At 36.1% G+C, this 72,089-nt stretch overlaps 2 protein-coding genes, 1 long non-coding RNA gene and 1 other non-coding gene across 5 annotated transcripts; 1 reads left to right on the forward strand and 3 right to left on the reverse strand.

Moving 5' to 3' along the window:
- Nucleotides 1–280: 280 nt before the first annotated feature.
- LOC145086919 (uncharacterized) lies at nucleotides 281–5,429 on the forward strand. 2 transcript variants are annotated; one of them, XR_013700671.1, is made up of 4 exons: nucleotides 281–2,477; nucleotides 2,610–3,444; nucleotides 3,529–3,618; nucleotides 4,965–5,429. It is a non-coding gene; the product is annotated as an uncharacterized LOC145086919 (long non-coding RNA). The 2 variants fall into 2 exon arrangements; XR_013700672.1 differs by having other exon boundaries at nucleotides 281–1,796.
- Nucleotides 5,430–15,410: 9,981 nt separating this feature from the next.
- Nucleotides 15,411–16,541, reverse strand: LOC145086920 (ubiquitin-NEDD8-like protein RUB2). The gene is made up of 3 exons (XM_079024771.1): nucleotides 16,382–16,541; nucleotides 15,767–16,026; nucleotides 15,411–15,677 (listed from the first exon to the last, which is right to left on the reverse strand). The coding sequence occupies exons 1-3, from the start codon at nucleotides 16,472–16,474 to the stop codon at nucleotides 15,566–15,568; spliced, it is 465 nt and encodes a 154-aa protein (XP_078880897.1). The 5' UTR covers nucleotides 16,475–16,541; the 3' UTR covers nucleotides 15,411–15,565.
- A 2,964-nt stretch (nucleotides 16,542–19,505) lies between these two features.
- EMB3126 (Ribosomal protein L1p/L10e family) lies at nucleotides 19,506–22,070 on the reverse strand. Its single transcript, XM_079024772.1, has 7 exons — nucleotides 21,674–22,070; nucleotides 21,031–21,210; nucleotides 20,875–20,929; nucleotides 20,632–20,759; nucleotides 20,472–20,555; nucleotides 19,960–20,085; nucleotides 19,506–19,863 (listed from the first exon to the last, which is right to left on the reverse strand). Exons 1-7 carry the CDS (start codon nucleotides 22,025–22,027, stop codon nucleotides 19,735–19,737), a joined length of 1,056 nt encoding a protein of 351 aa, XP_078880898.1. The 5' UTR covers nucleotides 22,028–22,070; the 3' UTR covers nucleotides 19,506–19,734.
- A 4,258-nt stretch (nucleotides 22,071–26,328) lies between these two features.
- On the reverse strand, nucleotides 26,329–26,435 carry LOC145090929 (small nucleolar RNA R71). Its single transcript, XR_013701850.1, has one exon. It is a non-coding gene; the product is annotated as a small nucleolar RNA R71 (small nucleolar RNA).
- Nucleotides 26,436–72,089: the final 45,654 nt, after the last annotated feature.

The raw sequence follows: 72,089 nt of genomic DNA on the forward strand, positions 1-72,089 counted from the left end.
AAGTTCCGGGTTAGTTTTGCAAATATTTATGAAGGCAGGGGCTAATGGGTAAATATTAGGACTTCACTTGAAGAGATTTTGGAGGCATGGGGGCTATTTGGTAAATTTCGTACTTAGTGTGTAATGGATTTTAAGGCTGAGGGTTGAAATGGTAAATTATGGATTTGTGTGAAAGAAAAGATGAGAATGGGGGACCATTTGTGTCATTATGGGCCAAAGATTAATGGAGCCGGGTATATAGCCTTTCATTCCCGTTCATACCCTAACCCTAAGTCCTTAAGCACCAGCCGCCATCTCCATCCTCTTTCTTGGTCGCCACCTCCGTCTCGATGGCCTTCAGCGCCGACATCACCACCAATAACTGCTTGCTGCGTCGTTGTCGTCGCTACGATCATTCCGACGAGAAAGCGAAGTCACCACCGACTGTCACTGCTTGCGAATGTCCGCCCCAGCCGTGCCCGTCACCATCACAGCTCGAGTGGTTGTGTTCTGTGGTGCTCCGGTTGTCGCCATCTCCATTTCTGCGGCTGTTTTCCTTCCGGTGAAATTAAGAGGACACCGTGAACATCGCCTGCCACCATCCTTCTTCTCCTATTTCCGTTAGTTGTTGTTGCTGCTATTGGGTTTCGTTGTGGCTATCCACCACCTCCGGTAGTCATGGTTGTGGCCTTTTGGGCTGTTGCTGCCATCATTACACGCCACCAGGTGGGTGGCCGATCTTATCTCGCAAGCGGAGGAGTGTTTGTGTGCGTGTGTTTCACGTGTAAAGGGGCTGTGAGATCGTTCCTTGGCCGGAGATTCGAGGAAAACCCCGTTGCCGCCATGCACCACCGTAGGTGGGTGTGTTTTAGTGGCTGTGTGCTTGTCATTGGGTGTGTGTGTGTGTGCTATTAGTGAGTGTGTATGTGTTTATTAGTGTGTTTGTGTGTGTTGGTTAATTGGGGTTTAGCATTGTAATTGTAACAAAAGAGGAATAATGAAAAGAAGAACCCAAACCACCACCATAGGGTGGTGGTTGCTGCCTCCTGCCGCCACCAGCCGCCGTGTCAAGTGGCGGTGTGTTTTGATTGCGTTTGGACCCCGTTCAGTGGATGTTTGGACAATATGGAATCAAGGAAAACCCTAATGGGCCCAAAGAAGCCCTAGTGGGCCCAATGAAACCCTAATGGGCCTGTAAGACCCAATGTGACCTAAAAGCCCAACCAATGAACTAATTGGCTAGTATTTGATTGGGAAAACCCTAATTAAGGATTGGGAAACCCTAAGAGCATAAAACCCTAATTTGGGGAATTAACTGGGACACGCGGGAATTATTTAATAACTTGAGATATTAAATAATAATCGTTGGAAAATTAATCTAAGGCAATAATGGACTTAATGGATTAAGTCCTTATTGGATTAAGTCATTATTGGATTAAGTCCTTAATGGGTTAAGTGAGAAACACTTAACCCTAGTTTTCATTTTATGTGAAACCCTAATTTCACTTAGGCCTTGAGTTGGGCCTCCCTATAGGGTTTTGGTGGTTAGACTATTGATGGACCATCCAAGAACAAGTTAATGGACCAAAGTAATTAGATGGGCTTTAGGATAAGGCCCATGTGAGGACTTGAGCCCAATTTGGAAGATTGGGTCATATGTTGGGCCTTGGCCCATTACTTGACCTTTGGGCTTTTGGAGTGTGATTTGGACTTTGAGTTTGGAACCCAATTATTGATTGGGTATTGTTTGATGTTGACGGTTTGGGAATCTGTCAATCAGCAGCTGGAGCGATCCTGCGGGACTTCAGTAGTGCCAGGTGAGTTCTCCTCACTATCTCAACAGGGTCTAAGGCACAAATGCCGACCCTTTATGGATTGTATTCGGATTATTGCGTGTTATGTTTACTGATTTATATCCTGGTAGTTAGGATGGTGATATGCTATGCTTTAGTGACCGGTTAGGTCTGTATCCCGGTTATTGGGATGTTGCTATGATTGGTGATTTGTTAGATCGGTTTGACGGTTATATATATATATATATATATATATATATATATATATATATATATATATATATATATACATGCTAGTGTTATATGATGTCTATGTGCACATGATTGTCCTGGTTATAGGATGATGCTATGTTAGTGACCGGTTAGGTCTGTATCCCGATTATTGGGATGTTGATGTGCATATGATTGTCTTGGTTATAGGATGATGCTATGTTAGTGACCGGTTAGGTCTGTATCCCGGTTATTGGGATGTTGCTATGATTGGTGATCTGTTAGATCGGTTTGACTGTTATATGAAATGAGCTAGTGTATGATATTTATGTGCACATGTTTGTTTGATTGAGGGTTGGGTTGAGGCGGTCCTGCTTTGTGCTGTAGGCCAACATACCCGTCGAGCGGTCCGGATAGGCTGTAGGCCCTACGTGGCGGTCCAAACGTGTCGAAGGCTCGAAGAGCAGTCCAGATAGATTGAAGGCCTGTGAGGCGGTACAGTCAGGCTGATGACTCATTATGCATACTGTTCTGTATTAGTTATATGATATGGTTATGTTTGTATGACGTTGGTATTTTGGGGAAACTCACTAAGCTTCGGGCTTACAGTTGTTGATTTTATTTCAGGTATTTCTGATGACCGCGGGAAGGCGAAGGCGTGATCGTGCACCTCCTTATATTTTCATGATTGATTATGGGGATACTCTGATGTCTAAACTATTTTGAAAACAAATTGTAATGACTTAACGGTTTTAAATGTTTTAAAAAGTTTTAAATTGACTTGAATTTTTGGGGTGTTACACGGACCTTCTCGCATGACTCCGGAAAATCTTGCATAGTGCTGCTCCGGCAACGCCTACACCTGCTTCGGAAGCCTCGATCCAGACCTGCTAGCGACTTCGTATCCGCAGAGATGCTCCGGAATTGTGAACCTGACTCCGGAACCTTGAAGAGAGCCTCCAGAACTTCCCTCAGCCCTTCGGACCCTCGCAGAAACCAGCTCCCACTTCGGATGTTCATCATCTTCGGACTTTTTCACCATTTTAAGGCATTTTGACGCCGAAAATCACACCAAACTCGTATTTTTCATGTCCTAAACCCCTGAAACTCCTATTTTATGCCAAAATTAAATATTTTAAATATATTAATATTAAATAAAAACTCAATATTTTAAGCGGATCCTAAGAAGATAAAGGGGTTTAACCTTGTGATGTGATGCTCAATCCTCCATTTTCCTATGCAAATCCCAGTTAAACACACATTACCTTTAGAAAATAAGCCCTACCCACCAGTTTTCCATGCAAATGTCAAGTCATTCCTTATCCTTCCCCTTTAGATACGTGAATCTTTTTTCCTCCCCCATCCCACTTCCCACCTTCTTGTCAGTAAACTCCCAGGAATTCTCTCAAACTCCTTCAAGACTTAAGTTTCATTCCTTTAAGGAAATTTTCCAGAATCTTCGGTAAGTGTTCATCCTCCTTGAATAGTGATTTTTCCTCACCATTCCTAAGACTTCACTATACTTACACATAAATTATTTTTTTAGAATCATTCTGAAGTCCCAAGAACCTTTCAAGTGTTGGGAAACTTGGAAGCTCCTCATCATCTCTTCAAATCTCCCACGAACTAAACCAAGGTGAGCTTCATACCCCACCTTTTTCCTTAGTTTTTATTGATTTTGAGGGAGAGTACAAGTCACCTCTTGTTCTAAATTCTTGAATGATTGCATGTGTATGTGTGTTTAATATGTGTGTTGAAATATTATCATTTTTATGTATATAACTCTCTGAACGCAAGATCTCACATAACCCATGAAAATAAATAATATTTTAATCATTACATGAGTAATACAATTTACAAAAGGAACCTCCCAAGTTTTTGGGGGTGTTTAACATGCATCCTTGTATCCATGCTCTTCATAATTAGAGATAAAAGTTGTTGAAATAGTCCTTGAAAAGTTGACACTAGTCTAGAACTTCGAAATTTGAACTTGGTGTTCCACAAATGATTATTTGCAAACTGCTAAGGGGTTATTTATAAAAATTGGATATAAGAAATTTCACCTAGAATATATGCAAATAGATCCTTTATGACAGAAAATTTTGTATGTCATAATTTCACAGGAGTCATAAGTTTTACACAAATCATAACTTGAAATTTTCCCGGCAAATGGGGTCTCACTCAGTATTATATAGAGAGGAGAGTCATTTTAGCCGACTCTGCTAATATTGAATCTATTTGATAAACACTTAGAGCAGATCATTTTCAATAAATGAAACGAAACGGAATATCTAGTCAACAAGTACAACTAGTATTAATTATTTGGTAAATAATGAATTTCAACGCTTTGCGTGAAACTATTAGTATTCTAGTCAGACGAAATCTTCACAATACATATATTATATACAATATTGTACACCTTAAGTCCTGTAAGAGTTATAACTAGAGTCTCCTGGAAGGAGAGCGGGAATTTGTGTATAGATCTATACGGGGTTGACACCCCGCACCTTCGTTGTTCGCTACAGCTAGACCGGTCAGTCTAGGGTGACATATGTCGTGAACAAAACCGATGCCTGAAGAACGTCATAACAGACACTCCGTCATATTAGTATGGTTATAACGACTCACTAGAATATATCAAAAAATGTAATTATACAGATTTCATCTTCGGTTAAAAATCAACTATTCTGACTACCTTAATGAGACTTTTTCGCACCCGTGTTATGTTATTACCAAAATTACTATTTTATACATCAGAATATATAGGATTTTCTGGAGAAACGATTCGTACGATTTTGGAAAACAAAGAATTAAGACACACATGCAACTATACTCGATTTGAAACAAGAATTACAACCATTTGATAAGAAAATATTGGATTTTCTGGATTTTTAAACTATCATCAAAGTTTTTATTCTCAAATGATTATGAACTCACCAATATATTTTATGTTGACACTTTTCAAACGACTTGTATTCTCAGGAAATCAATAAACAGGTTATGGATTACAGACTCAAACTTATTTTGCTGTATTTTGGGAAATTTGCTTATTGATGTTTCTTTTGCGTACACTTGAAAACATAAAACATGATGTAAAACAATGTAAGCTTGTTATATTTATGTATGTTGTTTGGATTTGCTATGTTTCATTTATATGTAATTGTTATGATACTACACAATAAAGTCACCCGCCTCCGGACGTTTCTGCCGTTCTGGTCTGGGGGCATGACAGAGTTTCCTCACGATGATTTGTTTGATGAATCAGAGGATTCTGATATGTTCGTTGAGAGTGAAAATTCCGACGATGAGAGTGACGCTGGGGAGAATGATGAAGACGATCAAGGCGATGACGAGGACGACGAGGGCGATGACGAACACGATGATTCCAAGTGACGTATTTTGGTTTATATAAAATTAGGATATTAATTATTTTTCTATTTATTTAAATATTAGGTTTAATGTAATTTTTATTTTAATTAATGAAATGCTTTTTATTTTTAATTAAATTTTATGTTTAGTATTAATTTAAAAATATAAATCATAAATTTTTTTTTATTTTGTTTAATAAAAAAAAAAAGTGAGGGAAGGGCTTCCCACCCATTCCTTGGGTTTTAAGTGAGGGAAAGGAGGGTATGACCCACAAAAAGTGAGGGAAGCTTCCCTCTCATACCCTCCAGTCTAATAAAACCCGTATTGGGGTTTTAAAGCACATTGATTTCCGCACGACTCTAATCGATAAAATTCACACACACACACACACACACACACATATATATATATATATATATATATATATATATATATATATATATATATATATATATATATATATATATATAAGTTCAAATAAAAACAATAGATAATATGAAAACGTAAAAACATTATGTTTATATTATTATTCTGCAATGAATGATGTATATATGTATTGTTGAAGTAATTCTAATATTAATATTAACGTTTAATTATTCATATATTCATTAGCATGTTATTATTCTATTATAAATTTATGCATGTGTTTTCATATAGTAAATTCAAATTTCAGTTTTAACATTTGAGTATTCATTTATTTATTACTGAATAATGACATAAAAATAATGTCAGTTTTTATTTGAACTATCGACACACACACACACACACACACACACATATATATATATATATATATATATATATATATATATATATATATATATATATATAACTTATAATGTAGTTATTATTTTAAGTCCTAATTAATAGATTTAATTTTTTCAACTTTTGACGTTTTAGGATTTTCAATTTTTTTTACAACTTTTTAATTAACATTTTTCATTGTTTTTGAAGTTTTTTACTTAGATGATTGCACGTTTTTTTTAGATATATAACTCTTTAAAACCGAATAAATGAATAAAGTATAATTTTTTAGAATCATATAAGATCATCTGTTTGTAAAATAAACATATAACTCTTTAAAACCGAATAAACTAATAAACACAAACGAATAACATAAAAGAAAAAAAAATGTCAAAAAAGTTATTAAATAATTGTAGTGGATGATTGATAATTACATATGTTTTTAGCTTAATGTGTGTATTAGATCAAAATGTAAAAAAAAACAATGTTATATAATGTTAAGAGTACATAAAAAAATGTTAAATGAAATATATTTGATCACAACGTCAAAAACTTAAAAGTTTTATAAATCGGAAAAATAAATACATAAATAAAAACAATAATATAATTTTGATGGGATTGAAGTGGTGAATGGGATTTATTTAATTTTTTTGGGTTTTTTTTTTTCAAAAAACCCATAAAAGAAACATGGAATGGTTATAAAAATTAGACAAAATTGCAAAAATGGTCCCTGTGGTATGCAAATTTTTGGGGTTTTAGTCCAAACAGTGATTTTTTTGGACTGATGGTCCTTTTAAGGTAGTTTGCTTGTGATTTTGGTCCTTCGCTAAATTGAAAAGACTAAAATACCCTTCTGATATATTTTATATGTTTATTTCTATTTAATTTAAAGTTTTATTAATAAAAAATATGGGACCCACCTCTCTCTCTCTCTCTCTCCAAACACACACAACCCCTAAAATACCGTTGGATTCATGCTTTGCCTTCTCCATTGCTATGCCGTCGATCATTGGAACCAAAATGATATTTCTTCACCTGCTTCCCCTTCTTTTTGTATTCGGTCTTAAGAACCTCACCACCACTAACATCCCTCCACAACCTCCACCGTCGCACCGTCCTGATGTAGGTGGGGAACTCATCAACTCTGTAACAGGAAAAACAACGGAGCACCATCCTCCTACGTATTTCTCCTTTGACGTGGCTCATCCATCTACAAGAACAGGAGATGTTTCTGAAGTAGCTTCTTTTCCAATCTAAATGGTGGAACCCGATAATAACTCCATTGATATTGAATCTGTACAGGATTGTGACTGGATGAACAAGAAATTAGATACAAGACCTACATCACATAAAAAGAAAAAACCTCTGTGAAAACCTAGAAGATGAAAACTCAGAATGATCAAGAAATCTGAAACCGATTCCAAACTCAACTTTTTAAACGGGATGATTTGGAGACAATCTACACACATATAATGGAAAACCAACATGTTAAGAACTTAGGAAATCTGATTTCAATTGAAAATTTCCACCGGAGCAATTGTGCCTTTGCTCCACGTACCGCCGGCCACGGTGGCGTGTGGCAATTGTTCTTGGTCGTTTTGGCTTGAATTCGACAAAAAAACGGGAAGGATAACTTGTGGATCTCAAATTAAAGTAGATGGATCAATGAGGGATCTTGTTGGAGGTTGAAAACAGTCGTGAAATAGGGGAAACTTCCGGTGGGTTTTTCACGAGATTCACTCAGCGATTAGGGGTGTCGACGAGTTGTTTTCGACCGATAGTGGGTGCAGCTAGAAATGATGCTCTCCAGGGGGTATTTAGGTTTGTCTGTTGTTGAGAAAGAAGGAAGAAGTAGGACTGGAACGGAGGCTAACAACCTCCGGTTGCTGCTTTGTTTTTTAAGGGGAGGGGGGGAGAGAGAGAGGTGGGACCTTTTTTATTTTTTTTTAATTGTTAAAATAAATAAATAAATATTAAATTTTAAGAATAATAAAAGAAAAATGAAAAATAAATGCCCCAAGGGTATTATAGTCATTTCAATTTTCAGAGGGACCATTTTCACATACAAACCACTCCAAAAGGACTACGAAACCAAAAAAGTCACTGTTTGGACTAAAACCCCAAAAATTTACATACCACAGGGACCATTTTTGCAATTTTGTCTAAAAATTAAGGCATACCTTAGATTTAATAAAATAGGTCATAATTTATTTAATATTTATCGAAACCTATCTCATCCCACATCATAGACCAAAACAAAAAGATTATAATAGTTTAATGTTATAAAAATAAACTGCGAAGGTTATAGGGAAACTTGAAAAACAACAAAACTCATACCACATCGTCAGGGCCGGCCCGATACATGGGCGAGATGGGCCGAGGCCCAAATCTGATGTCAGGGCCGGCCCAATACATGGGCGAGATGGGCCGAGGCCCAGGGCATCATTTAGTCATGTGTCAACGATGTATATAGCAGTTTGGTCCAAAAGATTTAGCCCAACTTTTGATTTCTGTTCTCCGACGCTTGGCTAGAGGGCAAGGTAAAAAGCGTGCAATCAAATCGACGATGGAGATGTAATCGACATTTTTGATTAGCTGATTCTCGATCGACGCCTAGAAAAATGAACTTTATTGAAGAACGAGGAGTCGACTTCTTCTCTAAATCTAATTTCTACTTTTTGATTTCTCTTTCTCCTATATATCTATATCTAATTAGTGATTTGGCGATATTTATGAGTTGGGGTTTGAACAAACTTTGTCGTTCTTTGTATTTCTTATTTTTTTGATTCCTAATTATAAATTTTCCTATTTTATCACTATTTTTGTTGGAATTTGATCGTTGAAGTTGTATACTTGGCGTTTGTCGGTTCAAACTTCAAAGCCATCACCTAAAGAGGTAATTATCGGTTCTATTCTTCAATTTATGATTCCCAATTTGTTCGGCATATATCAATTTTGTTTGAAATATGCATCTTTGATATCATATTTGTTTGTTTGATTATAGTAGTTTGGTTCAGGATGTTTAATTTTTAATTTATTAGGGTTTGATTCAGCAGTAAGACTGTAAGAGTTGGAATATGTGCTTAATTTTTTTAGTTCAAAATTAGGAGTTGCTATAGGCATGATTTTTGTGGTATGCTTCAGGCATAAGTTCTATGGTTTTATGTATGAATTTCAAGAGTTTCAATCTGAATTTTTATGGTTTGTTTATGTTATTAAGGAGGTATACTTTTCTATTGAATTTTGAACTTTTGATTATTTTTGGATATTTTGAGGCATCAACTAGGGGCAGTAGTTTACAATTTTCCATTGTTATTTGTTGCTACCAGGCATAGTTTTTTTTAATTGATCTATATTTATGATTCTATGATTCATTTTCCATATCACTTTACATATTGAAACTGAAAAAACACAAACTTTGGTAAAAAAAAATTTTAGTTTTGAAACAACATGGGTAAATTAGGAAAGATATTGATAACATTGTATGATCTCAACGACTCAATAGCATTGAATTTAGTTTGTTTTTTTTCTAGTTTAGAGATAGCAGGGGTATATTAGGAAAGATTCTTATTTTAGATTTCTGCCTTGTATTTTTAGTGTATTTTAGTTTTCCTGAGATTGAAAAAACTCATTTGTTTTTTTAATCTTATATCATCAATATCTTTACTCACTTTTATTTATTTTTTTACAGTTAAAAGTGCATTAAAATGGTGGAATCTTTTCATTAAATTTTAGTTAGTAGGATCTGAGTGAAATACCTGAGATTACATATAATGAGCTGGCTGTGGCAAGAGAAGGAATAAAAATTGAAAAGAGAAGACAATTTACAATCCAATTTCTTTGGAAGAGAGCAAGTGCATGAAACAAGGAAATGTGACAAATGGCTTTCGAAGCATCGTGTAATGTTCTAAGAAAAGGCATTATCACCTTTGAAGAAGAAAATTTTGCTTGAAAACTAATTATATGTTGTTGAATACGTTTTTTTATGATATATATATATATATATATATATATATATATATGTTTTTTTTGTAGTTATATCTATGTATGTGTGTTTTTATATTGCATTTGTTTTGTATAAACATAGGGGCATTATTTTATTACTTTGCCTTGGGCATTAAAAATCAATGGACTAGCCCTGCACATCGTTTACCGCATGAAATTGTTGTTGCAAATGAACTCTTTAAAAGTGAAAGAAACTCGATTGTGTATAGTAATTAATTTTTTACAAAAATCTGGTAGTGCGGATCAAGTACGTCAGTTTTAAGGCGTTCAACCAATTAGGAGCCACCAATCCCCCCCCCCCCCCCCTCTCACTATGTCCGTAGTGAGCTTACCTTGGCGAGTCCCCTAGCGATTGCTAGGGGCGGTGTTCCTTGTCTGTAACAAGCACTTGGTGAGTCCACTCCTTCTAGCCAGATAAAGTTATCTCACTTTAATTTGTAATTAAATAGGAGCCTCGTGGATCGCAATGAATAACCCCTTTGAACAACGAAAACGATATCATGACTGATAACCACCCATTTGAAAAGAGCAGAACATAACTATCACTTTTTATCTATAACATCTCGATTTCCAAGCATTTTACATTTTGACCCTTGGTGTGAGAATTATTTGCAAAACTAGTCCTAATGGCAATTTTGTAATTATTAGGGATTTCCTGCGTACGCTGTGCGTACCCATAGCATATGTTGGGCGTACGTGGTCTGGACTCAAAACCCTAATATTTAAGGTTTGTACACTATTTAAACACCTTTATAGCCTCATTAAACTTTCCTTCATTAGCCTCAAACCCCATTTCGACCCCCTTTGCAAACCCTAATCCATTTGAGAGCAATCTTAACCTTGAGTATGCATTTTAGTGTTCTTGAAGGAGGAAGAAGGAAGAGGAAACCATCCTAAAAGAGTGGAGCACTTTGGATCCAGAATCACATAACCATTTGACACCTTTTGAAGGTAAAAAAAAGCTCTGAACTTGATGAAGCTATGCTTAGATCTTGTTTAGCCATAGATTTGTGTTCATTTTGGTCCCATAAGCTTGGTATTCTGAGTATGAGTTACTCTAATTCATATAAGCTATCCTTTCAGGCGTTTTGGAGTGTTTAGAAGTATAAAAATGTAATTTTGGTCCTTAGTTTCCTTCCATGCATGAATTAGGTTGTCGTAATAAGATAAGAAGTTACGGTTTTGGTGTTAAACACTTAATATCCATGCAAGACCATAAAGCTGGAAACTTTATGGTTAAGGACATCATTTGGAGGCTCTGCATTTGGACGAAAGGACTTAATGAATTAAACACTTAAAAAGGGAATTGAATTTGGCCGAGTACGACACTGGGTTTACTCCTATGGGAGCCTGACTTAGTTCTTAAGTACGCTAAGCGTACATGCTTTATCTGCTGGATATTTTGATTTAAAGAACAAGTTGATAAATGAATTTGGAGACAAATTCAAAAAAATAGTCAGTGATCCCAATGAAGCCATAACTCGTAATTCTTAATTCAAAATTTCTTAATTTCAACTTATAAGCCTCTTTACGCACATCTCTACCAATAGAATTTCTCCACCTCTACCTCCACCAACAGCAGTAGAAGCTTCCCTATTTGTGGAGAGATTGAATTTCCAAGAACACCCATTCCATCAACATTAAAATCATCGTCCATGGATCTAATTTTGTTAATAGTTCCACCTAAGATAACAAGATATGCAAATCCAGAAGCTTCCACTTTTAATAGTATTCGTTTCTGCGTTGATCAAGGAAAACACAAATGTACATTAGATTGTTGCCTGCACCTCGAAGTCCATAGCTGTTAAATGCATATTCTTTAAACATAATTGTGACTCTTTCAACCTTCATCAAGAGAAGCCTAGTCCGCCATTCTTGCAATTCCCTATTTTAACATTTTGAAAACCATTTTATTATCTTATGAATGTAATAACCGAACATAACTAAGACCAAACTCCCCAAATAAAAAAATAACATAATGTTTTCGTAATTAAACAAAGACGACAGAGGTTCACTGACCTTTGATTTCTTGGTGGCAGATGCTTGCAAAAACAGTCTCTTAGATCGCCGCGTTCTGCTCTTAGGATAGGAAGAAAACCTAACTGGTTTTTATAGCGTACAACCCCTAACCTGCTATATGGATTCTCTTTCTGGGCTTTTATGTAATGAACCAACTTCTAGAAGCCCAAAAAATCATATCATGTTTTAGGGGTGTTGATCGGGTAATTTTTTGGGTTTCAGGTAATTCAGGTTTTTCATGTTGAAAAAATTACCCGTTACCCGACCCAAATTAATTTCGGGTAATTCGGGTTTGGGTAATTCGAGTATCGGGTCGTGTTTGGGTAATTCAGGTATTACCCGAAATATATATATATATATATATATATATATATATATATATATATATATAATTTCACCTAAAAATAAATTTAATGAAATAAATACGTCGTGCTTTATTAGTCTTGTTTATATAAACAAACGAGACATAAACGAAGTTACTAAAGCTTTGAACATTGAGATTTTTAGTTAATAATACCTGAGATATCAAGTAATTTTTTAACAACTTAATCTAATCTAATAAGTTGTTAAAAAAACAAATACTTAAAGATCTTAATTTAAAAGTTTAAAATGTTTATGATAATTGTAGCCATAAGTTTTGTCATGTTCTGAAGTTTCGTCAAGATAATGAGTTATTTAGTTGCAATAATTTATAAAACAGTTAAGTTTTAAAGAACATATGCTATATATAAACAATTACTTTTAATATTTTTAGTGTCATATTGTCATAATAAAAGAGATTCATGTTTTACAATAATGATAGTTAGTTTAAGCGTGATCAAATACCTGCTACAAAGTAAAAGCTCTACGAAAAAAAAAATTAAAATAATTCGGGTATACCCGAAACTCAATAAACGTACCCTTTACCCGACCTGAAAAAAATCGGGTTAACCGATTACCCGAAAAAATTTTACCCGATAGCCGAAAAAATCCGACGGATGATTTGGGTATCGGGTATTTTCGACAGGGCTACTTCAATTTTACTTCAAAATTTTGACGTAAGAATAACAATAACTACAATTATGAACGTTCAAAAAATTTTAACTAAATATATAGATGGGTAATGCAATAAAAACAATTATTTGAACAACTTTTTTTAGTTTTGAGCCATAATTCCTTGTGTTCTAAAAGTCATTATTTTTAATATTTTCTTTTAAATATTGGTTTTTCCAAGTTGTCAACATATTACCAAAGTCATCTTTTGGTGATAATACATGTTGGTGATTTGTTGTCATCAATATTATTTAAGTGTAATGTGATTACTTTGTTGACCAAACGTGATCTTTATAAACATTAAACAAGTAAGGAATGTGTGGAGTACACACTTGTTTAAGTTTGATCAAGTTTCAAAGTACACTGTCATTTAGGGGCGAAGCCCCTAAACGAACGGGGGTCCGGGGGCAGCGCCCCTGGGAGCGGGGTCCAAGGGGCGGCAGACCCTGGCGGGTCCAAGGGGCAGAGCCCTTCGCTGGGGTCGAGCTGCCAGGTCAGGGCGGAAATTTTTATATAGGGTATGTTGCTATATAAAAAAATGCATCAGAAAATCGTATTTTCAGAGAATTGACCATTCTTTGACCCTTATCCAAACTTCCGTTTTATGTCAGTTTTTACAGTTTATGACAGTTTGAAACTGTCATATGACAGTTTTCAGACAAAGATCATAAATTCAGTTTTGGTCTCATTTTCTGGTACAAACGAAATTATCATCAAAGCATTCTAAATTCTTGTCTCTCTGAGTCTTATCCGATTAAAGAATATTGGGAGTACCACCCAAATGCTTTAATCTGAAAGTGTTTTACACAATTCTCAGAATTCCAAGCCTTACTATACCCCAATTTCTAACAATACATTATTATTGACCGGGGATGTAATTTGTCACACCATCATCTTCAAAAAGAAAAAAAAAATTAATAATACAATATCAATTTGCCATTTAACATAAATAATTATAACATCCAAACGAATGATTGTTGGTTTTGACTTCGTTCCTTAACATAAACATTTAAGATATTAAAATTTCTAGTATCATCAAGTAAGCAACACTTTGTTCAAAGCTTCCAAATACTCAAGTAGTCACATATTTTGAAAGCTTTTAACAACATGTTTGCATGAGGTTTTGGCTACAAGAAATGACTATATGAACAATTGAAGAGAATAAACCTAGGAAACATTTGAAACTTAAAGCATATAAAACAATTTTACAAGTAAAAAATCTACAGCCGCAACTTTATTTGTCCATAATATTCCTTTTTAGTTAGAACTTACGACGAAGCCGCATAGAGTTGAAAAAAAATTCTCTTATAACTTTCTTGATTTGCATAATCTATAAGAAAAAAAAATGACAAGCAAAATCAAACCAATTTGAATACATACATATAGAAACCATCTGACAAAACAAGATCAACTAAGATGCAAAATCGTACAAGAAATACATTACTTTGATGGTAAAGGGAAAAAATGTAGATAACACAAGATTAATTCTTCACTCTTCGTTTAATAAATAAGACAATGCAACACCAGTGGCAAATCAACATTTAAATTAGTTTGCGTCCATCTTATTTAATCAAGCGACTAAATAAAGATGTAGAAATTCAATTTCTATTATCGGGATGGGCTGTCAATAGTGCAATCTAAGTCGAGTATAAACTAGTAAATGACTCAAAACTGTTTACGACGAGTTCTCATATCTATTCTAATAAATAAAAATCTTTTTGTCACATGTCACACTTTTATTGATTTGTACATATGTCATTTTGAGGTTTTTTCAATTAATTTTTTTCTATGTGGCATTTTGTGGTTTTTTCTATTTTATTAAATTTCATATAATATTTAAATATAATAATTACAATAAATGTAATAATAAATGCATATCAATATCATTAATTGATATTTGTTCTAGTTTCAAATTTACAAATTAAAGCTTTGTTAGTTTCGTATATTTATTTATCTAAATTATTAGTTTAAATTTAAAAAAGACTACTCTCTCTGTCCCAAAATTATTGTCCACGTTTGACTTTTTAAGTCTCTTTTGTTCAACTTTGACCTTAAATAATTTACTTTTTGTTATATATTTTTTTATGCAAGATATATATAAATAGATTGTTTTTTAAATGTATTTTCATTGTTATAAGTTTCATAAAAAATTATATAACACAAATAAAGTTATTTATGGTCAAAGTTAACATGGAAAGACTTCAAAAGTCAAACGTGGATAAAAAGTTATATTCCAATCCCCCAAAAAGCAATGCAAAATGTGATAAAAAGGATAATAAGCACCAAATCTCAAATACAAATACAAATACAAATAAACATTGTCATGGGGCAATCAGATAAGACATGAAATATCATCCAATGTCAGCTCAATTATGTAAACTTTTCCATAACATAGCAATAGATCATCATATCTTTTAAAGATTCCCACCTCTTAATGCAAGAACTAGATGAAGAACAGATCCTCCTTCAATGTTGTAATCCTTTGCTGTTTTGTCATCTGCAAGCTGTTTTCCAGCATAAATCAGCCTGCATTTATTCAACAATCAAGTTAGAATTAAAGAACCCCTAATATTATTGTTATCAAGGTATTTTTTGTTGAAGAACCCTAATATCACCTTTGCTGAACTGGAGGGATTCCTTCTTTCTCTTCAACTCGTTCCTTGATTCTATCAATTGTATCAGTTGGCTCAATGTCGATTTCAATTTCTTTTCCTGTAAGAGTTTTGACCTTGATCATGGTTCCTCCTCTCAATCTTAGAACAAGATGAAGTGTTGACTCTTTCTGGATGTTGTAATCAGCGAGTGTTCTTCCATCTTCTAATTGCTTTCCAGCAAAAATCAACCTCTGTTGATCTGGAGGGATCCCTTCTTTGTCCTTCAAAATGCAATTACCAATTAATCCACGAGAAAATCAACGCACATCGATAGTAAAGAGAAAGAAGAACCACAGTCCAACATAACAAACAGATTCAGAGCATCAATTTCAATACAAATATACGATCAAAATCTACTACAGAATTCACAAACATACTCTCACAAACTAAACACGCACAGAAACAAGTAAGCTTGATTAGGAAGTGAAGTGAATACAACAACAAATTAACCTAAAAGCGAAATTTACTATAAATATGTTATAAATAGTCATGAAATAGCAAAATCGAAATCGATGATTGGAAGAGGAGAAGATACAAAATCGAAATCAGAGGTAAGAATTGAGGAGAAATAAGAACCTGGATCTTGGCTTTGACATTGTCGATGGTGTCGCTGCTTTCGACCTCGAGAGTGATGGTTTTTCCGGTTAGGGTTTTGACGAATATCTGCATCTTTGTGTTTCTGTTGGGTGTTGGATTTGATGAAGGAAGGGATTTGAGCGTTTTATTAATAAGCACATACGCGAACCTAAAAGCTGCGTTTAAAGAACGCGGATACCGTTGACCTTTTGCTTATTCTAGAGTATCGTTTTGACTAAATTAATACAAAACAATTTCATATTTTATCAAATATTTTATCGTTATAACAGGTAGAAATCATGGATAAGAAAAATATATATTGATAATTAAAAATGATAATGAAAAAAAAATTTAATTTTTTTATTAAATTAATAAGATATATGTATTGTTTAGACTTTTATATTGATTATTTAAATTTTCATTAAAATTATGATTTTATTATTTTAATGAATATTGATTATTTAAATTATTAAATGTCTACACAAAAATAGGCATAAACGTCCATTTTCTTATCTTTAGGGTTGATTTGAGTGTCTTCATAGATGGTTAAAGAATTTGTATATAATAATTGCAAACAAAACATACATCACGTTTGGATCTATAACCATTTTGGATCTATAACCATCCAACTGTATATTTGGTAAATTGGATAAGCCTACAACTCCATAAACATCATACGCCTAAAGCTCTTTCCATTCCTTATTAAGCATTTTAGTTCACATGTGAAGCAGTCAAATAAAATTATAATATTTATTCTATCAACAATGAAATCATTCAACAAAAGTTTCCTAATAGGATCTGAATATATGATTCACATTTAAAGTATATTGTTATAATTAACAGCAAGGAGGAGAACATGTAAATTTTCGAATTTGCCCTCCTTTTGATAAGTTTATTGACAGATGTCAAAGAGTTAGATAAGATGATAGTTTGTATTGTTTTTACCACCCAATGCAAGTATAAATATAATCTGATTTTTTACGCACTACTTTTGTTTATAAAAATTTACTACATTTTATTTAGTTAATTAATGAACAAAAATGCTTAATAATTAATATGGAATGGAAAGAGCTTTAGCGTATGGTGTTTATGGAGTTGTAGGCTTATCCAATTTACCAAATATCCAGTTGTATGGTTATAGATCCAAACATGATGTATGTTTTGTTTGCAATTATCCATTTATCAATTGAGCACAAGAAGTCTGACAAAGTGATGAACGTGAACATGCTAGTGGCTTCATCATTTGGGCAATTAATAACAATGAAAGTACCATTTTTTTTAAATTACAGTAGTATAACGACTACTTAACAAAAATGTGGAAAAATGTGGAAAATGATTTAAAAAATAAATTATAGTTGTTTATATTTGTCTTGGTTATTTAAGAATGACTAAAATCACAAAACAAAACTACACCTACCTATGATTCAAAATCAAACAATAAAATGGTTAAATGAGCAAATCAAATAAAGAAATTTCCAAATAAAAAAGAAACATAAGAACCATATGGAGATTCGTGGGTGAATAAAAAAGAAAATTACATTAAATTTCTAATATCAAATTTCTATGCATTCCGGTGTAATATATAGGCATACTTGATGCTTCATTATTTTATTTAGAAAACTGATAATCAAAAAGGTATTTAGCATCGGTACGTAGTGAAAACTCATGTGATTTAATTATATAGAAATAACACAAACCATAACCAATTTTGTTAATCATTTTATGAATAACTCAAAATACATCAAAATGAAACTATTAAATGAAAGCATTCCATAGGGACCAACTTTTACATTCAACCCAATATTTTTTTACCGTCAGGTAAGTTAGGACCGTGGTAATGGTTTATAATTCAGATAAAATACGTAAAGAACATCAAGTTCCTCTTGCAAAATTAGTGATTGCAAAATTAATTACTGAAATGAATCAACAATTTCTTAAATCGGTAAGCAGTTTTCTTCCATTTCAAACTTCACCCAAACATAATTCTCACTAGCTCTTTTTAATGAATTTAAGCCTCTCCTACTCTAGGTTAAAAATTCTTGTGATGAATAATGATAATATGTATAATCATCATAATAATGATAATATGTATAGCAATGAAATGGTCTCTTACCTCTATAGACTTAACAACTTGTTAGTAGCTTCTTTGTTCACCATAAACTCATAAGAGAAAATCATAAATGTCGGTTGAGTGTATTAGTCTATTCAGAGAGATTTAAAAAAGGCACCATCAACAAAATCCTTGATTTTTTTTTTTGTTAATATATCGGCTTTAATGTTGAAGTTTGATGTTATACGATCTGAAACGAAAAAATGGAATCAATTGCCTCCTATTTTCACGGGATTGCATTCAAGGTGTTGTTAATATATGCATATCTACGTAATTGTAAAAAATAAGAGGAGGGTATTATAGGAATTTAACTTTGGAAAATAGTGTGTGGAGGAGATGACAGGTGGCATAATATGGATTCTTCTATTAGGGTAGATTTTTAATCATATTTTAAATAAAAATATTTATCTAACCATTCTCATTCAATATTTAAAATAGTTTCTCTAGACACTCAATATAAAAACATATGTCCAATTGTATGATTATCTTTATTTATATCAAAATATAATAACAAAATTATATAAATCACACACATTCTTAATTTTCAAATTCGTGACATAAGGACTAGACCCTCAACATATTGGATAAGGGATAGCTTATTAACAACTCTTTATATCGTTAGGTCACATACTTTATGGTAATACAATAGAAAGGAAGTAAAAAAATACATTTTTCGTGCACATAATGCTAATGGACAAAAGCATTGAATGCGACATTGGATATATCTCTTTATAGAGAACCTTTTAATTAGCATAACACAAGAAAACGATGGCAAAGATGATTCTCTATATAATATGTGTGACCAATTCACAAATTCTCTACTTATAAAAACAAGCTTAGAGAATAAGCTAAATGTATAATAGGGAAAAAGGAGAAAAACATTGAATGTCTTGTGTAAATCCTGCTTGATGCATTGATATGTTACAACTTACAATTACATCCTTCGTTTATTATGTTATATATTTAGCATGTTACGAATGCTTTAAACATTCAACTAACAAAAATCAAACTATATTCTCAAACAAACAAACATACTAGACACTCAACATTAAAACTTCAAACCAAAATAACAATCATACACATGTTTTGTCAAATTGGCATAATAAAAGGAAGAACACTAATAACAAAACGTTAATCCAAAAAATAACTTCCTTCCACTTCCTTCTCTCAACCATTGTTACGCCTATTTTGCTTAGATGATTTAATTTACATCTATGGTTTACATTTTTTAGACATATTCCTTCTATGCAAGCTTAAAATCAAGCATATCCTTTATATCTAACCGAATTGAAGGCCCCATTGATGAACATATATGTGCACTTTTCCAGTATACACCTTTTGCTCCAGTTGGCTTGTTTGTTTCCACTGATTTCTGTCAAAATTAACATAAACAAATAAATCATGTCAAAATATATTCATCTCAACATAAGTTAGCTTTTTTTTCAGAAGGGTAAGAATGTAAATATACCACTGCAGCAAGCAAGTTTATAGTAAGATCTTCTTCTGAAAAACTCGCCTTCCCAAATGGCAAATGAACAATTCCTGTTTTGTCTGCTCTGAATTCCACTTTCCCCTTCTTAAATTCCTCTATTGTCTGTAAACCATCATATTGTAAACTTAATAAGAAAATTACAAATTTGGTCCCTGTGTTTATCAAAAATTGAGTTTTAACTTTTAACCCCCTAAACTTTCAATTTTGCATAGATGGTCCTTATGAGCATGTTTCGTTGTGGGTTTGGTCCCTCCTTTTAACCTCAGTTAAAATTCAACTGTTAGTGGCTTCATGTGCCCTTCACACGAGGGTAAATTTGTCTTTTTTACCAATAATAACAACATACTTTGTTTTTTAGTCAAAATAGAAATGTATGTACATTTCACTACCAATATGGGCATTCCACTTTATTTGTTAAATATTGCAATTATGAATAAATAAATTCTCTGAACAAGAGTAAAATGACCATTTTACCCTTCTTATCTTACCTGAGGTATAGTGGTTGTAACAGTTCCTGCCTTAGGGTTAGGCATAAGTCCACGAGGTCCCAAAATCTTTCCAAGACTAGCAACCTGATGGGAATGAGAATTATTTTTAATTTTTTTAAAGGGTAATACTTATTTAAATAATATTATAAAATAAAAAAACCTTAGGCATCATATCTGGAGTTGCAATCAACTTGTCAAATTCCATGAATCCTCCTTTAATTTGTTCTATCAAGTCTTCTCCTCCAACTATATCTGCTCCTGCATTTTTTGCTTCATCTATCTTTTCACCTGTGGATTTAAATTTTAAAAACTCAGAAATAAATCCATAAATGATATTATAATAAAACCACGATTAGTGAAAACTGTTTCTTTAAAAAGTTAGAAAATGAGAGATAGAAAAAACCTTGAGTGAGAACAGCAACCCTAACAACTTGCCCTGTGCCCTTGGGCAAATTCACCTACAATACAAGATTTCAAACATCAAAGACTCTTTTTGGAAGAATATATTAAACTTAATTACTTAAAATCAAATTAAAACATATATTTTAATTTAACTCACTGTTGCTCTGAGTTGTTGATCATTATATTTTGGGTCAATGTTAAGACGAAAATGTGCTTCTACACTTTCAGTAAACTTTGTGCTTGACATTTGCTTCACCAATGATACTGCAGTTTTGAGATCATACTCTTTCTTTACTTCCCTCAGCTTTTGAATTTCCAAGAATCTCTTTGACCTAGTCTGATGAATCAAAATTTCACAAAAAGCATTTGTAAAATATGAGAAAGACTAGTAAATAATCTTGAATATTGTTGGTTGTTTACTATAGGAAGTATGAATTAACAATTCAGTGTACATGATGGAAAAGAACCCTCGAGATTACAGTTTTGGAGCTAATACTATTTGGGGTTTGTTGTACCATGAAAACTCGATTGGAAGTTGACATTTGAGTTTGTAATGTGCACTGAGTTGTTTTGAACTTTGAAATTGTGTAACACTATCAACATACATTCGAATATATACAAGAACTAGAAGAACAGAGACGTTTGGGAGATGGAATTATGACAGAAACTGATGTCGAATTTCATTGGTTTTTTTTTTGGGAGATGATGGGATTCAATAATCCGAAAACCTTTTACGAAATCAACCTAAATTAACCCATAATTTACAAAGTGAAGTAGAATTGAATCGAGCATAAACATACCCTGTCACTCTTAAGAGGCAAAGCAGCTTTTCCTTTCTTAGGTTTAGAAGGGGAAGGAGGAGGAGCAGTAGCGACACTGCCACCTTCAACATCCTCATCAACTTCACCCAAATCAGCTTCAGCAGCAACCGCAGAAACCAAAAAAGGAGAATTCTTGGAAGAGGTAAAACTGCCGAAACTGGACTTCAAATTCGTGGGTCTAATGCATTCTGATTGCGAGTGTAGAACCAGAGTCTTGGTTTTGGGGTTTGGTTTGAAACTGAAGGAAGAGATGAGGGATGATTTTGGTTCTTGAGGAAGGTGTATCGATGATAGAGTGAGAGTAGCCGAAGTGGAAGCAGAGGAGGAGGCCATCTTCTGGTTTTCCTTCGCCTTATGTTTTGTGTGTTCTATCCGTAAGCCGTATATACGATGAAGATGATGATAAGGCACTTTGGGTTCGTTTTCACTTTTAACCTTCAATTAATACACATTTACACCAATGATCCCTATTGTTTATCAAAATTGGCATGGTGTGGACAACTATCAAAAACATCTACTTCTTTGGTCCTTATGGTTTATAAACAATGTCCATCTAGTCCTTTTTCTTAACTTTATTTGATTTTAGACGTTTTTCCAACCCACATGCCCCTCACATGAGGGTATTTTTGTCCTTCTAGTATACCCTCGCTAATCTAATCATATTGATGCATGGTATATTTGAAAATTGTCCTTATTTCTTCACATCTCACCCCAAAGAAATTAATCCTCTTTTTTAACGGTATTATCGTTTTTTAGAGAAAATTTAATCAACAACTGTAACATAGCGTAATTGTACAAAAACGGTGCTAACATAGTGGTTTGCTTGACCAACACATGTGAGGGAAGACATAAGGAAGGTGTAAGATAAGTGCATTGTGTGAAAACTTTAACAGTTGTATAATTTGTACATGGTTATTCATCTTAAAACACTTGCTTCTTGTGTTTGAGGAGGTATACCAAACTACTCCACACTACAAGTTGGTCGGTCGATGTTTTTATCCTTTAAATAGCACTTATTATTACAAAACGTCCAATTTTGCTTATGAATAGCTGTAATTTTGGTGTTTATTTAATTGTTTGTATAGTATTGAGAATCGACTAACAAACAACGGAAATGCAAGAGAATAACAACAAAAAGATGATGTTGGACGTGCTTTATTGTTTTGGTGATATCTCATACATTGTAGATCCGATTAACATGATTCAAGTTGTTGTGGAAAGAGATCAAAATTAAATACAACTTTCAATTTTTATGCTTCCGCTAATTTGATTGTTATCAAGGTGATAACCAGACTGAAAGTCGTAGTTATGCTTATAAATAAACTTCGAAAATACTAAAGAGTTTTGAAATCAAAGATGGTTTTGGGAAACGAGAAATCAATGAAGATTAAATCCACACACTGCCCCATATTTATCCCACATTTACACGTAATGTAGCGCCCGCAGATTCGGGATAGATATTTAAGATTTAATAGATAATCTTAGCTAAAGATGTAATGACTATCTCGGTGATATAAGGAGCGCTTAAATCCGACTTCATAAGAAGAAGTTATGTAACGACCCAAAAATCCATACCAACAATTTCTTTTAAAATTTAATAAACAAACCACAAGTGTCAACCATTCATACAAAACATATCACGTCAAAGTATCAAGTCTAAAAACATTATTTTATTTTATTAGAGTAAAACATCCCAGGCTGAGTAAATAATTGTGTGTGCCATGCGATCACCCCAAGCTCTTCCCTCCACTACCAGAAGTACCTGAAACCAAAACTGAAAACCGTAAGCACAAGGCTTAGTGAGTTCCCCCAAACTACTACATACCATACAATAACACATAAAGAAAATATTGGGCCTTGCCCACTGCATCGCACCGAAGTCTGCAATAACTTGGGCCTTACCCACTACATCAGACAGAAGTCCGGAATAAATTGGGCCTCGCCCACTGCATCGGACCGAAGTTCAGAATAACTTGGGCCTCGCCCATTGCATCAGACCGAAGTCCGTAATAAGCTGAACATAACATAAACATGAACATAAACATATAACATAATCACATATACTGCATCGGGCTAACCCCGGTATACTACCAATATATAAACGGGTCGGCATTGGTGCCTTAGACCTGTTCCTACTGGAGGAAAACTCACCTTGTACAGCTGAAACTTTGTTGATATCCCTCACGCTGCTATCTGCAAATACCCGAACTGCTGCTCCCTCGGCTCCCCGAGCTACCAAGATCAAAATAATCACTTAGCCCAATTCAATAGTCCTTCTCAGGGTAAAATGTTGATATTTGCATATTTAGCTCATATTAAGTATAGATTTTTTTATCATTTATTAGCTAATTCATTGCATATTATGGACAAAAGATACTTAAAAGTGTTTGAATTATGTTTTCAGTCCAAAAGTGAAGCTCGGAAGAAAAAGGAAGCAGGAGAAGCGATTGGGAGCTCCGGAATTGAACAAAGAAGATAAACACCAAAAACAACACCTACTCGGCGAGTAGGGTCGACTACTCGGCGAGTCCGATCGAAGATTCGAGAAGATAACAACTCCGAGACTTATCGTATACGGGAATTAAGATACGGACTCGGTGAGTCGGCAATGGACTCGACAAGTCGGTTTGCATCTATAAAGATAACTTCTCAGATCGACATTATAAATTCTGGAACCCTTCTAGAGAGATTAGCTGCGATTGAAGAACCAGAAGAACCCTAGAGAACGAAGATACAACCTAGAATCCAATTCCAAAGGAGATTTGAGGCAAATTCTCATCATTCTACTTAATCTTTTGTTTTCCATTATGGCTAGACAATTAGAATTCGTTTTGTTGCTATTAATTACCTCAATCATGAGCTAAAACTCTTAAACTTCTGTTTGGGGATACAAAATTGAGACTATGGTTTGATTATTGGTAGGATTAATTCAATGTTGGTAATTTTTGTTAGTTTTAACTTGCTAAAGAACCTTGTGTGTGAATGATAATTAATTTTCTGTTAATAGGAAGGTAATTAAATAGTATAAACATCTTTTGATTATCAACCTCATATTTTAATGTGACCACTTTATCATATGTCTAGGATTAATGAACATGAAACTATAATTAATAAGAAAATTAGGTAAATTCATGTGTGAGCTTGTGTGATGACCATCAACAAGAAGTTAACTAAAGGACCAAATTAGTTAACTATTGCAAGTCTAAATTAACCCAAATAATTAATCTAGTGAATTTAATTAAATTAGACAATTGATCACTGTTTGAGTTAGTTTGTTCACTAAGGGTTAGTATAGCGAATGCGAAGCTAATCACTTGAGTCGGTAGCCAATAGAAGAGTTAATCCATTGCACTATTACCATAATATCAACCATAGGATCAATTGAGTTGAACTAAACAGAAGTCCTTCCCATTATTGAATCTAGTTAATTCTTTGCTTTTCTAGCTTTTAGTTTAAGTGATAGTTAGTAAGTTTTCTAGTCTTGTAAAACTAGAGAAAACCCCTACTTATTAATTAATTTAGATAAAATTAGTCTTTAGTTTTAATTTACCGTTCCTGTGTTCGATACCCTACTTATTTAGCTATACCACAATTGATAGGTCCACTGCCTTCGTGTGTTCATTTTATAATATAAAAGTAGGTTTAAAACTAAGTGAGTTTACACACATCAAGTTTTTGGCGTCGTTGTTGGGGAACGGTTCTAAATTAACACTAAATTCTAGTTTAATCGATCCTTTGTGTGGGATTTATCTTACACAAATTTAATTCTTAGGTAATTTAGTAATTAGTATAAGTTTTAATAAAAAATCCGTTTTTAAAAGTAATTAGAAAATTTTTCTGTTTTTTCCTTCAACTCGTCGAGTGCTCGTGCCGACTCGGCGAGTTCATTGCTGTTCACAGTTTTAATTTTTATTTATTTTTTGTTCTTTTTACGCGTTTTTTGTTTTGTTTACAGTTGTTTCATGACCCGAGGATCTGATACACCTCTGGTCCCTCCTCTCGAAGACCCGGAATCCGCATTACGAAGGAGCAAAGGAAAAGCCGTTGGAGAATCCGCTTCTTCAAAGAATTCGCCACTAAAGAACCTCAAGTCCGTTTTCAGCAAGAAGAGGAGCAGCAAATCAGGAGCATCCAGTGCCTCTTTGACAATCGAAGACCCAATTAAAGAAGACACCGAGTACGAGACCGAGGAAGAAGAAGAACCTACATATGAGCACGAATCCGATTTTGAAGACGATTTAGCTATCACTATGGCTAATATCGATGAAGTCCCCATGGGGGAATGGAAGAAGAGGATGCACGATGACACTGGCCCGGGACTTGCGCAACCCGCAATTCCCGCTACCGCTACTTTCGAGCTAAAGGGTCATATCCTCGCCAAACTCAAGGAGATTCCCTTCTATGGAAAAGACCACGAAGACGCCTACAAGCACTTGGATGAAGTAAATGATGTGGATGACTACTTCAATGTACCAAATGTGCCACGCGAGACCCAGCTACTTCGCATGCTTCCAGTCACATTCAAGGGTGCTGCAAAGGATTGGCTCAAGTCACTTCCTCCCGGGTCAGTCACCACATGGGCTAAGATGAAAGAAGAGTTCATAGACCACTTTTGCCCGCCTTCCAAAATAGCTAAGTTGAAGAAAGCCATTGCCAACTTCGAGCAACAACCCAGAGAGTCTCTTTATGAGGCTTGGGAAAGGTACAAAGGTCTTCTTAGAAATTGCCCACACCATGACCTCAATAGCCAACAAGAGGTCTCCATCTTCTATGATGGAGTCAATGTCACCACACGACAATTGCTCGACTCGCAAGGCCCACTCACAAAGAAGGCACCCCCGGTAATCAAGGAGTTAATTGAAGAATTCTCTAAGCATTCTAGAGAATAACACAATCCAAGAAATGAAGTAAGTCGGGGGGTAGTGAACTCGGTCAATGATGGCATGGCGGCGATGATGGCTAAGCTCAATAGTTTAGATAGAAGAATGACAAAAATGGGTCAAACAATCCATGTTATTCGAGTTGGATGCGAGAACTGTAGAGGGCCTCATCTCACGAAGGATTGTGACTTGGATGAAAATGGAAACAAGAAAGCTCAAGTGTTCTACTCAAGCGGCGATCGATACGACGAGAATTAGCAGAAACCGAAGAAGGAATGGATCCCATACGAAGAATACGAGAAGGCTAAGGAGGAGAAATACAAGCAGAAGGAGAAGGGATTTTATCAAAAAGAAGAACCGGTTATGGAAAAGAAAGCCGATTTAGAAGATATGTTCACTAGATTTATAGCCGCGTCCGAGAAAAGACATAATGATCATGATGATGCAATACAAGAGACCAGAAATATGCTAAGGAATCAACAAGCATCTATTCTCAATATTGAGAAACAGCTAGGACAACTTGCACATCAAGGGAACGAGAGAAGACCGGGTCAAATTCCAAGTAACACCGAGAATAATCCGAGAATGGAGAATGTGAACGCTGTGACTTCCAGCTATGAAGAAATTTTCACACCTGCACAGAAGATCTCCAAGGTGAATACAGAAAAGGCAGCAGAGTCGGCTCCAGCAAAACCCGACTAGACTCGCCGAGTCCCTCTAATGGACTCGACGAGTCCATGCACTGATGACAAAACTGTTATTCCCTCAAAGCCCTACAATCCCCCTTTGCCATTCCCAATCAGATCCATGCCTGGTGAAAAGGTTAGAGCATATAAAGCTTTCATGGAGCATGTTCGATCCCTTCAAGTTAACATTCCATTTGTGGAAACAATGCTTCAAACACCCAAGTACTTTAACTTGCTAAAGGGTCTCTTTCTGCTAGAAACGATTTAGCTGAAGTCGCGGAGATAGTATTGAGTGAGCTACCAGAAAACAAGGGCAATCCGGGGAGCATCATAATTCTTTGACAATTTGGAAATGTACTTTCCACTCAAGCGTTGACCGATTCGGGTGCAAGTATCAACTTAATGCCCTTCTCTTTCTTCAAGAAGCTGAATTTACCGGAGCCAAGGCCTGTTAATATGAAGATCCATTTGGCGGACAAGAGGACTATTCAACCAAGAGGTGTTTGTGAAGATCTCCTCATTAAGGTCGACAAATTTATTTTTCCCGTGGACTTTGTGGTACTTGATATGGAAGAAGACCCCAAAATTCCAATTATTTTGGGGAGATCATTTTTGAACACCACATGCGCATTGATAGATGTATGCGAGTCCACACTAACATTAAGGGTAGGAGACGAGTCAGCGGTGTTTAAAGCTTTACCATGGATCAAGCAAGAAGAAGGAAAAAAAGAAGAAATCTCATTCATTGATTTGGATGATGAAATACTACAAAAAGAACTTGCACTCTTGCAAGAAGAAGATCTAAGTAAGTTTTTGCTATCTTCTGAAGGTAATGAAGATGTTGACAAAGACTTGGAGGAGATAGAGAAGCTGCTGAAGGGAACTGAATCAGAGAACACAGTGGGATGTGAGGAATACGATCGGACTCGCCGAGTCGATTTCATGGACTCAACGAGTCCATTCGAAAATCCCAGCAACTTGGACGATTTTGATTTGTTTGTTACCAGCTCTTTGCATGTTCTAAACATGAAGATTTTCCTTAGTTCTTTAGAAGATCAAGCAGCAGAAGGAGGAATGGATGGTGTTTTTCAACATGTTCAAGTAGCATGTCTTGACACGATAATGCAAGATGATCCACTTGAAGAGGAGGAAAGCTTTAGAGAAGAGGAAAATGCAAGGAGAGATGATGTTGAGAACCCATTCATTGAGTCACGTACCACCAAGCCTCGAGCCCGAGTTTTCACCAATTATGAAGTAATGAAGATTAAAGAAGAAGAGGTGCAAGAGAAGGTGCAAAAGAATGGGGTAAAGAACAAAAAGATGAGGAAAAGGGAAATTCATGTAGCTGAGGATGATAGTACAAGGAAAAAGAGAGAAGAATTAAGACGGGCTTACAAGAAGAAGATACACGCTTACAAGACGAAGTACAAACCACAACAGATTAGGCGTGCATTCCCGATACAGGAAAATGAAGAAACGTAGAAGGGAAGGAGTCCAGCTAACGACTCCTTAAAAAGAAGCGCTTGGCGGGAGGCAACCCGTTATTAGAGTTTGCTTTCTTTTATCTTTTTTCGTTTTAGTTTGATTTTCGTTTTTAGGATTTTATTCATCATCCAAATCATCAGACATGACTGCTTGAGAGTGCGTATGGACTAAGTGTAGGGTGGAATGAGTTTTTAATGACAAAATGATATGATTTTCTGAATTGTTTTCAAGTGACTCGTCGAGTCTGACCCTGACTCGATGAGTCTATTCAAATTCCAGGTAAGTATAAATTCGCGACCAGACTCGCCGAGTCTGACCCTGACTCGACGAGTCGGTTTTATTTACAGAAAAAAAAATTAATTTAAAATGAATTTTTACAACTGATAACTAGGTTTTTTTTAACTCTAATGAGATCATTTTCCCCCATCACTCGTCGTGCGCCCCCATTTGCTTTCTCTCTCAAGCACTCATCAAAGTCTCCACTCTTTCTTCAAGATTTTCGATTTTTATCACCAAAGGTACTTAATTTCTTTCATAATTATGTTAAAGCCATGATTTTTAGATGATCTAGGGTGTCAATTTCATAGAATACCCGATTTTGAAGTTTAGTGAATTTTTAGGGTTTTGATTTAGTATTAATTATGTTGTTTTGGATGATTATTTCTCCTTTAATACATCTTAGAAACATCCATGGACAAAACCCTTGAGAAAAATTCCAGGTTTTATGCTCGAATTTCGATCGACTCGTCGACTGACTCGCGCAGTTCATACGACTCGCCGAGTCGTTCATGGACTCGACGAGTCCAGTCGGGGACCCAGCTGTAATCTGTTTTGATGATTTTCTATGTTTTCTAGGTTGTGTGTTCTTTGTTTTGCAGGGACAATTTTTCACAGAGGACAAATCTCAAGTGGACACCAAGGAGATTTTCCTTGGTTTAATTTTCCTCGAATTGAATCGGCTTCAACAATGACAAGATGGAAGAAGAAGTTGGCTGAGGTTAAGAAGAAGGAGATTTATGTACCCAACAGGGTTGATTGGGATTGGTTGCAGACTGTCCGGTATGAGGAGGAGTTGGCCCCTTATCTTTTGAAGGAATTTACATACGAGGGGGAGACAATGATTTGTGATGGATGGAGCCGGGTTTTTAGAATTCAAGAGCCGGTGTACTGGGAACTTTGCTGGGAATTTTTCTCCACGGTGTCTTTCCATGGAGGAGACGATTGCTACCACCCCGTCAGTTTCAGTTTTTGCCTTGGGGGCGAGTTCCATCAATGCTCCGTCATTGATCTTGCATGTCGGTTGGGGATTTACGACCGACCATTGGTTACGACTGCTATCTTTCGCGCCTTTTTGGAACACTCTCATAAGGTGTTCCCCGATGGTGTTACGAGTACGGGTTGGTGGAACACAATCGCCAACAAGTTATACATTTCGAAGTCGGCCCAAGAAGGAAGTATTAGGTCACCCACACACCGTCTCATTCACCGCCTTATCTCCACCACCATCAACCAAAGGAAGGATGACGACTAGGTGTCCAACCTTGATGTCTTTTATCTTTGGAGCATCATCACACCCGACACCTTTTGCAACATTCCGTGGTGTTTGGCTTCTTATTTGTCGGAGGGTGCGGTCAAGGATCGCAAAACCTCCAAAATTAATGGTGGCATGTTCGTCACCCGACTAGCTAACTCATTTGGGTTGATGACCTACGGTGCATGGAATTTAATGACAATGATTCCTGCCCCTCCCTTTAATCCCATTCTTTTTCGGAGGGTGAGAATTATTGAGGATTATGGCGGTGGTCATTATGTTATCCGACATGATGACCCGGTGGTTGGTCCCGAGGCACCGGGAAGGAGGGTTAGGTCGAGACGAGAGCGAGACGTGGAGGAGGAACCACCGGTAATTCCGGTGGATAATGATGAAGTTCCAATGGACTGGTATAATGTTGAGATGAGGAGAATGCAAGATCAAATGACGAGGAGTCTCAATTTTAGCAACGAGTCCAACATTCGACTTTTTGACCACTTCCATATTCCGCATATTGATGGGGGTAACTTCCCATACATTCCATCTTGGGATGAGGTGATTAATGCAAGGAGGAGTGGAGCTAGTGGAAGTGGAGCTGCGCATGATCATGATGAGGAGGAAGATGATTAGTTTTTTTTGTTTTATGGAACAATTTTCAAATTTTTTTTGTTTGGTGTGTTTGAATTTTTAGTTAAGACTTTTATTTTTATGCTTGATGTTTAATTTGACTTGATGAATTTTAGATTTTGGATTAGGAATGCTTGCATAAAGGGTCTAGAGTTTGAGAGAGAAAGAAAAATATAAAGAGTGGAAAAGAGTCAAGAAAGGTCGAAGTTTAGAGTTAAGGTGTCGAGTCCGGTCCTGAGGGACATGAGTGAATAAGTCTAGAAGTTATGAGAAGTTTTGAAGATTTATCAAAAGCTGGAACAAATGCAGAATGTGAATTTTTCCACCCAGCAGTCTACTCGCCGAGTGCACTTAACTGACTCGACGAGTCGCTTTATACTTTCACACTTTCGAAGCTGTCCGCGACCATACTCGACGAGTCGTTTATATGACTCGACGAGTCACTTATTTTTATACCAACAAGACTGCTGATTCGATGTTGTAGAATATACCACTTGACCATTTATTCTCCCCTATCGATTCTTGAAGAGTTTACACTATTTTTCATGCCTATTTGGAGCTGCCTACATGTGATTTGATGCCCAAGACGTGGATGAGCCATTTCCATGTCTAAAGTCAATTGAAGATGGAGTTGAAGAATAGAGATATCGACCTCACAACTACTATCCCAGGAGAGTTTGTTCCAATTCTTTTTATTTTATTGTTCTTTTTCATGCATAATATGCAATGGGGACATTGCATAAATTAAGTGTGGGGTAGGGGGTTGATGTCATTTTAGTAAATGTAGAATCTTAATATCCTAATTTAGGTCTAACTGATTAAAAAAATTTGCATACCAAAAATGTGACTTAGGGATTAATTTAGAAAATTTTGGTAAAGAATAATTAGGATTCCATGTTAGAATTATGTTGATGATTGCATGAAGACCCAAATGTTTAGTTGAGCCTATATACATTCTAGTGCATTTGTGGCTTCCTTATTCCAGTGAAATCATGGGACAAAAACACGACCTTTCTCAGACCGAAGGATACAATATATTTAGCATCGTGTACCAGAAGTGTATCCAGGAAAATTATTATTGTTAGCCAATAAAGGTTGAGGTTGAGCGCCCCTACTTAAGCATGTAGGGTTTTGAGTGAAAAAAGTGAAGATCCAAATTCCAAGAAATTCAAAAACTTGAAGATACCAAAAATCAAACAACAACGTGGTGAATTCACAAGAAATCAAAGATCAAATTATCAAGGAAGTGAAGAATTCAAAAGAGCTCCATAGTGGTATCATAAATTGTAATTCTAGATTATGGATGCTTGGGTTGCTCAACTAAAAATACCTTGAGGATAGGAGGTTTTCCGCGGATGGATTCGGAGGGTTGCATAAAATCAGCGTTGTTCGGGATAAGTGGGCGAATGTTTATGAGAATTGTGAGTATTTGGAGTATGGGGGTTATTAGGAAAATTTTTAGACACAAATGCTTGCGTTACGGTCTTGGCATAATGGCTGGGTTAGATTGGAGTTGTCATATGTGATTCTAATGTGTTAAAATTCAGTTTTGCTTGGGGGCAAGCAAAAGTCAAGTGTGGGGTATTTTGATATTTGCATATTTAGCTCATATTAAGTATAGATTTTTTATCATTTATTAGCTAATTCATTGCATATTATGGACAAAAGATACTTAAAAGTGTTTGAATTATGTTTTCAGTCTAAAAGTGAAGCTCGGAAGCAAAAGGAAGCAGGAGAAGCGATTGGGAGCTCGGGAATTGAACAAAGAAGATAAACACCAAAAACAACACCTACTCGACGAGTAGGGTCGACTACTCGGCGAGTCCGATCGAAGATTCGAGAAGATAACAACTCCGAGACTTATCGTATACGGGAATTAAGATACGAACTCGGCGAGTCGGCAATGGACTCGACGAGTCGGTTCGCATCTATAAAGATAACTTCTCAGATAGACATTATAAATTCTAGAACCCTTCTGGAGAGATTAGCTGCGATTGAAGAACCAGAAGAACCCTAGAGAACGAAGATACAACCTAGAATCCAATTCCAAAGGAGATTTGAGGCAAATTCTCATCATTGTACTTAATATTTTGTTTTCCATTATGGCTAGACAATTAGAATTCGTTTTGTTGCTGTTAATTACCTCAATCATGAGCTAAAACTCTTAAACTTCTATTTGGGGATACAAAATTGAGACTATGGTTTGATTATTGGTAGGATTAATTCAATATTGGTAATTTTTGTTAGTTTTAGCTTGCTAAAGAACCTTGTGTGTGAATGATAATTAATTTTCTGTTAATAGGAAGGTAATTAAATAGTATGAACATCTTTTGATTATCAACCTCATATTTTTATGTGACCACTTTATCATATGTCTAGGATTCATGAACATGAAACTAGAATTAATAAGAAAATTAGGTAAATTCATGTGTGAGCTTGTGTGATGACCATCAACAAGAAGTTAACTAAAGGATCAAATTAGTTTAACTATTGCAAGTCTACATTAACCCGAATAATTAATCTAGTGAATTTAATTAAATTAGACAATTGATCACTGTTTGAGTTAGTTTGTTCACTAAGGGTTAGTATAGCGAACGCGAAGCTAATCACTTGAGTCGGTAGCCAATAGAAGAGTTAATCCATTGCACTATTACCATAATATCAACCACATGATCAATTGAGTTGAACTAAACAGAAGTTCTTCCCATTATTGAATGTAGTTAATTCTTTGCTTTTCTAGCTTTTAGTTTAAGTGATAGTTAGTAAGTTTTCTAGTCTTGTAAAACTAGAGAAAATCCATACTTATTAATTAATTTAGATAAAATTAGTCTTTAGTTTTAATTTACCGTTCCTGTGTTCGATACCCTACTTATTTAGCTATACCACAATTGATAGGTCCACTGCCTTCATGTGTTCATTTTATAATATAAAAGTAGGTTTAAAACTAAGTGAGTTTACACACATCAAATGTCCATTTTACCCTTATCCCAATTTGGTCCATAACTAAGGCCCAAAGCATAATATAAAAGGCCCAACGCTATATAAGCTTCCTAACCCCACTAGTGGCCCATTAATGGCCTAATTTGCTATATTTGGCCCAATCTCTTTATTGGGCCTTACCCTAAGTCCATCACATATACTTGGCCTATATTCACTGACTCCTGATGGCCCACCATGACCCAAAGACCCAAGATCCAAAGCACAGCCCACACCGAGGCCCAATTACTCAAAACCCAAACTAGCAGAGTACGTGGGGCGTACTCATAGGTACGCTGAGCGTACTGGCTGATGGCTTGTACGTTGTGCATACCTCCTTGTACGCCCAGCGTACAGCCCTGTTAAGCCAATATTCTAATAAGTGCTTAATACTCCGATTCAAAGGCTACAAACTTAGATCCAAGTCTTATTCCATGTCTTAATTCATCAAGTCACTAACTTGGTGACTTGCAATCCACCAAACAAGCCCAAACTAAAAAGGAGACAACATGCTTTCACTCCAAGGGCTAGATCTCATGCATGGTCACAAATGAGTCCTAAAGGTTGAAACTTTACTGCTTGTGGGACTTATATGACACTAAGGGTGGCGACCCTGGACCTAGAAGGCGAGTTGTGATATAAAGGTCGAATCTTGGAACCAAAAGGCCCAAAACTTCCATTAATATAGATCTAAGCATACTTAAGGAAAGTTTCAGACTTAATACCTTACAATGGTCTGAAATGGAACCAAAACCTCAGGTCTACAGCTTCCCTTTCGATCCACCACCTTGTTAATCTCTTATCTTGTTTTGAAATGGCTTTACAACACCCAAAATGCTCACTTAATGGCCACCAAAGCTTCAATAACACTCAAGGAGGTTTAGGGTTTCATGGAGACTGCCTAAGGATGGGATGGGGCTGGACCCTTTGAGCATAATGTTCCTTTTATAGTGTCACAACCCCAAATTAGGGTTTTAGGAAAGATGGGCTTACTTCTCGTACGCTGGGCATACGCCTCCGCGCACCCGCGACCATGCACCCTATTACGTTGGGCGTAACCCAGCTTATGATGGGCGTACCCACGCGCGTTCCAAATTGCATGCATGGCCTTCCATGCGAACTTTTCTCCATAAGGTCCATTATTGCCAATATCTTCAAAGTGTCATAACTCCTTCATTCTATATCCGTTTCTGGTGAACTTTATATCCACGGAAAGGTGGCTAGAAGCCCCACGCTTCTAGCAACACACCCCTGCCCGAAATCTTCTCAAATAACCGCTCTAAGACTCATAAAGGACCGAACGCCCCTAGCCTTGGTCTATGAAATTCCATAAATGAATAATTTAAAACAGGGCATTACAAGTTATGCTTCTTCGAAGTTCCGCGATTAAACCGATACGACTATGCAGGTTGTAAAAAGTGAATTGTAGATAGGCTGCTTATAAATTAAACGGAAGCCGTAGTAATCATAGAACCAAAATTGTGTATATAGAGAACGTCCAACTCTAGCTTCATACAAAGAAGTTATCATTTTTTCTAAGTTTTAGTATAAGCAGTGTGCGACACAGACTGAATTTTAGACCGGTCAATTGTTAGGAAAAGCAATCTAAATGAGAGTTGAAGATCTCGTAATTAGGAGTTTGTTGATATAAAGACAATCGAGAACGGATATCATATGAGAGAGTTATGATTTTTATACGGACTTTAACAGTCTAATCTTGTTAAAAATATAACTTTAAAAATAAAGTGAGAATTAGCCGACGTAGTCTAAATGAGAGTTGTAGTAGTCGATAGCAACGCATGGATATAAAGAGTGTCGAAAATGGAGCTCATATGAGGAAGATATGATTTTTGAAAAATTAGATATTCGCACGCGCACATGCGAGAGGCGCAACGCATAGAAGGCTGCCGACATGGCGACGTGGATGAATATGGTGCTAACATGTGGCAGTAGGGGGGAGGGCAGGAGCAACGTCGCTTGAAGGGCGTGACACGCCTATGGTTGGTGCGCGGCCCGCGCATGTTCAGTTATATATACCCCTTGAAGTTCCTTCAATTCTCATCCTAGTTCTCAGATCTCTCTCTAAAATATCTTTGGTAGTTAAGGTCCGAATATTTCATACTTTTTAAGTATTTTAGTTAGGCTCTGGAGTAGCTAGGAGCCCGACAAATAGAAGCTATCGGGTCGAAATTCTACCAGTGTAATTTCTGAACTTTTGTCAGGAAAATCTTTGTAAGTTAAGTTACACGTACATTGCTTTCAATGTAACTTATATTTATAATCACAATCATTATTATGCGTCTATAAATAAGATTTATTAGTGAATCCATGTCATAATATTTATTGATATTGTGACATCCCCATTTTCATCTGTCTTTTTATCGTTACACTACTAATAATGAGATCTTCGATTCTCGTTTAGGTTGTGTCGGCTAAAAACCGCTCGATCTAATACTCGAACTTCGGGTTGTACACAGCTAAGCCGAAACTTCGAAAAATCGTAACTTCCTCATACAAAGTCAGATTTGGGTGTTCTTTTTATGGACGCTCTCAGGTTAACATATTCTACGACTTTTATTTAGATTACTAAGGCTAAAAGTCGCTCTATCATAAATTCACTATTTACGTCTTCTTGGTGCCGTGCCGGTTCCGTCGCGAAACTTCGACGGGTCATAACTTCTTCGTTATAACTCGGATTTCGGCGCTCTTTATATGTACGGAACCCTTGAGACATATTCTACAACTTGGTTAAGATTATTTATTCTAAATAATCTTTTGTTGAAAAGTCGTTTTCGACCCCTATTATCTATAAATTGACTAGCCCGGATCTACGGGTGTTACAGATATAGTTACGAGGATAATATATATGCTAGGTTTAGGTACTATTTGTTTTTTTTTCCAGAAAAACCACTTCTTGTTGCGTCGCGTAGTACATGCCAGCACTTGGCCTTTCGCACCTGTTTATTTTTTGGAAGACTTCTAACTTAAAAATTGTTGCGCGTGTGTTAGGTGGCGCATCACTGGACCATCCTCTTCAAACAATTTTCACTTACTTTAAGTTATATTATTCAACTTAGATTTGTTTTAATTTATTTTTCAACATGTTTATTATTTTAATAATATTTGAAGCATATTATAAACAATTGAATTATATTTTACATGATTTCAGATAATTTCAGATAATTTCAAAATCTCGTTTGGTAAATTTCATATAAATAATTTTTTGTGTTATATTGTCTATAACCAAATATTAATAAATTATAAAGTTAATCATTAAAATTATCAAATTTATTGAAGTTAATCGGAAAAATAATCGACGTCTTCAAAATTTTAACAAAAATGAACATGTTTTTGGCTAAATTAACAATTTTATTTATTGTTATTTAGCAAATATTATGTTTAATTCTTTTATATAAACATCTTTAAAAATCATATCACCATAATGATCTTTATATTTTATTTGCATATGATTAAATAAAATAAATTTTTTATTTAGATTTATTTTTAACTTTTGTATAGTTAATTTCAGTTTATTGCAGCAGTCTGCAGAGGTTAAAAAACAAACATACTTCTTATTACAGGCTTCAGTCGTTTGGTCCACTTCTTCTACTGCAGAGGGTTGCAGATGTGGTCCACAGACTTCAGTCGTTTTCGCTTCAAAAAAATAAACAGCACCTTATTGAGGTGTTTTAAAGTGAGATTTTCAAACAATATACTTTGTATAACAAATGGACCTTACCTCTGATATGGTATTACCTAGTTATTCCTTACTTGATAGATCTTGATGTAGACATTGGGATTATTAATGAATTTAGACTATCATTAGTCACCCGGAATATAAGACTAAGACGTGGTGATGTGTACATAGATCTTTCAAAAGGAAAAGCTAGGTGTTAAGGCGAAGCGCTTCCCAAATTATGAGTCGTTACTTTAGCTAGTGAGTGCATAGTCACTTTCAAGAACACTGTTTTAATACAAAGTATTTAACTAAAAAGTATTAATTATCTGCTGAAAGTTTATTTGTGAATTAATTGCTTATTATCTAGAGTATTTGTTAAATGTATATTTCATTACATATACTGTGTGAATCATAAATGGTTAATTATGTGTTAAAATGTTATATGATATTATTACATGATAATTTTAAAAAATACGTATTGTCATTTTAAAGATTAATGTATAATAACTGCATAATACTATGTGCTAAAATTTTACACTAAATTAGGACAATATTGTCTAAACAGAGTTAGTATTGGAAGTTGATTACAATGATTGTAATCTTGTCTAAGTTTAAAAATAATACATATAAAGAATACTTAGGTCTCGTTAAGTTGGATAAAATAATCTTGTCGTATATTGTATTGCGATAGTATGGTATAAATAGGAAAATGGTTTGGATATCAATTATAAGTATTATAGTCTTACCTGCTAATGAAACATTAGTTCGATTTAAATTAAAAGAGTGTTTAGTTACACCATGTACTGTAAAAATATTACATAGGCAGGAAATTGTGTTTATTACAAGCTTTATAATATTGTCTGGTTATACACTATGACTTAAAGGGGATGCTTAGTTCAGGTAAGTTTAGATATTGTGTAGCATCATAGTAAGGGTGTGTGTGACAGGAACAAAGAGTATAAATTTGTTCTATGACACTATCAGGTGTTGATATTGTGAAATATGTATCAGGGTACGATAAAGTATTCCTTTGGATGACTAGAAATGGTGGGTCCGTATCAAGTCCCTTTTTGACTTACACTAGCCACAAAAGCCCCTAACTATGTAGTCAAATCCTTTCTCTAAAATGGTTTATCTTTCTGATAATCATGGACTAGGATTCGTGAGCATCGGGTGGGATGGGTATGATTGGTTTATAGGTTTCCAAGTTTGGGATATATTCTTTGGGTAACAGTTTGTTTGCAGGTTTGATAGTTAAGGAATATTATAATTTTATAGGATTGAAATCCTTATGTATTTCACCAGGTTTCCCAACTTGACCCATTCAGATTGTATGCATCACATGTATCAAGACTTAAGCTACTGGAACTTGATTAGGATGTTGAATGATTAAGAGACAACTTGAAACGGTATTCAAGATCATTAGGTATTTACGATGTAACTTATATATCTATATTGCTTATGACATCCTTAGGATTTCTTTGAGGCAATCTTGTTCTCAAAAAGATTTTATATACTGGGATTTTTCGCAAATGAAGTATCACGATTTTTAAAGTGTAAAAAAAGTTATTTTTGGTTCTGAAAATTAGAGGATGTCACACCTACTGAAAAGACAACCAACCCAATTTACTTGTTAAAGAAACATTGCTATTTTTCTTCGTAATCATAATATCCATGTACGTTTCTTGATCTTGATAAATTTACCTACTTACCCTTATCTACCTAATCCTAATTTAAATCATATACCCATGCACTTAATCCTTAAATCCCGCGGTTATATAATCCTATCTCACATTCCGTTTAAAAGAATCTCACACCCAAACCAAAAAGACTCAAACCCTCCTAACCCATTACCACATCCTAATTTTTCCATGGTAACTTTGATAATTTTTACATCTTTGTTCCCATCTTGTGGCTGACTTTTACGGGTAGTTTCTATGGTTCTATGTCCCAGGAGTCTCTCTTGTAACATGATCTGAGAATTTAACCACCGAAATCATCAAGTGTTTCGTCATCGTCATGTCATACATGGTATCTGAGACTTCAATAGTGATCATGTTTTTGGTGTGTTAATAACTATATATTAGTTTAGTATTTTGAATTAACAAGAATACATCACCTTCTCTTGCACCTACACTCACACTAAACTATTCTCTACTCCAAATTCTCTTGAGGGACAAAATGAAAGGAGAAAAATACCTTGACTAGATCCGTGCACTAAGAATCACTCTAAAGTACGAGAAAAGGGGGTATGTTCTGGACGAGGATGTCCTTGTGATTTTTGAAGAAGATGCTACTAGGGAAGAGAGAGAAATGATTATGAAAAACATATCAAGCACTCGAATGAGGTAGCTTGCCTCATGTTGGTGACCATGATTCTAGAGCTCAAAAGACCTTCGAGAATCTTGGGTGCTCGACATGAATATGCAACTTAAGGAAATACTCCAAGAGCAATCAAGGAAAGAATGATTCAACTTTGTGAAATCTCTTCTACAATTCAAGCTTCAAGAGGGAACTTCTATTAGTACACACATTGTAAAAATGAAATCGTACATTGGCAGACTAGAGCATCTTGGTGTTTGATTCCCATATAAGCTAGCTACCGACATAGTACTTAACTCTCTAACTAGTTTGTATCACCAATTCATTATGAACTGTGATATGAACAATCTAGAAAAGACCTTGATGGAGTTACATGGCATGTTGAAAACTAATGAGGCTAGTATGGTCAAGCCTAGTATCGTCATCTCTACAACTCTTATTGTTGCTATTAGGGAGGGCGGTATCAAAAGGAAGAAGACTTCTTATCCCCAAAGGTAAGGGAAAGGGTAAAGTTGGATAGTCCAACTTGATCCCTAAAGAGTGTCGATTCTGACATAGCACCTACAAGCAACCTCAATGAGGCCATCTGCTTCTACTACCAACAAAAAGGAACATTAGAAATGTAGTTGTTCTAAGTACTTAATAAGAACAAAGCCAATAAGTCTGAAACCTCATGTATTTTTATGATTGAACTCCATAGTACCTCTACTTCTAATTATTTGGTCCTTGATACAGGATGTGGTACTCATATTTTCGCAGACATACATGGACTAAATGAAAGTAGGATGTTAAGGCATGATGAGATCGACTTAATCATGGGTACTAGACACATTGTTGTAATTACAAGGATCAGGGACTACGAGCTCATGTTATATAGTGGGTATTTAATTTTGATTTTATATTATTGCTATTCGCCATAAATGGAAAGAAACATTATATTCACTTCATGCTTTGTATAAGGATGGATTTGATTACAAGTTTGATAATGGTTCTATCTTAGTTTTTAAAAATGAATGTTTCTATTGTAAAGCAAATCCTTGTAATGGTATTTATGAGACTGTCGTTAACATAAGAAAAAATAATAGCTTAAACTTAAAGTACATTTTGGTGTTCCTTGAAGAAGAAAAAGGTAGAATATTGGTGTCAAGAGAATCTTTCCCAAAAAGGATCCAACCTTCTCACTTGTTTTGGACCATTGTAGGTTAGAAAGCCTCTTCCTTTATGTGTTCCATCCATAGATCTAGGTTTTTGGTTGAGTTTTGGTCATTATGGCCCCTTTAACTTGATGTTCTTGGAATTTGGAGAAATATTAAACCTTATACTTGTATATTGATAATTTATGGATGTTTTTTTGGATCACTTAAGTGCATGAAAGAACTCTTTTTAAGCCAAGCAAAAGGATTTGGCCATTTTACGACTTCTTTTTAGTTAGTGTTTAGTATCTTGTTTGGTTAAGCCTTGGATCTGGATAAAGTTGGAAATTTTATCCATTAAGACCCTTGTTTGATTCAGATATGAGAGTTTAACCCTTTAGCTTAATGGTTTAATGACTTGACTTGGAAGACTGTTAAGTCAGTGGACACAACACGTCTATCTAGAGCCACGATGCATCTGAGAGGTCCAATCACAACTGATTAGTCATCTACTGGTCCCAATGCGTCAAGTCATGGTCGCAGCGCGTCATACCATTAACCATTGACTGTTGACTTTTCAACAAAGTTGACTTTTAGTCAAAGTTTGATGCTTAGACTAAGTTGGACCTCTATTTGGTTTTAGGTGATTCATGCTAGTTGTTTATTCCTCAAAAGTTGCTAGCATCTGAGTTTTTCTAACTATATTATATGTGACATTAGATGTCCTTGATTATAGGTTGTATTTATGACTTATATATGAATAACTATAGTTGAACTATAATAGTTGTATGAAAGACTGTATTTGGACTATATTAGTTGTGAGAATGACTATAGTTAAAGTATAGTAGTTTCATGAAAGACTTTAGTTAGACTATAGCGGTCAAGGCTATGCTTGGACTATAACATTCAATACTATAATTAGACTATAACAATAGGATGTAGGAGTAAGACTATAGTCGAACTATAACATTCACATGTGTATGTGGTATCTTGGAAAATTCACAAATTTGTGTGTTTAATCAATGAATTTAAATGTTTTTCAGGTTGTTCTAATGGAAAGGCGAAGAGCATGGTCTAACTATAACTGCATCCATGGGTTTTGTTTTTGGAGACTTCTGTTGATATGATTTGATGAATTTTGAGAAGCTAAAAATGATCCTTTTTTATAAAACAATTTTAAGAGGTGAACAGAAGACTTTAAAAATAACTAGTTTATTTTTTGATCATTTTAACAAAACCACCAAGAGGATCCAAATACATGAACTGTAAAGATTATAATAAAAGGATGTTAAGTAGAAACCCTTTGGGGCCTTTGATCCCACTTGGAATTGGAGAGTTGATGAAGATAGTAAAAACTCAAGATAGAATTTCTCTACAATGTATCCACCATCAAGAGTAAAGCATTTTGGAATGCTAGTTCTCATCTTGTATGAAGTACTCCTTAAGCCTTAAGAGTTTAACACAATTAATCACTAAAGGAGAAGCACTTTAGAACACCAACACTTAAAAAAACTTCAAAAGAAAAGCAAGAGGATAAGGGAGAGAAAAGCTACGACTTTGTCTTATTTTATAAGGAAAATATCAACCAAAATGAAATCTTGACACTCTTATTTATACTTACATGCAAGACTTAAAGCCCATACCACAATAACTCTTACACTCAAGTCCCAAATATGTATCTCAAGTCGAAGAATGCAGAGATACTACATTTATCAAACATTACTCATGACTATGATCCATAAAGTGATTTTGATGCAGGTCATCTCCAATATTTTTGTCTAATCAAGTACCTGAAAAAGTTGTTAGCAACTCTTTGTTATTTTCATCTCCATGAAAATCAAACAATCCATTCATATTAGTCTTACCTCATAGATGTCCCCACAACTATGAATGACTATAGACATTTAGAATAATTAGGTTATTCAAGGATTAAGCATGCTAATAATGAACATAACAATTATTTAATGAAAAAAAACTATATCTAACATATCAAGTTATAAGAATATATGTTCTTATATTTTTCCAATATCCAAATACTAAATTTCAATCAAATATATTCACTTAAAACAACAAGGTCCTATAGCACCAACGTGACTTTCATGCTTTAGCTAATGAAGGAACTTTGTTAAGTAGATTCGACAAACTTGATTTGTATAAACTTTTTGAATACACACATTTTTTGTTTTTATATATATATATATCCCGTATATAAAGAAAACTCTTGAGAATGTATTAAATGCTTAAATATGACTTAAATTCCAATACTTGTGTAATGTGATTACTCATAGCCATAAATGAACTAAACATTTAAGCATCTTCATATGTGGTTTCCTGAACAACAATGTATTTTAACTGTATAGTGTAACTTGAATTAAAATCTTCATGGAATTCCCATCCATGTAATTTTTCCTTTGTTTATAATGAGGACATGCCCGATTATGATTAATGACACTCTCAATATATTTGGAAGTTTGCATCTTTATAACAGATTACACTTAGCTTTTTTTTAAATACTTCGCAATTTAGGAATATTTATCCAGTTCTTAGTAAGTACTTTAGAATGTTCCTATCAATCATACCATGACTTATTCTTGGATTATACTTGTATTTATTCCTCATGCTCCAGTCATATGCTTTATCTTTCCTTTATGGATAAAATAACATATATGATGAATCCAATTGTAGTAGCAAATGAAATACAATCATATTATCTAGTTCAACCATTGTATTAGGATTCTGAGGCATGCTCAAAAACATGTCATGTGGTATTGACAAGATAAACTCTCTTAAATTCTTATTTCCTGAACTCTTTAAGAGCCTTAGCAAGTAATGTAATTGTACTTAGTCTTTTATGTTGATATGATCTATCTGAGTAGATCTTAATTCCAAGAGTTAGTATGTTAGTCACATATAAGACCATGAATGTTATTGTGCTCCAACTAGCTTTTTAGAAAACACAAGAGTCATCTTGATTTATAAATAAATCACATTATGCAATTTTCTTATAAGAAAAAAATATTCTTTACTTCGAGATGTTGGCTATAAATCTAAAAAGATTTTCATCCATGTATGTTTTCTCCTTTGAAAACTCATTTACTCTTTATAGCCATATTATATCGAGGAAGATTAATCAAGGTCATACTTGATTATCATATATGAATACATATCTATGTATTATATTAGTTTTTGATCAACTATTGAGCATGTTCAACATCTATTGAAAAAATTGCTAGTTTCAAATTACATGTCTTCTGGAATGACAATCAGTGGGATCGTAGAAAGTTTATCCTAAATTATCATTTAGGATAGTCTACATAAATGTAATTAGTAGATTACAGGTTGAGATAAGCTTCTTGTCTAAGATAAGCTCCATACCTCTATACCTTTTAGATAGGGATAAAACATTTCATCCTTAGTCTAATGTCAGTATTTAATATACTTACTTGGCTAGATATATATATTCAATATATATTTTTTGCACTGGGCATAACTCAAAAATATATAAATGAAATAGTTCTTTAAAACATCATATAGAATACTATAAGGTCTGATTTATCCTCTTCAAAAACTTGTAATATCAACACTCAACCAGTGGCAAGGTGACCCTATCACACTAATGAAAATGAAAGTTACCTCGAACATCATAAGACAAAATCCAAGCAACCAGGCGATCATGTGCCACAATGAACAATACAAATGACGAGTGAGTGTTATTTGACGAAATGATTTATGAACAAATTCCACAACTTATAAGATGTTCCAAGAAGACTTGGTTTAAAAACACATTTTCTTTATTAGAACCAAAAGGTTTATGATAGTCTCATTGAGTTTGTGAGAACTAAAGATTTGTGCGGACAAGGTTTGAAAACTCAAAACTTGTGTTAAATAATGAAAATGGTTGCTTCTAATATAGAGTCCAGTGAAATCTAGATAAACCAGTTAAGCCTTGAAGAATATAACTCAACGAAGTGCTAAAAATAAGTAAAATGAAGTATGAACAATGAATAGCAAATAAGAACAAGAATAATGTAAGAAAGAAATGATTGACTAAATAATTATTAATTACATTGAAGTGAAGTTGCTACAAATGTTACTCTCATCCTCTTCTATTTACAAAACTTGACACTCCTTTTATAGCAAAGGAGTTACATAATACAAAATCAAGAAAAGTGCACATGGACTGAAGACCAACAACCTGACATAGTCGTTGTTGTAGATATTTCTAGTTGTACGAAACAAGATAACAAGCACTAAACAACATTATGTACTTTTACTCCTAACATTTCACTTTAAACTAAACTTCGGAAACACCTTGAAATCTGAACTCTATTCTTCTCGAAAATTTCTTCATTTCGAAACATACATCGTCTCGGAAATGAAATGAAATGTCCCAAAACTCAATACCAAATTTTTTTGTTTTTATATTAATTAAATCACCAATCAAACATGTTTATCCAGACCATAAAGCACTCATAAAGTATCCATAAACATCTCAAATGTACATCAGAGTAAATAAGCGGAAAATCATGGTGTGTGCAATGCGATCATCTCGAGCTCTTCCCCTTCGAACCAAAAGTACCTGAAACATAAACTACAAACCGTAAGCACAAAGCTTAGTGAGTTCCCCAAAATACCACATATCATACATATACGTTAGCTTAAGGTTGTATCAGGTATATTTTACCCCCTGAGTCTATTTCAACTCATATGTCAGCCCAATATTGTACTGGGTCTATTTCACCCCAAGTATATTTCAACTCATATGTGAGCACCAGGCTGTACCAGGTCTATTTCACCTCCACATACATTAGGAGTCATAAATACTACAAGCACACACAATCCTTAATGTCCTACAATATAGCGAGCAAGCTCACCACAGTTTGCTGACAATCAAATAAATGCTTAGGTTATTGAACTGAAGAATTCCCGCACTAACCAATCAAATAAAACCCTAAATAATAATTAGGTCATAAACCATAATCGGGATTTTAATCAATTAATCCTGGCTCCCGCGGTAAATGACCATTTTACCCTTCCCTCAATTAGTCTAATAGTCGTGGCCCAAACTCAATGGCATAAAAAGCCAAATGGTGGCCCAAATCCTAAAAGGCACTTAAGGCCCAACATGGGCCCAAATCCATGGAGGCCCATCGCCTAACAGTAGCCCAATATTAGAAAGACTTATGGCCTAACAAGGGCCCAAAACCCTAAAATGCAATAGCGGCCCAAAAATCAAAAGCTCGTTCTGGTCGAGTACGCCCGACGTTCTAGGTTGCTACATAAAGTCGGGATCCAGACGCGTACGTGCAACGTACACTTGCTTACGCCCAAAGTACTCCCTTATTCAACTTTTTTGTCAATTAAGCACCTAATACTTAAGACCAAACGTCCATATTTCAAACCCAGACCTTGGGGAACGTCTTAATCCATAAAGTCACTAACTTGGTGGCTTTTCATGGCTCCAATGGACTCAAACCTTAGATTTAGAATCCTACTTTCACGAAATGGACATATACTCATGCATGGTTGATCCTCAACCATCAAAATGCTAACTTTATGGAGTAAGGATCTCATAAACATCAAGAGGAGGAACTCATAACTTCTGGAGTGGCAAATTTCCATTAGATCTTATTTATTGGGACCAAAAAGTGACCAAACCTCTACTAGATGTAGATCTAAGCATAAAATGGGCAAGGTCAAAGATTTATACCTCTATGAAGCTGGAAATGATGAATGGAATCTGGATCTACAAGCTCCTCCTGTAATGTTTTAGAGTTGAGTTATGAATATGAAATCAATCACTAAAAGCAATAAGAATACGATACGTAAATAAGATCTGGTTGGATCAATAATCATCTGTAAGAGTACAAGAGTTCGTGAGAGAGTACAAAGAAGAACAGCCCAAAAAGTTTTTCTCTACTCCTATACTTACTCTATTTATAGAGTGTTACAGAAGTACAAAAAGTATGCAAGGTCTAGACATTAGACTTCAACATCAACATGCCTTGCAAAATGCATAACAGACTAGTATAAGTTTCGACTTCTCACTAAACATTTCACACCCTACAATCTCCCCCTTAGTGAGAAAGGTCGAATTATTCCATTAACTTCATAGTCTAAAGAAGTACACCGCGAACCTGCATACTCAAACTTGTAAACTGCATCATTCCTTTTGCAATTGTTGAGTTGAGCAAGAAGGCTTGTATATTGACAATTCATATACCTCTATACATCGTATACTTGAAACAAAAACTGAATCATTTTCCCGTTCTTGTTCTTTCTTAGGAAAACAATTTGAAGAGGTTGATGCACAATCTCTCCATCAACATATTTGTCGAGATCAATATTCCCTTTCAACAGTGACTAAAGAACCTTCGAGGTCTTTTTAAATGCCAATGACAGCTCAATATCAGTGATTGAGAGACAATCATAGTAGTTATTAATGAACACCTTCATATGAGCAAAGCCAACGAGAAAATCATCCTTAGTGTTCTCTTGCAGTTTTGAAACATCAGCACTACTTAAAATCCTTGTCATAGTGATCAAGTCATTTAAGTTTATTAAAGGGAAATCAACAATCGAAAAATCACACACTGCATTATTAGTTATGACAACAATATAGAGAAAATTATGTAGTATGCCTTCGAACAAGTTCTCACATGAAATATGTTGGAATAGTGTCTAAGGCTGCAACTATATTTGGCAAGTATTTAATCCGGTTGTGCATGGTCCTTTTGGGTTGCCTTCACCATAGCAATTTGACAGGATGATTTAAAATGAGAGAAGAAATATTATTAATATATTATGAGAATAATATAAGGAATAATAATATTTTTAATTGATTAATATAAGTCATAAATTAATTAGGAATTAATTTGGTGACTTAAAGAGATTAATTAAATAAAAGGGCATAAACTGTCAATTGTATGATAGTTGTACTTTGGGCTATGATTCCTTATGACTAAAGGGGGTGGACGGTTTTAGTCTTTGGAAGGGCCTAGAAATCTTCCAAGGCTTATCATTAAGGAGATTGGATTGCTTAGGGCCTAAGTTATCCAATTAGGGTTTAAAGGTGAAACCCTAGGAGGCTCACTAGTATAAATAGACCCATGGGGTCAAGGAAATCGACACTCTTGCAATAGAAGAAACCCTGGCCGATTTCTTGCCCTCCCCTCTCTTTCTCTAATCATCCTCTTGCTAAGTTGGTGTTTGTAAGCCATTAGAGGAGTGACACTTGTGACTCTAAATTCCAAGGACAAGAAGATTCAAACAAGCAATTCAAGGTAATCTTTCATATCTGATTTCATGTGTTATTATATGAATGTTTACATTAGATCTATCAATCAAAGTCTTCGATACATTGCATGTTCAATTAGAGAAACCTAGATCCAAGCATTAGGGTTTGCATGTGCACATAGGAATGTTCTTATGGCTCAAACCCATCAGTGGTATCAGAGCCTTGATTGGTTTCTATTGAATTGATGCATTGGTTGCTTGATTGTTGATTGCTAAATTTGTTTTTGTCCTTCTGCCTGATGAACTCAGCGAGTACCACTGTGTACTCGGCGAGTAGGCCTCAACTCGGCGAGTACATTGTGGTACTCGGCGAGTTCGAGCGTCAGAAGGAGCTAGTTTCAGGATTTCTTGCTATTTATCTTATGGAAACTTGCCTTTATCTTAATGGGTCAATATAAATCTGATTTTAACATATATTTGAGTATATCCTTGACCTAATTGAAGATATTTACCAATAAATTGAATAATAATTTCCTTATGTGATAATTGATTGATTATTTTAATTAAATTGGTAAATTGTTTTGCAAGAAACAATTAAATAAATCAAATATGGATAATTATGTGATTAAATGTTAATTTAGATTATTTGTTATTTGATCCCTTAATTTAGATTATTTGTTATTTGATCCCTTATGTTTTGAAAAGTTTAAAACTTGTCCTCAAGTTTTGAAATTTACGTTTTGTGATTAAAAGTTTAATTTAGACAATTTAAATTTCAAACCCTAGAATTTTACAAGTTTAAAATTCAACCCTATACTAATATAATATTACAAGATTAATATATATATATATATATATATATATATATATATATATATATATATATATATATATAATTAAAATGCTAGTCTTACCGTTAGTAGGCCTAATTCACGAAGCCGATCTATAAGGTGGGTATAAGGTTGCTGCCTATAAAATGACGCTTAATGGGTGTACACTCTCACCCACTGCTTGCTTGATCGGTGGAGGGTCGTTAGCCGAACGGGTAGGATAGGGCAACTCTATCTCCTCATTAAAATTATAATATTAAATACAAAGTAACTACAAGTTTTTCAAATTCCCAATCCTAGTTACTTTAGGAAAAGTGAATTGATGCAATCCCATGAAATTACACTTTGCACCCTTGCTAAGAAGTTAGTGGAGCGTGTGTGGTTTACCGGCACACTAATTGGGTCTAAGCAAAGGTGGCAAAGGGTGATTCATTGTTTATCATAGTTCGGTGGAGCGTGTGTGGTTTATCGGCACATCGAATAGGTGATTGTTACAATGAAGGCACTGTGTAGATTTGCATGCTTATTCACACCCACTTTGTGATCCTCGGCATCCCAGTCACAAACGAAAGGGGCATATCGAGATTTAAACATGTCATTGAAAAGTTCAATGAATCTCATCGAAACCTAGGAATTCTCAATACATTTAGAACTTAAAGTTAGGTTTTCATGGTGGAGAATTAGTGAATCGTCATTCACTTACCTTCAAATTGTTTGCATATTGGATTACGGCATCCCTTTTCTAATATGTAAATAATGTTGTTGGATCCTAGCCCTAATTTTTTCTTATTGGGTGATAATTAGGGATTTTAAATTCTAATCAATCTTTGTCCTTTCTATTTGTAGATGTCGAACGCGAACAACGCTGCTACTAGCTCGTTCACATTGATGAGCCTTTGCCAAAAGGTGACTTTCGATGGAACAAAGTTTAGCGAATGGATAAGATACATTCGCATGATTTCTCGCTACGAGGACAAGGAGTATGTCCTTGATGAGAAGCTCGAGAAGATCAATCCAGAAATCGCTACTCCGGCTGAAATGACTGATTTTGAGACTCATGAACGTGATACGATGAAGGTTCATTGCATCATGATAGCCACAATGAACGCCGAATTCCAAAATTCCTATGAGGACATGTATCCGTACGAAATGCATCAAGACTTGTTGGAGAGATACCATCAAAACGCGAGGCAAGAGCGTTACGAGATTTCACTAACATGATCTCCGCTAAAATGGGACATGGAGAATCTCTAACCGTACACTTGAAAAAGATGCAAAGGTATGTCGATCGTCTTCGCAAGTTGAATGTCGACTTTGGGGAAGACTTGGCTATCGACATGGTCCTTCACTCGTTGCCTCCGTGTTACAACCAATTTAGGATGACCTACCACATGAACAAGGAAGAGGTCACCCTAAGTAAGCTCCAAGGTCTCCTTAGGGTTGCTGAGAGCAACCTCAAGGACAAGTCTGTTGCACCTACTCCCAATCCACCCGCTGCTCCTGTTTTGGCCAATGGGCAGGGAAGGGGCAAGAAGAGAAAGGCTCCGTCTAAGAGCCACCGCAAGGGAAAGTCCCGAGATGGTTCCTCCTCTAGTGGGACCAAAGTTAATCCTGCTAAGCCTAACCCTAACCCAAAGGAGGAAGAGTGCCACCATTGTCACAAAATAGGGCATTGGAAAAGAAGCTGCCTAGAATACCTGCAAGCCATCAGGGAAGGAAAGATCAAGCCGTCTTTCGCAGGTATTTACACAATTAAATCTAATGATTCATCTCATGCTATTTCTTGGGTCCTCAATACCGGGTGTGGTTACCACATTTGTTCTGAATTGCAGGGACTAAGAAGAAATAGGGATGTGGAGCGTGGAAGAATAAATCTAATCATGGGGAACAGAAGATCGTCGCCTGTGACTAAGATTGGAGTGTATTCTCTAGTGCTTAGTAATGGATTATGTTTAGATTTGAATAATTGTTGCTACTCGCCAGAAATGGCAAGAAACATCATTTTGTTTCATGGGTTGTTTAGACAAGGATTTAGATTTTCTTTTAATAATGAGAATGGTTCAATTTATGATTATCTAAATGGTGTCTTATATTTTGAAGCAATGCCATGTAATGGAATTTATGAAACTGTTATGATTGTAGATAACCTAGGAAATGATGTTTTATGCATGGATTCTTCCAATAGTATGGATAAAGCATCCTTGTGGCATTGTCATCTTGGACATGTCAACAAGAAGCGCATAGCCCAACTCCAAAAGGATGGAGTGTTGGAGTCATTCGACCTTAGGGAAGATGACACATGCGAATCTTGTTTACTTGGAAAGATGACCAAGTCACCCTTCACTAGCACATGTGAAAGGGGTGAGGGTTTATTGGACCTCATACATACCGATGTATGTGGACCCTTTAGATCAACCACAAAGGATGGGAACCGCTTCTATGTGACTTTTACCGATGACTATAGTAGATATGGGTATATCTACTTAATCAAGCAAAAGTCAGAAACGTTTGAAAAGTTCAAAGAGTTCAAGAATGAAGTGGAGAATCAACTGGGCAGGAAAATCAAGATGCTTTGATCCGATCGAGGAGGAGAGTACCTAAGTCTTGAATTCCATGACTATCTCAAAGAATGTGAAATAGTTTCACAATTGACGCCACCTAGGACACCGCAGTTGAATGGTGTGAAAGGCGTAATCGAACCTTGTTAGACATGGTCCGTTCTATGATGAGTCGTGCTTCACTACCTATCTCATTTTGGGGGGATGCCTTAGAGACTGCCTCCCATATCCTTAACCGAGTCCCTACTAAGAAGGTTGCCAAAACACCTCACGAGATGTGGATAGGGAAAGCTCTCTCGTTAGCACATATCAAGGTTTGGGGTTGCGAGGCTTTCGTAAGACGAGATACTCAGGATAAGCTCGAACCTCGTAGTGAGCGATGTATTTTCATCGGATACCCGCAGAAATCCTTTGGATATCTCTTCTATAGGCCGAAGGACAATGTTGTCTTCGTTGCGAGGAGAGGAGTTTTCTGAGAGCGAGAACTCATAAGCCAAGGAGATAGTGGGAGGCAAATCGAGCTTGAAGAGATTCAAGAATCGATTAATGAAGGAACCTCTACCGCTGGCGCTCAACCTGAGGAGGAAGCTCCGGTTGAACCAATTGACGAGTCCTTACCTCTTAGACGTTCCGAAAGAGTTAGAGTTCAACCCCAGTTTTATGGTTTTCATATTACTACCGAAGGGGACACGTATATTAGTGATGGTACACTAATAAGTCTAGATGAACCTAACAGCTATAAGGAAGCCATGGCAGGCCCGAAGTCTGCAAAATGGAAAGAGGCAATGGACAGCGAGATCCAATCCATGTATGACAACCAAGTTTGGAATTTGGTTGATAATGTGCCCGGACGTAAGACCATTGGGTGCAAATGGATCTTCAAGAAGAAGATCGGCGTGGATGGAAACGTACACACATATAAGGCGCGATTGGTTGCGAAGGGATTTACTCAAACTCCCGGAGTTGACTATGATGAGACCTTCTCACCAGTTGCAAAGATAAAGTCTATTAGAGTGATGCTAGCTATTGCTGCATTTCATGATTATGAGATTTGGCAAATGGATGTCAAGACTGCTTTCCTTAATGGAAAGTTGGCTGAGAATGTTTACATGGCTCAGCCAGAGGGTTTTGTTGATCCGAAGCATCCAAATAGAGTGTGTAAGCTTGAGAAGTCTATTTATGGACTTAAGCAAGCGTCTAGCAGATGGCATCTTTGCTTTGATGAGAAATTCAAAGAGTTTGGATTTGTACGAAGTGAAGATGAATCATGCGTATATGTCAAAGCTAGTGGGAGTATAGTCACCTTTCTCATTCTGTATGTCGATGACATACTACTCATAGGAAACGACGTCCCGACACTGCAGGAGGTTAAGTCCTGGCTCAGGAAGTGCTTCGCTATGAAGGACCTCAGAGAGGCTTCCTATATTTTGGGTATAAGGATAGTGAGAGAACGAAGTAAGAGACTAATAGGACTTAGTCAGAACACTTACTTAGATAAAGTACTAAAACGTTTTAGTATGGAAAATTCGAAGAAGGGAGAATTACCGATACAAAGTAATGCCAAGTTAAGTAAGACTCAGAGTCCGAGTACCGAAGCTGAAATAGCAGAAATGAGCCGAGTACCATACGCTTCCACAGTTGGCTCAACCATGTATGCTATGACTTGTACTCGCCCTGATGTAGCCTTTGCTTTGAGCATGGTTAGTAGATATCAAGGGAACCTTGGCAAAGCCCATTAGATTGCAGTTAAGAATATCCTTAAGTACCTTCGGAGGACCAAGGAATGGTTTTTAGTCCTCGGAGGGAATGATGACTTGAAGGTGCGAGGGTATAGTGACGCCAGCTTTCAGACCAACAGGGACAACTACCGGTCACAGTCGGGCTGGGTCTTTACCCTTAATGGAGGAGCAGTAACTTGGAAGAGTTCCAAGCAGGAAACCGTAGCTGATTCAACGTGCGAATCAGAGTACATTGCAACAAGCGAAACGTCGAAGGAGGCAATATGGTTGAAGAACTTCATTGGTGATCTTGGAGTTGTGCCTTCCATAAAGGAGCCTATGGAAATTTTCTGTGATAATGAAGGAGCGGTTGCCTTGACCAAGGAACCAACGGATCATGGTAGATCTCGTCATATCAACAGAAAATATCATTTCATTAGACATCGAGTAGAAGAAGGACACCTCGTGGTTAGGAGGATATCATCAGAAGATAACCCAACAGATCCGCTTACGAAGGGACTGAGTAGGGTCAAGCATTTGCAGCATACTAGGAGTATTGGGCTGAGAGATGATATTATATTAGATTAGATAGTTTTAGAAACTTGTAATAGATAAATGTAATTAACATTTGATGATTAAATAAAGGAGTATTATTTATAAGTAAAGTTACTGTCTTGTGTTAATTATTTAACTATTGTTTCACTTTGCATGTTTTGACTTCCTGAATAATTGAGTTATTTAGAATAATCGAATTATTCAAACAATCCACAATCGTTCATATGTTGGAAGTAGGTATGAATGAAGATTGTCATGAATTGGTGTGTAGATTGTCTAAATGGTATTAGACATAACAAAAGTTTGCTGCAACGTTCATGAGTGCTTATGAACTAGTTTTGGGCATTGGAACAAACCCGTGCTTGCTGGAATCACCTTATGGAATGTGATAAAAAGGGTGATCGCAAGACGATAATATCATATGGTCTTAAAACCTAGATATATGGTTTGTTATTTGTTAATTGGTTGTACATTGATAATGCGAAATCGCATCAGTAAATTGATGTTATAAAACGCATTGTTGTGTATAATTGATTAATGAATAAGTAAATGCATATAAGTCGAAGTTTATCTGTTACTTTTATCCTAAGAGGGTAAAAGCGATATTTCGGCCGCTCGATGATTTGATTTGACTTATGTTCCGGGCCCGGTCAGAACTAAATTGATGTGTTCGATTAAGTTCTATGTCAAATAAATCTGAGATCGAGAAACCAACTACTGGAAAAATTGGTTCCATAGAATTGTCTGCATGATATCTAAACAGAGGACTGTACGATCCCCTATCTAAAGGACAAGATTGATAAGATCAGAGTTTGACAGCGTCTTTGAGAGCTACGATTGCTAATTGGATTATGCTTGTATATAAAGTTACTAGACTTATCCAAGTGGGAGACTATTGGAATAGTGTCTAAGGCTGCAACTATATTTGGCAAGTATTTAATCTGGTTGTGCATGGTCCTTTTGGGTTGCCTTCACCATAGCAACTTGATAGGATGATTTAAAATGAGAGAAGAAATATTATTAATATATTATGAGAATAATATAAGGAATAATAATATTGTTAATTGATTAATATGAGTCATAAATTAATTTGGAATTAATTTGGTGACTTAATGAGATTAATTAAATAAAAGGGCATAAACTATCAATTGTATGATAGTTGTACTTTGGGCTATGATTCCTTATGACTAAAGGGGGTGGACGGTTTTAGGGTTTGGAAGGTCCTAGAAATTGTCCAAGGCTTATCATTAAGGAGATTGGATTGCTTAGGGCCTAAGTTATCCAATTAGGGTTTAAGGGTGAAACCCTAGGAGGCTCACTAGTATAAATAGACCCATGGGGTCAAGGAAATCGACACTCTTGCAATAGAAGAAACCCTGGCTGATTTCTTGCCCTCCCCTCTCTTTCTCTAATCATCCTCTTGCTAAGTTGGTGTTTGTAAGCCATTAGAGGAGTGACACTTGTGACTCTAAGCTCCAAGGACAAGAAGATTCAAGCAAGCAATTCAAGGTAATCTTTCAGATCTGATTTCATGTGTTATTATATGAATGTTTACATTAGATCTATCAATCAAAGTCTTGGATACATTGCATGTTTAATTAGAGAAACCTAGATCCAAGCATTAGGGTTTGCATGTGCACATAGGAAAGTTCTTATGGCTCAAACCCATCAAAATAGACATCCATTTTATGATCTTCATAGATGACCACACTTCATCCTCTATCTTCCCCAAGACTACATAAAATCGCATCGCTAGTCTTTTGTATTCTTATTTGTCATTGAAGTGAATGACTAAATTGTATCGTGCAGAAATGAGCATCATATGATTTATCGGGAAATGAAGATTAAAATCAGAGTTATCAATCTCATAACTCTTCTTTGGTGCTTTGCAAAAATAATCAAACTTCCTATCTGAAACAATTTCCTCAATGGTTTCATAACACCAATGCTTGTTGGGATCACCCTTATTCAAGCCTGGTGGGTCATTCTGCCTTCGCCTTAATATACTATTTATTTGCCTTTGCCTTTCGATCTCCAAGGCATGTTGCTTTTTCTTTTGTTTTTCTAAAGGAGTCTTATCAATACCTTTTCCTTTATCGCCTTGAGTGTTTTTCGAAGTTGGTGGCATAGAGCTCGAACCAGAACCTCTAGTACTTTCATTAATGATAACCCCTTTCACACTTCGCCTTGTTGTGGTAGTTGTCAAAGTTGTTGGTAATGAAATTGGAAGTGAAGTGGGTATCTGAGTGGACATCACCTTTCCAAAAACTACTCCTTTATATGTATCTTTCGAAGACCCAATGCATCCACATCCTTTATCTCCCCCTTTTGACACTTGCTTTGCAGGTAGAGCATTAGTTGGTAAGAGAGGAACCAACTCAAGGATAGGAGCTAGTTCAGCTTCGAGATTAGTTTTGAAAGGCGAATTCAAATGAGAGATTTATCTGAGAGAAACAGAAGACTAATTTGAAATAGCATCATTCGAAATCGATTCCTTGATACCAATGAAGAATTCCTCCAACTGTGTAAATACCTTGTAATCCTTGTCTGACTTCTCATCAAGTTGAGTCGAATAACTTGTATTGTATTTAATCAACTTTGACATAGTATCAGTAATAACATCAACTTTCCCATATAAGGCAGAGTAATTTTTATCTATCATCTAAAGCTCTTTGGCCATCTCCAATTTCAGTTCAACCATCTTGAGATTTATAGACTCTTACACAGTCTTCACATGCTCAACAAAAAGTTCATGACTGGAACATCCGTCAATTAAGATAATATTTATTTTTAAAATATTTGTAATTTATTTATTGGGATATGCAATAAGTAATGGATTATTGAGTGGACTTTAGCAAATTGGCCGATAAGCTTGGCGTACGTGGGGCGTAGTGCAACATTGGATGCGGGGGGGGGGGGGGTGGAGGTGTGTACGCGCAACGTATGCAAGCAGACTCAAAACCCTAATTTTTAGGGTTTGAGCCATATAAATACAATATTATGACTCAAACGCTAGCCTCCTTACCAGCCTCTCAACCTCAAAAACCCTAGATAGCCTACAGACCCGGCCCCATACATGGGCGACTTGGGGTCAGGCCCAGGGCATCAAATTATTTAGGGCATCAAAAATAGTCCAACTAGTTGTATATGTATATAAATTTGGCTCAAAAACTTAGCCCATGGTGATGATCTGTTTACCGACGTCGTGAGAAAGAAAGCTAGGGAAGACGTGCCAATTTCAAGCAATCATCGATTTGCTCATAGAAAAATCTAACGTCACCCGTGACTAGAAGGATAAAATCCCGTTGGTGTTGTTGTCGATGCTAGAAATCAATGCCTACCTAGAACGTCTCTCATAAATAAAAAGTAAGAACGGATTTCTCTTTTGTTTCCTTCCGATCGAATAATCGATAGTATATACCTCTCAAATCTCAATTTAATCATTCTTAGTCGACCTTTCGCCCGATAAAGCAACGATTTCTCTAATTTGGTATGGTTTTCTCTAATTTGATACAACAAGAGGCGATTCTGAATTTCTGATTTTGTAGTTCACTAATTTGGGTGTGATTCGTTTCTTGTTGGTTATTTAAGAAATCATATTTAGGTGAGTTCAGTCGAAACTTGTGTTTATTTTGGTTTTTTCAGTATCTACTTGATTTATTATTCAACTGATGATCTGATTTCATCTCTATTTCATTACAAGAAAAAATAGTCAAAGTCGCAAAGAGTTCATTCTAAGTTTTCTATTTCAGAAGTCAAATTTATGTTTCAGTCTTTACGAAATCAAATCAAATTTATCCTCTGTTTGTGTTTGTGCTCGATGTTATTGTTTCAGAAATCATCAAATCATATTTGGTTAAGTTTAAACTCGAAATCTGTTTTTATGTAGGTTTCTTTCAGAAATCTGATTAATTTCATATATATCTGATTTCTTCTCTAAGGCTTATTGGTTTTTGTCTCTAATTTCTCAATTTTTTTGAAATCAGATTTAGGTGATTCTTGTATAATTTTCTCCAAGTTTGAGCTCCGAAATCAGATTTGTATCTGATTTCTTTATTCTTTCAACAATCAGATTTGTATATATTGTTTTAGAAATCAGATTTTAAGAATTTGGTGAGTTTAGTTTTGAAATTTGTTTATGTTCATTGCTCAATATTTTTTGTATAAACAATCTTTCTAAATTATGTGTTATTGTTTATGTGATGTGAAGATAAACATTGTTTCTGAATCTGAATCTGATTGTAGAGGACTTATTTCAAGGGCATCCCACAAGTAAAAGAAAGTTGAAGGAGCTATTTGGGGACACCCCATCACATGTAGTTGCAGGGGCAGTGCTTGGGATCCTAGTTGCTTGTCTTTGTTGTCAAGGTTGCTTTGGTGTGATCTAGTTCCATGTAGGATTGTTTTGTTTTGAAAACAACTTTGATTGATTTTGGTGGATTGATTAGTTATGTATAAAACAAGACATAAGTTGTTATATTATAATCCTAAAAAAACTGCAAAGCAAAAGTTTGTTGTTAGTTTCTTATTCTTCGGTTGAGATCATAAAAGAACAACATATTGTTTTTTTAGAAAACTAACCCATTTGATTTTTTTATAAACCTCATCCACTAATTATCATGTTTGATATTGTTAAAACAAGATATAAGTTGTAGGTTTTTGTTTGTATAATTTGTTTTATTATAAAGTTTTATTGCATTTTTGTTTATAAAATTTTTTCTTTATACGTTTTCTATATAAGGGCATAAAAAATTTATTTCGCCCTAGGTATCAAAAATCAATGAACCGGCCCTGATAGCCTCTCATCCTTCATCCTTGTGTGTTTTTTGCTTTGTGAAGTTCTTGGTGGTGTTTAGAAGCTTGAAAGAATAAAGAAGAAGTTGAAGAAGAAGAACTTGAGTAGCTTGAGCTCAAGGATCCGAGATAACATCACCATTTGTCACTCATTTGAGGTAAAAAGCTTTCAACTTGCCTCATGAATGCTTAAATCTATGTTAATGGAGTTTTGGAGCTTTTTAGGTCCCCAAGAATGGATTTTTATGGTTCAACTTCGTATCTAGGCTTAGGATTGCCACCCTTAGTGCTATATTAGTCCCATTAGTAGTAAAGTTTTGATCATTAAGGTCCTTTTGTGATCATGCATGATTTCTAGCCATTTCCATGGAAGTTAGTTGCTATATTCCAAGTTTGGGTCCATTTGGTGGGTTGCAAGCCACCAAGTAATCAACTTTATGAGTTAAGACATGTTAATGGACTCATATCTGTAATTTGGACTTAAGGTCTTGAAGGATTAACAATTTTGAGGAATATGGCTTAACATTGTAGGACATTGGGCGTACAAGCCATGTATCCTGTACGCTTAGCGTATAAAGGAGTATGCCCTGCGTACTCATAGTTTTGGGCTTCATGACATTTTGGCCTCGAGTTGAGTCAAACTTTGGACTTCTTAGCTTTTGGGCCTTAGTGGGCCAGCAGGAGTCAGTTAGTAGACCAAGGACATGTTTGGGCTTAAGGGAAGGCCCATTTGAGTAGTTGGGCCCAATTTAGAAAATTGGTCCATTAGTGGGCTTGGTAAGATTAGATGGAATTGGGCCTTGGATATGGTCCAAATTAGACTAGGGGTAAAATGGTCATTTTACCCTAAGAAGGATTATGGATTTTGACTAAGTGTTGTTGTGATAATGATAGTCAGGGAGTCGTTGGAGTAGCCATTGGAGATTTCTTACCGTGAGATTACGCGTTCAGCTTGCGAGGTGAGTTTCTTTCTATAGGAACAGGTCGAAGGCACCAATACCGGCCCATTTATGTATGTTAGTATATGCCAGACCAAGATCTGATGTCGAGCAGTGCCCGATGTAGGTTTATATGTTTCCGGACTTCGGTCCGATGCCGGGGAAAGCCCTAGGAACGTTTGTATGCTTGATGTCTTTGTGATTCTTGCATGTGCTTGTTTTATATGTTTTTGGACTTCGTTCCGATGTCGGGGTAAGCCCGAAGAATGCTTATATGTTTATGTTATATGTTTCCGGACTTGGTGAAGTCAAGGCAATCCTTGAGGAAAGTACTAATAAATGTGCAAGGTAGTATGGGCCCGTACTGCTGAAAGCAGAGGATCTGTACTCGAGTCAAGGAGGGATGAGGTAGAACCAGGGAATTTGTAGAGTGTGTGAGACCTTTCAAGGTTATGTATGACCATGACGATTATGTGTTTTGTTCAGAATGGTGGTGACACGTCACTAAGCAGGAGGTCCAGGGTCTGGGTCAGGTTCAGGTTCGGGTGCAGGTTTCAAGCCGGTTGATGACGGATGACATGAGTTTATTGCATATGAGATTATGAGAGGCATCCTTGAGGCGACCCCGGTGATTTTTGGGTCGATCAAGGAAAGGATCATTGATCTAATGGAGGATCGCCTTAGGGAATTCAAGAGTGACATGGCATCTGGCCAGTCAGGGACGTGCACACTCTCCTTCAAGGATTTCATGGGATGTGGTGCGTCAGACTTTCAGGGGGTGAAGGACCCCATTGTGGCCAAGAGATGGATTGCAGACATCGAGTATGCACAGTTGACGAGCTTCTGCCATGAGGGGTCGAAGGTCCGGTATGTTGCGGGATGTTTGAGAGACAAAGCTAGAGACTGATGGGAGGCAGTTAGTGACACGTTAGGAGCCCTAACCTTTAAGGCTATGACTTGGTCGAACTTTGTGACCAGGTTTATGGTTGAGTTTGCGCCAACTGTGGAGATTCAACAGCTAGCAGCAGGGAGTTTCTTGATATGAGACAGACGACTGATTCAGTGGCGGAGATTACCGCCAAGTTCAGGGAGAGGGCCTTACTGGTGCCTCAATACGCGGGTAATGGAGATGAGGAAGATTTGGTACTATGATATGTTGAGAGCTAACATCCGAAAACATGTCAGCTACTCGGCATGCCCGAATTTGGAGGATATGATTGCCAGAGAGAGAGATAGAGAGAGGGAGAGAGAGAGAGAGATTGATAAAGAGCACATCCGGAAGAGGAAGGCGAAGGCTGGGAAGGTGACTGGGGTTTCTGGGAAGAAACCCAAGGGAGTCGAATTGAGGTCGAAGGGCCAGCAGGGCTAGAGCCGTTGTGGGAAATGCGACAAGATTCATGAGGGAGTTTGCAGATTAGGGTCGTTGGGCTGCTATAAGGGAAGCAAGCTTAGGCACTTTGGCAGGGATTATACTGCCCTACCCCCACCCTTCAGACATCAGACCTGATTTGCTTTCATTGCAATCAGAAGGGATATAAAAAGGCCAACTGCTCAAGATTGACATCAGGAGCATAGTGGCGGCGCCAGCTCCAATGACCCTGCGGATCACAGATGACTGACAGGGAAAGATAGATGCTCTAGTGCTGAGGAGTCGAGCCTACCAGCTGACCACCGAGGAGGCGCATCCCACACCGGATATGGTGACGGGTATGTTTTCTTCTCCCTAACTCTTATTACATGTTGGTTATGATGTTTATGTTCTATGTTTTATGTGTTTTGTTTAGGATCGTTCCATGTGAACAATATCCCAGTACGGGTGTTATTTGATTCGGGGGCTACCCGATCAATTGTCTCTCTTGCACTTAGTAAGAGGTTTGCTGAGTCTTCAGGCATGTGGGATTGTCCTTTAGAGGTCGACATTGCTGACGACCGGTTCGTCCGGGCATCTGAGGTCTAAAGAGATTGCTTCTTGAGGATGTATTGTTGGATTAGGTGTCTAAGTTCATAACTATTTCTGGAATGTACTTGACTCGATTAGCATGGTCCATTTGGGTTGCATGGCATCATGCATTTGGATAGACTAAAATGAGAGAAATAACACTTAAGGTTTATTAATATATTATACGTTGTAATATATTAATAGTATTATTTAATTAGTATTGATCAAGAATTAATTTGGAATTAATTAAGTGATCAAAAGAAGACCAATTAAATATATGGGTTGATTGTGTAAATCATCCATACTTGTATAGCGGGCTTATGCTCCATGGATTATCAAGTTGGGATAAAACCCATAGGATGCTCCATGGTGTTTATAGAACTCATGGGTCATGGAAATGAAAAGTCGTGACAATTAGGGTTTCCATGGTGTAACCCTAATTGTAACACACTATATAAGCTTCATGTTCTTCACCAAAATCGGCCACTAAGAAAACAAGTGAGGGCTAACCGATTTTAGAAGTGTTCCATTTCTCTCTAAGTAATTCCAAGTGCATTTGGTGTTGTGTGAGACATTTGAGGCATCACATTGGAGGTGTTACGCTCTCAAGGTTTTCAAGGAATCCAAACTACTATAAGGTATGTATTTCTTACTAACTTTTATGATTAAATGTTCCCCATGTATGCTAGATAGGTTATAAACCTTGGAAAAACAAATTTGCATGCATCATAGATAAAACATAGATCCAAGGTTTCTAGGGTTGCATGTACACCATAGGAGTGTTAGAATGCTCAAAACGCTTCAGTGGTATCAGAGATAGGTTTGTTTTGTGTGATACTTGATGCAAAATTGTGAAAAAAAAACTCAGTTTTTCTGCACTCTGCAGCATGAACTCGCCGATTCCATGGGGGGACTCGATGAGTCCATGGGTAAACTCATCCTACTCGTCGAGTAGGTTCATGCACTCGACGAGTAGGAGCCACAAAATGCAGTTTTTCGAGTTTTGCTGCTGGAAATGGACTAGAAACATTACCCTAAACTATTTTGGTGCTATAAAACTTGTTTTAGATGGTGTAATGGTTATGCTAATCCATTTTCAATAGCTATTATCAAAATTTCAAGTTTATATGGTTAATTTTATGATTCTTGAAATTGTTGATATGCATGTTCATGAACTTATGAGTTTAGAAGATCATAAGAATTATTTGTAACTTGCTTGTTAGTTTAATTCTTGATAATTATGTATTTTAATGGAATCCATAATTTGTCCTCAAGTTATGGATTACCAAAAGTCACACTTTTAAAGACCATTAAAGAAACACATAGGTTACATAAAATGAAAAGTCACTCATTTTATTAAACCATTAACTCATAAGTTATGAAAGATGAAAAGTTTTGAAAGTTACAAAACTTGCCCTCAAGTTTTGGAACATGTAAAGTCACTTTAAAAACTTTAAGTTCCACCCCCTAGATTTTTAAAAGTTAAAATTCAACCCTTATACTTTATAATATTATAAGTTTAATAATAATTATATATGTATAAGAACAAAGTCGTTTTACCGTTAGTAGGCCTCATTCACGAAGCTGGTCTATAAGGGGGTATAAGGTTGTTGCCTATAAAATGACAGTTTAATGGGTGTCCACTCTCACCCACCGATTCCTTGATCGGTGGAGGGTCGTTAGCCGAACGGGTAAGACAAGGACTTTAAATCTTCATTAAAAGTATGATGAATATAAAGTAACTAAATGTTTTATAAATTCCCAATCTTAGTTACTTTAGGAAAATGTGAATAAGGTGCTAACCCATGAAATTACACTTTGCACTTTGATTAAGTCGTTAGTGGAGCGTGTGTGGTTAACCGACATACTAACTTGGACTTAACAAGGTAGGAAAAGGGTAACTTAATATTTATCATAGTATCGGTGGAGCGCATGTGGTTAACTAACACATTAATTGAGGGGTAAATATTAAGGGTACCAAGTAATTTGCATGGTTACTTCACAACTTGTTTTGTGATCCTCGACATCCCAGACACAAAACCTGAAGGGCACACTCGAGATTGAAACATGCCATTGAAAAGGTCAATGAATCTCAAAGAATCTAGGAGTTTCAAAACCAATTAAAACCTAATAATTTATTTCATTTTTCATGGTGGAAATTGGTGAATCGTCATTCACCTACCTTCAAATATTTTATAGCTTGGATCACGACATCCTTCTTCTAAGTTATAAAATATTGTGTTGGGTCCTAGCCTTAATATTACATTTGGGTGTTTTATTAAGGACTATCTTTATATCTAATCAAAACTTGTCTTTCTTCTTTTTAGATGTCTTCCAACAATGTTGCTTCTGGCTCAAACCCTATCGGCTCCTTCTCTCTCATGAACCTTTGTGGGAGAGTCATCTTTGATGGATCCAACTTTATGGATTGGATCAGGAACATCAAGATTGTCACTCGGTATGGGAACAAAGAATATGTTCTCGACAAGGAGCTTAAGGTACCAGAGCCGTCTGCTACTCCTGAGGAGATCGCTGAATATAAGGCACATGAAAGAGATGCTACCAAAGTGACATGCATCATGTTGCCCACTATGACAGCCGGGCTCCAAAAGTCCTATGATGACTACTATCCTTTTAAGATGCACCAGGATTTCATGGACCGCTACCATCAGAGTGCTCGTCAAGAGCGATATGAAATCATCTCCTCCATGATAACAACCCGGTTGAAGGATGGTGAACCCATCACGGGCCAGATTCAGAGAATGCAAAGGTATGTGGACCGTTTGCTGGAACTGAATGTGAACTTCCCCAAGGAGTTAGCAATAGATATCATTTTTTGCACTCCTTACCATCATTTTATGATCAATTCCATATGACATACCACATGAACAAGGAGGAAGTTACATTCAACAAACTTCAAGGACTCTTGAAGACTGCAGAAACTGGTCTTAAGGGTAAATCGGTTGTTACCACTCTTACTCCTAACGCAACCCCTGTCTTGGCAATTGGGCAAGGCAAAGGAAAGAAGAGGAAGAGCCCTTCGAAGGGCACCAAGGGGAAGACCCTTGATAGCTCCTCTTCAAGTGGAACCAAGAAAGGTTTTGTCACTCCTTCTGCTAACCCTAAAGAGGCTAAATGCTTCTATTGCCATGAGAAGTCGCACTGGAAGCGAAACTGCCCAAAGTACCAGCAAGATGTGAAGGATGGGAAAGTTAAACCCAACCATGCAGGTACATACACTATATTGTCTAATAATTCACCCCATTCTAATTCTTGGGTCCTTGAGACAGGTTGTGGTATTCACATATGTACTGATTTGCAGGGACTAAGAAGAAGTGAGAATGTGGAGCATGGGAAGATAAACTTGATCATGGGGGATAGGAAAAGCTTCACCTGTCACGAAGAGTGGAGTTTATTCTTTGTTGATAAGTAGTGGATTATTATTAGATTTGAATAAGTGTTGTTACTCGTCTGAAATGGCGAGAAATATTATTTCTTTTCATGGTTTGTACAAACAAGGTTTTACCTTTTCGTTTGATAATGATAGTGGTGGTATTAATGCTTTCTTTAATAATGTCTTTTATTTTAAAGCATTACCTTGTGATGGTGTATATGAAACTGTTTCGGTTGTTGATAACCTAGGAAATAATGTATTGTATATCGATTCTTCCACTAGCTTGGATAAATCATCTTTATGGCATTATCGTCTTGGACATGTAAGCTAGAAACGCATAGGCCAACTGCAAAAGGATGGATTCTTGGAGTCATTTGAGCTAAAGTCAGATGATAGTTGTGAATCTTGTTTGCTTGGGAAAATGACAAAGTCACCCTTTGCTGGTACTTGTGCTAGGGGTGAGGGTTTGTTGGACCTCATACACACTGATGTGTGTGGACCCATCACAACCACCACAAGAGATGTTAACCGCTTCTATGTGACTTTTACTGATGATTTTAGTAGATATGGATATGTCTACTTAATCAAGAATAACTCAGAGACCTTTGAAAGATTCAAAGAGTTCAAGTAGGCAGTGGAGAATCAATAGGGCAGGAACATTAAGATGCTACGATCCGATCGAGGTGGTGAGTATCTTAATACAGTGTTCCTTGACTATCTTAAGGAATGTGGGATTATCTCACAATTGACACCTCCCAGGACACCACAACTTAATGGTGTGGCTGAGAGGCGTAATCGAACCTTGTTGGATATGGTGCGTTCCATGATGAGTCGAGCTTCTCTACCAATCTCATTATGGGGGTATGCCTTAGAGACTACTGCCCATATTCTTAATCTAGTCCCTACAAAGAAGGTTTCCAACACACCGCATGAGATATGGATCGGAAAAATTCCCAATCTGGACCACATCAAGATTTGGGGTTGCGAGGCTTTTGTGAGGTGCGAGTCTCACGATAAGCTCGAACCTCGAAGTGAGAGGTGTATTTTCATCGGCTACCCACAGAGATCCTTTGGTTACCTCTTCTACAGACCTAGTGATAATGTGGTCTTTGTAGCAAAGAGAGGAGTCTTTCGCGAGAGAGAATTCATGATCCAAGGAAACAGTGGGAGGCAAATTGACCTTGTAGAAATTCAAGAGTCAAGTGGTGAAGGAACCTCAAACCCTAGCAATCAACCTGAGGAGGAAACTCCTGTTGATCCGACAGAAGAGTCTGTACCTCTGATGTGACAACTCGAAATTTTCATTCGGTCAAGCCCTAAAAGTCAATCACTTTGATTTATAGGTCAGTTACATTATTACTTATTTTTAGCAAATTTAAAGTTCGTTTGATTATTTTAATATTATTCTTTAAACGAACGGGTGAAAGAAAGTGTCGTCTCGGGTTTTGAAATTTAAAAACCGCAAACACCTCGTGTCTTAGAAGTTCACGACCAAACTTTTATGTTTGGGTCGAAAAATCATCCAAAAACCGTGAACTCATGCATAAGCATGAGTTTACTCCTCAAATTAGTCACTTTTCATTTTTTTCACCCTAAAAGAGTAAACTCAAAAACCCTCTCAAGTATCATCCAAGTTTTGTTCAATATCTTCAATCTAGTAAGTGTTTCTAGCCCTTTCAAGTTAGTATATCACTTAATCTAGTGATTGTACATCCTTTAATCCATCTATTTTTGTCTTTTGATTAGTTTTCCAAAAACACCAAGAACACCAAGAACACACACTAAGTGTTCTTGGACTTTTAGCTCAATTCAAGCTTCCTTATAGTAAGTACTTCCATCCTTGAATCTTATTAAGCTTGTATTACATGTTAGCATCAAAGAAAGTCCCAAGAACACCAAGATAAAGGTGTTCACGGTTTTGGGGGATCCCAAAACCGTAAACACCAAGATTAAGTGCAAAGTGGTGCCTTAGGGTGCCTAGATGCTTCACCATGCCTTAGGGACTTGTCTAGATTCATCCTTGATGAGTTTATCACACAAAAAGAACCAAAACCTTACATTTTTATGTGTTTATGGTTTGGGGATCTCCCAAAACCGTAAACACCCCAAAAGGTGTATAAAAGTCTCATAAAAGTCCCATGGTTGTTCCTTATGTCTAAATCTAACCTAGACTATTGCCATGATTGAGCTAAGGACTTGAAAACCCCCAAATACCAAACTTATGGGTTTAAGGTATTAAACTCATGAGTTTAAGGTAGTAAACTCATAGAGAAATGGTCCTTAGACCGTAAACTCCATTTAGGAGTGTTTTGATGCCACACAACACTTCCTAAGGCTAAATCATGAAGTAGGAATGCTTGGAATAGCTTAGAAGACTTCAAATCAACAAATGGTCAAAAGGTTAGGAGTTTACGACCATAAACTCAATATTTTACGACCGTAAACTCAAGGAGTGTTGGTCTTTAGGGAGTAAACTCATTTTAGGAGTGTTCCTTGAACCCAAACACACTAGCCTTTCCCTACAACACTTAGATGCCATCCTTGAGACTTATAACACTTGTATAAAGTGTTTAGCATGTCCTAGGGTGTCTTAAATTTGTTTATTAGTTGTTTAAAGACTAATTGGATACATATATGTGATATTATATGTTAACTAGGATCATAGAGTGTGTTCAAGACTTCACTTGACACCTAGCATCATGTTTCAGTATGTTCATCCCAACCACTTGCTATAGGTGAGTTCATACCCCCTTGAATTAACCTTTTAAATGTTTCTACATGTTTTTAAATGTTTTATGGGGGGATACAAGTAAAATCATGCTAGTTATTATATCAATCACATGTGATTAATAAGCATCATTCAAATGATTTACTACTCATTAACTGTTTCACCAAACAGTTTTCTTCACATGATTTTCCTAAACGTTTTAGATGTTTAAAACTCCTTATTAAACTGTTCATTTTACACTATATGTTTCCTTTCAAACTCATTTACAATTGTGTTTCCACCAAATGTTTATTTATACTTAAATTGTTTTATCAAACACATGCTTTCAACCCGTTTTACAGATTGACATTAAGTCAGCTTTTTCTTAGATAATAATTATGTTCAAAGGATTTACAAAACTTATTTTATGCTTTTATATTATCAATTGCATGCCTATATATGTATAGTTATATAAGAAATGTTTAAAAGACATAGGATGGCTATCCACCCTATTTCCTTTTCGCGCTTGAGATGTGGTCTGGTGGGATATCAGGTCCCCGTCCGAAGGTCGTTTAAATATTAGTTATATATATCCTGTGTACATATATAGTCATAAAGGTTCTTCCAGTTCATTCAATATAATTGGGTAGCAAGGGTATACATCCATGTTCATACGTACCAGTTATATTACTAGTAATCAACCATATGGGTAGTTTAGGAAGATACTAATACTAATACTAGAACAATGAATCATACAAAGAGTCAGTTCATACATGAGTCATAATACATAGCGAAGAGAAACAAACATAATACATAGTAATGAGAAACAAACATAATACATAGTGAAGAGAAACAAACATAATACATAGTGAAGAGAAACAAACTTAATACATAGTGATGAGAAACAAACATAATACATAGTGAAGAGAAACAAACATAATACATAGTGAAGAGAAACAAACATAATACATAGTGATGAGAAACAAACATAATACATAGTGATGAGAAACAACCATACATGCTAGATAGAGAGAGAACACACGGTACAGCTAGCACTCGCAGAACATTACAGTACACTACTATACTATTACATGATTACGCTTACATGAGTACGTTTACATAGATACGTCTACATGAGTGCGTTTACACATACGATAATAGAACATACATCACTAGGTGCTATAGCATGGAACGTTTTCAGGATCTAATTATACCAATGAATCACAACGCATTATGATAGTTATATTGGGTATAAGTGATCATAGTAATGTGGATGTTCACGACTTGCAGATATGTAGGGGTCGTGTATGGGTCCCAAAATCCCTTTGACATGGGAGCGTCTAGCCTGGGATCTAGCCATCACATTATGCCTTATCCCTCAAATAAGGCAATAGGAGTACAGAAGTAGTCACTTATTACAAATACTACAGTACTTATAAGAATTACCCTAGACTTAAGGTAATTAGTACGGTTGTAGTTCGACACTACACCATAGTACTATTTCATTTTCCCATTACAATCACTTCGTGAACATTCACACGACGCACGGTAATGTAGAAACTATATTTTTGGTTAATGATAGTCAGATTTGGGAAAATACACACTCTTACAAGAGACACACACACAGACACTAGATGCCTTGGTAGAAGGATACGATTAGTAGGAAACATAGGGCTTCCTAGGATCATTCAAAACATTTTCAATACTTACAGTTCATATACATACAAATACTTACATACAAATTAAGACACTAAAATACTTATGATCTCACCAGCTTTAAAGCTGATACTCTCTTTCAAAATAACTTGTATCCTCAGGCCAACCATAGACAGGTACCGATGCAAGGTTCAGAGAAGATGGTGCTCGTACAAGATGCATCTTTCATTTTGATTTATGCTTTAGTGTTTATCATAATTTAACAGAACACATTTGTATTAAAATTATATTATTAACGCAATGGATGATGTTGTTTCTTGTTTACTACTTTTCATTGTTGTGATACTGTACATGACGTCCTCTGCCCCAGAACGTTTCTGCCGTTCATGGTTTTGGGGTGTGACATCTGAGGCGTTCCACGAGAGTTAGGAATGCACCTGAGTAATACTATGGTTTCCGTATTACTGCGGAAGGTGATACACTTATCAGTGATAACACACTGATGAGTTTGTAAGAACCTAACAGCTACTCGGAAGCCATGGCAGGCCGTGAGGCTGCTAAATGGAAAAAGGCTATGGACAGCAAGATACAATCTATGTATGATAATGAAGTTTGGAACTTGGTTGACAATGTACCAGGTCGTAAGACAGTTGGGTGCAAATGGATCTTCAAGAAGAAGAACGACATGGATGGTAATGTACACACTTATAAGGCACGACTGGTTGCGAAGGGCTTTTCTCAAACTCCGGGAGTTGATTATGATGAGACCTTTTCACCAGTAGCGAAGATTAAGTCTATTAGGGCTATGTTAGCCATTGCTGCATTTCATGATTATGAAATATGGCAAATGGATGTCAAAACCGCTTTCCTTAATGGGAAGTTGGCTGAGGATGTTTACATGAATCAACCAGAGGGTTTTGTCAGTACAGAGTACCCTAATAGAGTGTGTAAGCTTGAGAAATCCATCTATGGATTAATGCAAGCACCTCGCAGATGGAATCTTTGCTTCGATGAGAAAGTCAAAGAGTTTGGCTTTTCAAGGAGTGAAGATGAATCTTGTGTATATTTCAAGGCTAGTGGGAGTATAGTCAGCTTTTTGGTATTGTATGTGGATGACATACTACTCATAGGAAATGACATCCCAACTCTGTAGGAAGTTAAGTCTTGGCTTAGGAAGTGTTTCGCTATGAAGGACCTTGGAGAAGCTGCCTATATTATAGGGATAAGGATTTTGGGAGACAGGAGTAAAAGACTAATTGGACTTAGTCAGAGTACCTACTTGGAGAAGGTGCTGAATAGAATCAGCATGCAGAATTCCAAGAAAGGAGAGTTACCGATCCAGAGTAACGCCAGACTGAGTAAAACTCAGAGTCTGAGTACAGAGGATGAGATAGCAGAAATGAGTCGAGTACCGTATGCTTCTGCTGTAGGCTCGATCATGTATGCTATGACTTATACTCGTCCTGATGTGGACGTTGCATTGAGCATGTTCAGCAGATATCAGGGGAACCCTGGCAAGGCTCACTGGACTACGGTAAAGAACATTCTCAAGTACTTGCGGAGGACTAAGGAGTGGGTCCTTACCCTCGGTGGGAGTGATGACTTGAGAGTGTTGGGGTATGGTGATGCTAGCTTTCAGATTGATAGGGATAATTTCCGCTCTTAGTCAGGCTGGGTCTTTACCTTAAACGGAGGAGCAATTTCTTGGAAAAGTTCCAAGCAGGAGACAGTGGCTAATTCAACTTGCGAATAAGAGTATATAGCGGCAAGCGAGGCAACAAAGGAGACTATATGGCTACAGAACTTCATTGGAGACCTTGGAGTTGTACCAGCTATAAAGGAGCCTATAGAGAATTTCTGTGATAGTGAAAGTGTAGCTGCGTTAGCAAAGGAACCAAGGGATCACGGTAGATCCAGACACATCGACAAAAAATATCATTTCATCAGACATCGAATAGAAGAAGGACTCCTCGTCGCAAAGAGGGTATCATCGGATGAGAACCCGACAGATCCCCTCACGAAGGGGTTGGGCAGGGTTAAGTATCTCCAGCATGCAAGGCGCATAGGGCTGAACAATGATATTAGTTTTTAGTAGTTAGATAGCTTTGAAATGTGTAAAATGTAATTGACATTTTATGATGAATAAAAGGTGTATTTATTTATGAGTAAAGTGTCGCTATCTTTTGTCAATCGTTTACTATCGTTTCATTTTGCATGTTTTGACTTCCAGAATAATTATGTTCGATATATCATATTATTCAAATTCTCCACAGTCGGTCATATGTTGGAAGTAGGTATAAATCAAGACTGTCATGAGTTGGTTGTAGAGGTCTAAGATGTTGGACATGGCTACAACACTTATGAGTGCTCATAAGTTTTGAGTATTGGATTCAACCCATGCTCAAGTGATCGTCAGACGGTAACATCATATAAGTCTTCAAACCTAGTAATATGACTTGTTGCCTATGAGTTGGTTATGCATTGATTGTACAAAAATGCATTGGTAACTCGATGTTATAAAACATGCCTTTGGGTATGATTCAACAAGTAGTATAACAAGCATATGAGTCAAAGTTTATCTGTTCCTTCTTGGATTAGAAGCGCTATCTGGGCCTCTCGATGATTTTGTGTTGACCCATGTACTGGTGATTTTGTGTTGACCCATGTACCGGGCCCGTTCAGAACTAAGTTGATGTGTTCAATTAAGTTCTATGTCAAACAAATCGAAAATCGAGAAACAAACTGCTGGAC

This window comes from Lactuca serriola, chromosome 2, assembly GCF_051521515.1.
Source record: "Lactuca serriola cultivar US96UC23 chromosome 2, Lser_US96UC23_V15, whole genome shotgun sequence".
NCBI lineage: Eukaryota > Viridiplantae > Streptophyta > Magnoliopsida > Asterales > Asteraceae > Lactuca > Lactuca serriola.

Bases quoted from the DNA above. Each gene is read 5' to 3' on its own strand.
- LOC145086920 (XM_079024771.1), bottom strand. From the start codon at position 16,474: ATGCAGATATTCGTCAAAACCCTAACCGGAAAAACCATCACTCTCGAG. The intron at 16,027-16,381 runs GTTCTTATTTCT...TGCATTTTGAAG, and splicing joins ATGTCAAAGCCAAGATCCAG to GACAAAGAAGGGATCCCTCC. The intron at 15,678-15,766 runs GTGATATTAGGG...GAATAAATGCAG, and splicing joins ATCCCTCCAGTTCAGCAAAG to GCTGATTTATGCTGGAAAAC.
- EMB3126 (XM_079024772.1), bottom strand. From the start codon at position 22,027: ATGGCCTCCTCCTCTGCTTCCACTTCGGCTACTCTCACTCTATCATCG. The intron at 21,211-21,673 runs GTATGTTTATGC...TTGATTCATCAG, and splicing joins TGCCTCTTAAGAGTGACAGG to ACTAGGTCAAAGAGATTCTT. The intron at 20,086-20,471 runs GTAAGATAAGAA...GATGGTTTACAG, and splicing joins TTACAACCACTATACCTCAG to ACAATAGAGGAATTTAAGAA.